This window comes from Sebastes fasciatus, chromosome 12 (genome assembly GCF_043250625.1).
Source record: "Sebastes fasciatus isolate fSebFas1 chromosome 12, fSebFas1.pri, whole genome shotgun sequence".
In the NCBI taxonomy this organism is placed as follows: domain Eukaryota; kingdom Metazoa; phylum Chordata; class Actinopteri; order Perciformes; family Sebastidae; genus Sebastes; species Sebastes fasciatus.
This window is the reverse complement of record NC_133806.1, coordinates 26145771-26206718: the sequence shown is the minus strand read 5'-3', so window position 1 is coordinate 26206718 and position 60948 is coordinate 26145771. Positions and strand designations below refer to the sequence as shown.

General features: G+C 39.3%; 3 protein-coding genes across 4 annotated transcripts; 1 reads left to right on the top strand and 2 right to left on the bottom strand.

Moving 5' to 3' along the window:
* Positions 1–14666: 14666 nt before the first annotated feature.
* Positions 14667–36743, top strand: ndufaf6 (NADH:ubiquinone oxidoreductase complex assembly factor 6). 2 transcript variants are annotated; one of them, XM_074654449.1, is made up of 9 exons: positions 14667–15090; positions 18586–18685; positions 18871–18993; positions 19965–20021; positions 21438–21540; positions 21768–21901; positions 27014–27115; positions 30342–30398; positions 35414–36743. In XM_074654449.1, exons 1-9 carry the CDS (start codon positions 14915–14917, stop codon positions 35540–35542), a joined length of 981 nt encoding a protein of 326 aa, XP_074510550.1. In that variant the 5' UTR covers positions 14667–14914; the 3' UTR covers positions 35543–36743. The 2 variants fall into 2 exon arrangements, with proteins under 2 accessions (XP_074510550.1, XP_074510551.1); XM_074654450.1 differs by having other exon boundaries at positions 18586–18689.
* On the bottom strand, positions 24932–26569 carry LOC141779824 (uncharacterized). The gene is made up of 2 exons (XM_074654859.1): positions 25573–26569; positions 24932–25530 (listed from the first exon to the last, which is right to left on the bottom strand). Exons 1-2 carry the CDS (start codon positions 26567–26569, stop codon positions 24932–24934), a joined length of 1596 nt encoding a protein of 531 aa, XP_074510960.1.
* A 19089-nt stretch (positions 36744–55832) lies between the features above and the next one.
* On the bottom strand, positions 55833–60912 carry LOC141778274 (5-hydroxytryptamine receptor 1B). The gene is made up of 2 exons (XM_074652458.1): positions 60633–60912; positions 55833–57572 (listed from the first exon to the last, which is right to left on the bottom strand). The coding sequence occupies exon 2, from the start codon at positions 57541–57543 to the stop codon at positions 56509–56511; it is 1035 nt and encodes a 344-aa protein (XP_074508559.1). The 5' UTR covers positions 57544–57572; positions 60633–60912; the 3' UTR covers positions 55833–56508.
* Positions 60913–60948: the final 36 nt, after the last annotated feature.

The window sequence follows — 60948 nt, the reverse complement described above, 5'->3', positions numbered from 1 at the left end:
CAAATATCAAGAAGTTACCCACCCAATGTAATATAAGTTAATTTTACCATGTAGAAATTTTCAAAAATGTTTTTATTTTATTTTATCAGTGTCTATTTAATTGTCAGACAATGCACCCTCTTTTTAACCTATAATCAAAATAGACAGATTTGTTATAGTGTGTGATACAACTGTGCAATAGACTAACAACTTATATATTTCTTAGCTTAATAGCTTTGCATTTAGAAAATGTATTGTGCATCAGAGATTTCCTAAAATAGTTCCCGGTAAAATTATGTATACATTATATAGTATCCTGTGTATAATATTGTGAAAAGGAAGAATTGTGAATCAGTGAATTTGTGAATATGAATGAGATGTAAGTTAATGTCCGATTTTGCACTCCAACTAACACTACTGTTTTTATTCTTACTTTTACTAGATCCTTTTGGATGGGCTGCCATGGCCGTGAAAAGGCCAGCCAAGTTGCGCGTTATTCTGAATCCTGATGACACCAGGAAGCTAATTCTGCCTAATGGAATTCCAGAGACGATGGAGCAGCTTATGGATGAAGTCAGGAAAGTGTGTGGGTTAAATGCGAATTTTAGACTGCAGTACCAAGACAGAGACTTTGGAGATGCACTAGTGAACTTGACATCTACTGCGGAACTTGAGGATTTTGCAACTGTCAAGGTCGTCCCCATAACTGATGATTGCAGCCAAGAATTAATTCTCAATGTCTGTGAGGATTTAGTGTCAACTCAATCAGATGACACAGAGCTCCTGTCCACACCCTCCAGCACTGTCTCTACAAGAACTGAGATGTGGCCAAGAGAATTTCCAATACCAACATTCTCCTTTGACACTGAACTGCAGTTAGAAAAGGGAAATGCCGTATATAGGTCAAACAAGACAAGGTTGACACTGAGTTCAAAAATAAAGTCAGATATTCTGGAAAAGGTAGCTGAAGAGATATTCAAGTACAAAGCCTACCCAACAGATTCTGACTTCAGTGACGTTGCCAAAGCACTAATCAAGAAGCATCCATGCCTCTCTGAACCTGGTTCATACAGCGGTTGCTACGGGTGGAAGCAGCGGCTGAAGACAAAAATGGGCAACTACCGAACTCAGCTCAAGGGCATCGGGTGTTCTGAATTACTTGCAAATTCATTGAAGTCCAAAGCTCCAGAGGATGCATTGCCAGCAAAAAAAGTAAAGAGACCTAGGAGAGGAGAGGCCAACCACATACCTGACATTCCAACTGGAGAGACCCCTGAAAAATTAGAAAATGAGAGACTGACACTTTTAAGCGAAGTGAAGAAGCGAAACAACCGTGCAGTGATAAAGGACAAAATGAACAAGACCTTTTCACTGCGAAGACAGGACATTGTGGGAAAAGAATCAGGAGTGGAAGAGTTGAAAGTTAGATGGCCTGCATTGTTCACAATGGATGAGGTAAGTAACTTCAGTGGTGGCCTGTAAAGTAAATGATATTATCCCCTATCATAAGAAACCTACTTGATGTCAAAAATAAGATTTCACACACCACACCGCTGTAATGTAACGTGTAATGTAAGAACATTTGCATGTGCTATTTTGTTTTTTAAAGATTAATGCTGAATTCATGAGGATCACAACTGTTCCACTTCAACCGCGATTCCTGGCGTCCTTGGACAAGCACCACAGCAAGCTGATTGACATCATCAGAAACAAGGGAGGAGTTGTCAGGGAGAAGACCCGGAACATACTGAAAGTTCTTGATCAAGTATGTACTGGTACATACAATACACAAAAATGTGCCTTATATCACATAAATAGTAACATTGTAAATAGAAGCAATAGTGCTCATCTTGTCAACACATTTGATTGTGGAGTTAGATTACACGTTGGAAGATGTACTACGTTTATCTTCTCAGTTTGACGGGCCTTTTAACTGGTTTGCTAAAAGCATTTGTAAATCACAATCGCTGTAACTCCCATATGTGCATTATGTAGTGTTTGAATCTTCAGGTTACACCGATAAGTTGCAAAATTGGACAGCATAGTTTTGCATTATATGTGTGTGTTTGTGCTCTCACCTAAAGCCTCGAGGTGAATCAAAAAAGAGTGTCTGCTGAAGTGCCTTATTCTGTACCTTGGGGAAGACGTGGACAAACTTATCAAGGAGTATCTGGTAAGTAGTTTTGCATGAATCACTTAAGCTTTAGACAAGATAAAACATTGAATATTCAAACTTTAAAGCTCATATACATGGTGTCAGTTCCTATAAAAATAGTCAAGCGTATCATACATTCATGTACCGTACATTTGACTATGCCTATAATTATTGTGGAGTTCTCTGCCCCCCCAGTGTTCATTAATCCTCATGTTTTTTTAGAATTTAATATGTCTAACACAACGACTAAAGTGTATGTGCTAGTTTATATGTAATATTTTGTAAAACGCTATAGTGTGGCTATATTTGGCTGGAACGTATTAAGATATTTTAAGTGCAGTGTGAAATAATTGTCACTTCAGAGCAGCAGCAGTGCAGATGGAGCAGCAAAAGCCTGAACATAAAATCAATATTATATCCAAATATTGGATTGTGGAAAGTGTCAGTCTGTGGCCAGATTGAAATTAATGAAAATATGAAGACACAAGGCAGTTGTATCTTTTAACATTATAGTGAATCTTATAGTAGTATGTATGCTACTGTATTGTAATATTTAAGATGTTATAACTTTTTGGATATAGGTTTTATTAATACGTGTACCAATGCTTTATTTGCGATAAAGTCAAATGTTTGCTATGAGGAAAATATTTGGAGGAGCTGCCATTAATCTGCTGGACTTTGCAAGTCATTAACATTTTCGCATCACTAGAACCCCAATTTAAGTTTTTTATTGAGATTTGATTGAGAGATTTGTTTGTATAGATATTTTCTTGTATTGGTACATCAGTCAGTGGTTTCATCAGAATCGTTTTCTCATAAATGTCTTGTTTTTTATCAGGTTGTGCAGAAGGATGAAGCTGAAACCGAGCTTGAGAGGTGTACAATGGCAGTGTTTGTCATCAGGGAGGAGGAGGATCCTCTCCAGCCACCACATGACATTGGGATTGTTCTTGAAGGTGTGGAAGTCCTTAATGAGTTGCCATCGGTCGCACATGCATGTGCCATGTTATTTGGCTTCATTATGCTCTAAACTTGAGCTATCCAGGTGAGCTCAAATACACTTTTGATGCACTACAGAAAATGTTCATGGAGATAGAGCCAAAGAAAATGACACGCAAAGTGTGCAGTCTGAGTGTCAAGCTCTAAATACTGGATCAATCAAGAAAGACATTTGGATACAGCATGTTTTTTGTTCTGTTTTATAGCTTGTATTCAAATACATTCCAAGATGATGGAAGAGTTTCATTGTTAATTGTAAATAAGAGAGAGAAACAGACTTTAATTCAAAACTGGCTCCAGAGGATGCATTGCCAGCAAAAAAAAAGTGGAAAGGCCAACGACATACCTAACAGAGACTGTCACTTTTAAGTGATGTGAAGAAGCGAAACAACTGTGCAGTGATAAAGGACAAAATGGACAAGACTTTTTCACTGCAAAGACAGGACATTATGGGAAAGGAATCAGGAGTGGAAGAGTTGAAAGATAGATGGCCTTAATTTCAGATTTTCCCTGTTAACAGAATTATTTCTGTGGTATAAATATTGTGGCACTGTTATTAACACTGAAATGTGAATAATACTAAATTCACAATGACCAGCAATTCAGTACTAGTAATGGTAATGTTCTTAAACTGACTTATGCACAAAAGAGCAAGCTTTGTTCATAGATTGCACCCCCAGCAATTGAACTGCACTTTTCCTTGGTTGTTTTTTTGGGTCTCTTGATCTCACATTTGTAATGGTTCAAAATAATGTGACATTCATACATTCTGGTCATTTTATCAAAGGATAGTCACTGTTAGAATCTATTTTTACATTTCTTAATGGCTATTACATTACATATCTCAGGTTCTAAAGGAGAGATGTACAAACCCGTTTCACATGTTAAGATATCTGTGGTTAAGGTTACAGAAAGATTGCATAAGGTTTAAAAAACATTGAAAAGATCATGATTTATTTGATTTTATAGTTACTATGTATTTTTCCTCAAGTGTTGAGTATACTTGCTAGCTTTATTGGCCGCACAATTCATTGTGGGTTTCCTTTTTTTTTTTTTTTTTTTTTCTTTTTTTTAGTACATAACAGAAAAGGTGATGCATATTTTAAAAAGACATCACAATAAACATTTAGGTATTTGAAGAGAATATTCCTGTCTTTATTAATAGTAAACTAAACTAAACATTGTCTGTAACAAAATGTTTTTTTAATTTGATCTTATGTGAAACTTCTACTAGCTTTTGTTTATGTGAAAATGTAAGTTGTAAAAAAACAAAAAATGCTATTGTATTGACACAGATAAAGTATCATTTTGGCTTGCAACTAAAGAAAATATATTGATTGAGGTAAATTAAAATTTTAGTTTGTTTGTACTGAATCAGAAATTTGACTTGAGAAAACTTAATAAAACTAGATGTAACAAATTAACTTGATTTTTTTAAGTTAATCCAAAGTAAAACTCTAAGTTGTAACAAAGTAATAAATTGCATGTAACAAATTAAAGCATTTTAATTAGTTTATTCCAAAGTAAAACTCTACTTGGATGTAATAGTAAATATTAGTTTTTTCCAAAATGAAAAATTAAGTTGTAACAAAGTAAAAAAATAGTTTATGGTCTTCATAATAAATAATCTTTTTACTTTGTGTGAATGTAAGTTTTTGACTTTGGCCAAACAAATATTTTGATTTATATTAAATCATAATTACGGTTTCAACCAAATCATAAATACAATTTGAGAAAAACTAATAAAATTAGATGTAACAAATTAACTTGATTTTTTTAAGTTAATTCAAAGTAACATTTTTTTCAGTGCAGCTGAGAGGTGGTCATCAGTGATAGAGGATCTGTATCTGGATTTGTTGAACTTCATCACTGAGAATGTCTGTTCACATACGTAGGTAGATCCAAAGAGGACTAGAATCTTCTGAGCATGCCTCCTCATATGTGGAAAGTTCTCCTCTTTGAGGGAAGAGTAGAAGTCAAGTAGTGAGCTGCCAGCTCCTCCGTGATTTTAAAGTCCGTAGATATCCCACGTATGAAAATGAGTAGCTGGGCAGTGTCACGTACATCGCAGCTCTCATCCAAAGCCAGGGAAAAATAGTCGAAGCTGACCGCTCTGTTCTTCAGCTGAAGTTCCAGATTCTCCGCGATGTCAACCCTCCTCGTTACAGTCCGTCGCGAGAGGGGCACGTTCTCAAAAGCTCCCTTTTTCTCCGGGCATATTAGGGCAGCAGAGTCCAGCAAACACTCCTTAATAAACTCCCCGTCAGAAAACGGTTTACTTTTTTTAGCGATTTTGTGGGATATGACATAACTTGTCTTGACAGCTGCATCTCTGGATGTGCAACGTTTAGTAAAAAGTCCTTGTTGGTTTTGCAGCTTGGCTAGCAAAGCATCCGACTCCCTTGCGCGCTCTTGTTCAGACAAGTTCTTGTATTTCTCCTCGTGTTTGGTCACGTAGTGGCGATTCAAATTGTAATCCTTGAACACGGCGACCTGTACACTACAAACTAAGCAGTGTGTTTTCCCCCCGTGTGTTGAAGTGAATATGCTGATACAGTTTTTGAAAAATGTTCCTTAAATTAGCCCGGTTGAAGTCCCCCGCAACAATGAGTGCGGTCTTGAGGTGCGCGGTCTCCTGCACGTTAACTGCTCTGTGTAACTCCCGGAGCGCTCTGTCCGTGTCGGCCTGGGGGGGGATATAAACAACGGCGATGATAACCGATGTAAATTCCCTGGGTAGCCAACAAGGCCGACACTGCAGCATGAGGTACTCCAAGTCAGGGGAGCAGAAGGTGCCGATGGTCTCCGTGTGGCAGATAACATTGCAGTTTCTGATGTCCGGCTGGAAACATATCCGCTCCCGCAGCTCGCTCAGCTTGTTGTCGAGAGACTGCACATTAGCCAGTAACATGGTGGGGAGTGGGGGGCGATGAGTGCGCCGTCTCAGCCAAACCAGGACCCCGGCTTGCCGGCCTCTCCTTCTCTGTTGGGACCCGAACTTCGGTCGGACCCCGGCTCGCCTGTCTGTCCTCCTCAGTTCAGGAAAGAGAGTTAAATCCAGAGTGAGGAAGTCCCGGCTGTGGTGAGTGCTCGTCTTTCTGATGTTCAGAAGTCTCTCTCTGTGTCGTATGGTGAGTTTTCAGATTGAACCCAAACGCAGAGTGACTGGCAGGACAGGTAGTTTTGAAAATAAAGCGAGCTTTAATAAAGCTGAACAAATCCAAAACACAAAAGGCAGGGAGGGGAACCAGGTACAAAACAACAAATAGAAACAAATAACAAAAACCAAACAGAGGACCAAAACCAAAAATCACATACCAGGGAAAACACGAGGAACACCAGGATTAGAGTAGGAGGAAACATGGAACACGGAGGACAAGGTAGACGGGGCTGGAGAGACAAGACGAACCGACAAGGACAGAGGGGAACACACAGGCTTAAATACAGGACATGATACACACAGGTGAAACAAATCAGGGCGGGGCAGACAATCAACAAAAGGCGGGAAAACACACAAAGGAGGGAAGTAAAACCAGACAAGACACAGGAGGAGTGAATCACCAAAATGAAACAGGAAACACCGGAATAATATATAAGAAACCAAATCCAAAATCACAACAGTTCATAATAATAAGCTGGCACAGCCAGAACATGACATAGCCTCCCCCTCAAGGGACGGATCCCAGACGTTCCACAAACAGAACCGGGTGGGCGGAGGGGGGTCCGGAGGAGGGACTCCAGGAACCTTGGGCACCGATTATCTCAGGCGGACGGCCCGAGGGCAAAACCGGGACAGAGTCAGGGAACTCGGGCGGACGGCCTGAGGGCAGGGCAGAGACAGAGCCGGGACACTCCGGTGGATGACCCGGGGGCAGAACCGGGACAGAGTCTGGGAACTCGGGCGGACGGCCCGGGGTCAGGGCAGAGTCAGATCCGGGAAACTCAGGCGGACGGCCCGGGGGCATGGCAGAGACAGAGCCGGGAAACTCCGGTGGATGACCCGGGGGCAGAACCGGGACAGAGTCTGGGAACTCAGGCGGACGACCCGGGGACAGAACCGGGACAGAGTCTGGGAACTCGGGTGGACGGCCCGGAGGCAGGGCAGAGTTCGAGCCGAGACACTCCGGCAGATGACCCGGGGGCAAGGCAGAGTCAGAGCCGGGAAACTCGGGCGGACGGCCCGGGGGCAAGGCAGAGTTAGAGCCGGGGAACTCGGGGTCTTGGAACTGTGGCCCAGCAGTCACAGGAACAAGGTTTTTGGGCTGAAACCCAGGCGAAACAGGAGGTGACGGTTGCGACCCAACCGGCGAACCGGACGGAGCAGGAGGTGGCCGTTGCGACCCAACCGGAACAGCAGGTGACGGTTGCGACCCAACCGGAACAGCAGGTGGCGGTTGCGGCCCAACCGGCACAGGAAGTGACGGCTGCGACCCAACCGGAACAGCAGGTGACGGCTGCGGCCCAAACGAAACGAAGGTCGACCAGACCCCCGACAGGAAACGTGGAGTGGAGGTCGACCAGACCCCCGACAGGAGACGTGGAACAGAGGTCGGCCTGACCCCCGACAGGAGACGTGGAACGGAGGTCGCCCAGACCCCCGACAGGAGACGTGGAGCGGAGGTCGACCAGGCCCCCGACAGGAGACGTGGAACGGAGGTCGCCCAGACCCCCGACAGGAGACGTGGAGCGGAGGTCGACCAGACCCCCGACAGGACACTTGGAACAGTAGTCGGCCGGACCACCGACAGGACCCTTGGAACAGGAGTCGCCCGGATCGCCGACAGACGACATGGAGCGGAGGTCGACCGAACCCCCGACAACACACCTGGAACGGGAGTCGGCCGGACCCCCGACAGGACACTTGGAACAGTAGTCGGCCGGACCACCGACAGGACACTTGGAACAGAAGTCGGCCGGACCACCGACAAGATACTTGGAACAGGAGTCAACCGGACCGCCGACAGAACAGGAGTCGGCCGGACCACCGACAAGATACTTGGAACAGGAGTCAACCGGACCGCCGACAGAACAGGAGTCGGCCGGACCCCCGACAGGACACCTGGAACAGGAGTCGACCGGACCGCCGACAGGACACGTGGAACGGAAGTCGACCGGACCGCCGACAGGACACGTGGAACAGGAGTCGGCCGGACCGCCGACAGGACACGTGGAACAGGAGTCGGCCGGCCCGCCGACAGGACACGTGGAACAGGAGTCGGCCGGACCGCCGACAGGACACGTGGAACAGGAGTCGGCCGGACCGCCGACAGGACACGTGGAACAGGAGTCGGCCGGACCGCCGACAGGACACGTGGAACAGGAGTCGGCCGGATCGCCGACAGGACACGTGGAACAGGAGTCGGCCGGCCCGCCGACAGGACACGTGGAACAGGAGTCGGCCGGATCGCCGACAGGACACGTGGAACAGGAGTCGGCCGGCCCGCCGACAGGACACGTGGAACAGGAGTCGGCCGGACCGCCGACAGGACACGTGGAACAGGAGTCGGCCGGATCGCCGACAGGACACGTGGAACAGGAGTCGGCCGGACCGCCGACAGGACACGTGGAACAGGAGTCGGCCGGACCGCCGACAGGACACGTGGAACAGGAGTCGGCCGGACCGCCGGCAGGACACGTGGAGCAGGAGTCGGCCGGACCTCCGACAGGACGCTTGGAGCAGAGGTTGGCCGGACCTCCGACAGGAAGCTTGGAGCAGAGGTCGGCCGGACCTCCGACAGGAAGCTTGGAGCAGAGGTCGGCCGGACCTCTGACAGGACGCTTGGAGCAGAGGTCGGCCGGACCTCCGACAGGACGTTTGGAGCAGAGGTCGACCGAACCTCCGACAGGACGCTTGGAGCAGAGGTCGGCCGGACCTCCGACATGACGCTTGGAGCAGAGGTCTGCCGGACCTCCGACAGGACGCTTGGAGCAGAGGTCTGCCGGACCTCCGACAGGACGCTTGGAGCAGAGGTCGACCTGACCTCCGACAGGAAACTTGGAGCAGAGGTCGGCCGGACCTCCGACAGGACGCGTGGAGCAGAGGTCGACCTGACCTCCGACAGGAAACTTGGAGCAGAGGTCAGCCGGACCTCCGACACAGGAGTAGGCTTGGATTTGGATGGAACACTGAGCAACTTAGGAGAACGCCGCCTCTGAGGCCCACGCTTCCTTCTGTGAGATCCCACCCCTAGCATGACATCTGGCTCGAAGCTAGTGTCCTGGATGCCAGCATGGCGAGGAGCAGACTGGAAACTCAGTGGGCCTCCCAGGGCAAGGCGGGTTCCCAAGAACCGATCCGGGGCTGATGCTAGCCTAGAGCTAGCTGACTGCTGGGGCATGGGCCGGAAGCTCAGGAAGCCAACATTAACAGCCTGGAGTGGAGAATGGTGACTAGTAGGCAGGAAGAGCTGATGGGTGTGCATGAACTGGTTAAGTCTCTTAAGTACAATGTCTAAGTGGGGCACAAAATGGCTCACCCATGGCTTCTCCTTAAAATATTGCCTCTGTACTGCAAGCTGTTCCAAGATGGAACTCCAAGCCTCAGAATCCGCAGAAACGAGTCCTTCCACAGTCCTTTCAAAATCCAAAACTTTTAACGAAAAAATTCGCAGCTCTGCTGGGTCCATTTTAATTGGTCGGTTCGTTCTGTCGTATGGTGAGTTTTCAGATTGAACCCAAACGCAGAGTGACTGGCAGGACAGGTAGTTTTGAAAATAAAGCGAGCTTTAATAAAGCTGAACAAATCCAAAACACAAAAGGCAGGGAGGGGAACCAGGTACAAAACAACAAATAGAAACAAATAACAAAAACCAAACAGAGGACCAAAACCAAAAATCACATACCAGGGAAAACATGAGGAACACCAGGATTAGAGTAGGAGGAAACATGGAACACGGAGGACAAGGTAGACGGGGCTGGAGAGACAAGACGAACCGACAAGGACAGAGGGGAACACACAGGCTTAAATACAGGACATGATACACACAGGTGAAACAAATCAGGGCGGGGCAGACAATCAACAAAAGGCGGGAAAACACACAAAGGAGGGAAGTAAAACCAGACAAGACACAGGAGGAGTGAATCACCAAAATGAAACAGGAAACACCGGAATAATATATAAGAAACCAAATCCAAAATCACAACAGTTCATAATAATAAGCTGGCACAGCCAGAACATGACACTCTGTTGTAACTGATCCTGGGGGCTTTGTTGTTGTTGTTGTTGTTGTTGTTATTGTCGCCGTCGTCCACTCTTAGACGTTGTTTGACTTAACTAGGTGCTATAGAGCCTGAAACTATCAAGAAACCTAAAACTAGCAAACTTAACAAAATAACATAAAACTGGCAGAATACAAACTAACCTTTAAAAAAAACACTAAAATAACCTAAACAGGTACGGAGCTCCTGGCATGTCGCCCTCTCTCTACGGCGCCATGGTAACCAACTCTGAACCAAGATATGGTTCAGAGCTTCGACTCCAGGAACCATCAGGCCCATTAACTGCAGCCTCATCTTCTCATGTGCCATTGAATTAAGTATTTGCCTCCTATATACTTAGTGTAAGTTTAGCCTTACCAGTTTCAGGGCCTGGCCCCTATATCACTTCTATTACCTCTACCAACACCTCAAATTCCTATCCATGTGCCATAACGACCCTCATGAGTTTGTAATGTTGAAGATGACTTTCACTAACATACTACCAGCAGAGGAACCTGAACTATACAAATTCCATTTCCTACTGGATCAACTACGTCTCCCCTCTGCTCGCCATATTGCACTCTCCTATGCCCATGACCCACAACCTTTCACCATGGCACTGGAAGCGCTAGAGCGACAGTATGGCCAACCACATCACCTGGCATTAAAGGAGATACAGACCATATTAAATCTCCCTAAAATGGCTTGTGGAGATGCTGAGGGGTTTCAAAACTTTGCAGTTAGAGTAAGGTCATTAGTGGGCATGTTACAATCACTAAGATCAGGAGAAGATGCAGCTAGCCTGTGCTTTATATGTTCAGCGATTGTTGAGTAAACTCCCTGTAGAACTAGTTTCTAACTTTGCCAGACACGTCCGTTCAGCCTCTCCCAATGCTCACTACAACCTAGTGGACTTTTCTGCATGGCTTGAAGGAGAGGCGGAATGCCAAGCAGTTGTAGCACAAGCCAACAACCTTCAAATCCGTGCCCCCCAAATTCAAAGGAAGGATACAAATCAAGGATTCAAGTTTCCATCAGCTACCATTCTCCACCGGGCAGATCGGAAGCCTTCACATGGACGCACTGCATCAGGACCTCAGCCACAACCCCAAACGAGGTATCCATGTGTATACTGTCAGTCAACCTCCCATTACCTGATAATCTGTGAAAGCTTAAAGGATTTAAGCACAGATAAAGTGGTAAAATGGTTGAAGGAACAAAATAAGACATTTGATAACCCCCTTTCTGATCTACAAGAGTAGACTGTTTTGGTCCCCTAAACATTAAAGTGGGGCGCCGGGTAGAGAAACGATGGGGAATACTGTTCAAGTGTATGACCACCAGATGTTCCCATATAGAACTGTTAAACAGTCTTGATTCTGACAGTTTTCTTATGTCCCTCAGGCGTTTCATTGCACGTAGAGGATGCCCTAATGAGCTCCTTTCTGACTGTGGCACCAACTTCAAAGGAGGAGACAGAGTGCTGAGAGAAGCGTTCGCAGCCATGAATCCACACCTGAGAGAACAGCTAGGTAAATTCAAAATACGGTTCCACTTTAACCCTCCAAATGCCCCTCACTTTGGGGGAATGTGGGAAAGGGAAATCAGATCCATTAAAGCTGCTCTCAGGGTGACAGTGGGAAGTCAAACAGTTTTTGAGGAAGTCCTAAACACAGTCCTAGTGGAGATAGAAGGAATTCTAAATTCCACACCAATCGGATATGCATCCGCTGACATAGCAGACCCTGACCCCATTACCTCAAATCTCCTTCTCATGGGGCGGCGAGATGCTTCTCTTCCACAGGCTGTCTATGCAGAAACCAACTTGCTTGGACGCAGGTGATGGAGGCACAGTCAAATACTAGCTGATCGTCTTTGGTCGTCCTTCATTAGAAACTACCATCCCAACCTGCAGGTATGGACTAATTGGCAAAAGGACACCCAGAATCTCAAGGAAGGAACAGTAGTATTGATAATGGACCCCCAGCTACCTGGAGGATTATGGCCTGTACGGAAAGTGTCACAAATCCTCCCAGGTCACGATGGAAGGACTCGAAAAGTGGAGGTCACATCGAAAGGGAAAAAGATTTATTAGACCAGTGGCCCGACTGGTCATTCTTTCACCAGTTGAATCTGACTCCAGTGAATAATTTGTGATTCGTTTATCAAATTCAAATGTACCATTTGAAGGGGCGGCTGTTAAATTACAAGTCTCGACCCCACCTGCAAGCATGGTATAGAATGCCATAAGAATACAATAAGTTGTTGGAACGGCTCCCTGGATCCTGTGTTTAAATGTGCACCACATCAGATGTTTTATGAACCAATGCCACCACAAGCAGCATAGCTTCTTCAGCAAGATTTCACAGATCGGAGGAAAGCAAGCAATCATTCTCTAAAGCCTGAAAACAGAGCCATGAGGAGTTGCAGAAGTCTAGTTTTCTCTCAGAACACTTGAATTACAATATGCCAAAGGGTAGTATGGAATTTTAGCCCAATGATGCCAACAAATATACTGCCTACTGAAGCTTTAAATAAAACAAGTTATCAGGAACACAAGCAAATGAGTGGGCCACCAACAGAGATGTGATAAGTTAATTAAGTCTGGACACTTTATTTATTTCACTTTCTATTATTTCTTGGCAAAATAAACAAGGTTCATTTAACATTTTACAGCAAAGGGTTGCACAGTAGCCCCTTTAGGCCTACTACACACACATAGAACATGTAGTAGCATATCATAAAATGAAATAAATTAATATACTACTTATATACAAACCCTTACATATATATATATACATAGAGAGGTTTTAGTTTATAGTGGGACTAAGGGTCGTGCAATGATATGATAAACAGAAAACAATAGAAAAGTTACAAAGAGGGGGGATATTTTGGGTTAAATATTTGCCAGCAGATATTTGATACAAAACAAAAATTAAATCCAAAATATTGTACACAAATAGGCCCACTGTCCCATATTAATACATAGCATTAATACACACAAAACATTACTACATATGTACAGCTATATGCCACTTTGCATACATATGTAGAAAATGGAACCTGCCAAAATCAAAAATAAATTGATTACTCGATAAATAAATAATTAAATGATATTTCTGTTTTAAGTTGCTTCTTTAGGGGGCCAGTGGTTAGCACTGGCACCTCACAGCAAGAGAGACGCAGGTTGGAATCCGGCTTTGGGTCCTTCTGTGTGGAGTTTGCATGTTCTCCCAGTGTTAGCGTGGGTTTTCTCCGGGTACTCCGGCTTCCTCCCACAGTCCAAAGACATGCAGGTTAGGTTCATTGTTGACTCTAAATTGCCCGTAGGTGTGAATGTGAGTGTGAATGGTTGTCTGTCTCTATGTGTCAGCCCTGCAATAGGCTGGCGACCTGTCCAGGGTGTACCCCGCCTTCGCCCAATGTCAGCTGAGATCGGCTCCAGCCCCCCCGCGACCCCTAAAGGGATAAGCAGTTGCAGATGATGGATGATGGATGAATTAGCTTCTTTATTTGTCTTTGTATTCATTTCCTTATTCATTTACTCTTCTGTTTAATTTTCCCTTTTATTTATCTATGTATTTATTTATATATAGAATATATATATTATATATATTTTAATTTTTAGTATTTTTTTAAATGTATATATTTATTTTTGGCAGGTTCCATCTACTAACAAAAGCAAAGATTGTTAGGATTTTGCATTATGCTAAACTTCCTCAACTGGCTTTGTGGGCCAATAGTCCTGATGGTGGCGCAACAGCAAACGCCTAAAGTTTAAGACCTTTAAGTTATTAAATGAATATGATATGATGCATATAACACAAACTCTTGCATTATGAAAAGGAAATTTATTTAAATGTTTATTTTATTTGTTTCACACATATAAAAAGACAGTAAAATACAATTCACATGAAAGGAATGTAAAATACTTATGAGGGTGTGATAGAAACCTATCATGTTTTATATAAAAACCACATCCAAAGAACATACAATAGGTAAAAATATTAGCATCACAAAAATCACCAGTACATTTTAGATGGATTAGTGTTCAAAATATTTCACATATAAAAAAGAGTGTAAAGTGTAGAGGTAAAGAAAAAATAAACACCAAGATTATTTTTATTGATTATAATTATTTGCTGTTTTGCCTTCTTTTTCTTAAATTTCTATGTATCTGTTTGTACCTCTGTAAATGAGTATATGTCTGCAATAAAAGAAAGTATAAAAAATGCACCAATTCAGATCCGTGTGAGTTGCCAGTAGATTATTTGCTGCTCTTATTTTGGCGGCAGCGTCCTTCAATTTCCGGTTACGTCACGTCCAACGACCATGTCCCGGAACTGATGTTTTTTGTGCGATTATAACATCATATCTAACAAATATACGGTTGTTGTCATTTTGTATGATAGTTTTCGGGCATATTTATGACAATTGATGATTTAAAATTCATCGGCAGATATTTCAGCAGCTCTTTTAATAATAATAATAATATAAAAAGCAGAATTTAAACCCCGCCGGTGTCGGCTGGCTGGCCGGGGGAATGTTTTAAATGTGACACAAGGTTGAGAGTTGAAGGGGAACATGGCAGCAGGCATCAGTGCTAAACATGCTAAACATGGACTATTAAGCAGTAAAACGTCGCTGTATCACGCTCTTCACAGACAGGTTTCACCCAGCAGTGTTAGTATCCAGAGAGCGGCGACCAGCGCGACAGGAGACTCACAACTCAATGAGAAGTACTGTCTGGATCTGGTCAGGTGGGTCTGACTGCACTCACTGCAACAACACCAGGCAGCTAAATACAAGTTACTCTACATTTACACAGCACATATGGGAGATTAAATCACAAATATGTCCCGTAATTACCTAGTTCAAGGTATAAATGTATACAACACAAAAATTCATGACACTAAAAATATATATTTGAAAACTAAGTATACTATTAAGATATTTTGCCCTCAGTGTTCATTTTGGCACAATCCAGTTAACTAAAAAGCATATATATTTATGTATATATGTGTATATACATGTATGTATGTATATATATGTATACACGTGTGTATATATATATGTGTATATATGTGTATATATGTGTATATATGTGAATATATATATATATATATATATATATATATATATATATATATATATATATATATATAAACTGGAAAAACAAAGTTCGGAATTTGTGTTTGGTCGATTATTTCTCTGTTGTTACAATGCTAATGGTCATTGTATTTTACATCGTTGGAAAGCCTGTTTATTTACCTTCACAATGATGTCCAACTTGTAAGGATCATGCATTTGTGGGATGAGCAGCACAGCTGATTATGTGGGGAGCGCCCAAGAAAAATTTGCCAAAATGCTCCGTCAATAGTAAACAGTGTATTCTCCTGTTGGTATTGACTCTTGTTGTGAGTTGTTTGGTGGATTGGATGATTGATCTCTCTATCAGTAACAAGGAACAAACAAGACATATTGGCTATTTTACACTTTATTCATTTAATACACTGTCAGGAGCCTCAGTAGCGGGTGGAAGATCCATACGCAGCCACAACAGCCTGGCACCTCCTCCTCATGCTGGTCACCAACCTGGTCACACGTTGCTGTGGGATGGCGTTCCATTCCTCAACCAGGATTCACTGCAGGTCAGCCAACGAGGTTGTGTTGGTCACTCTAACACGTACAGCACTCCCAAGCTGATCCCACAAGTGTTGAATTGGGTTGAGGTGTGAACTCTTGGCAGGCCGTTCCATTCTCTCTACTCCCACATTGTGGAGGTAGTCTGTGATAACCCTGGCTCTGTGGGGGCGAGCGTTGTCATCTTGGAGGATGAAGTTAGGTCCCAGATTGTGGAGATATGGGTTCGCCACTGGCTGCAGAATCTCATCCTGATATCTCACTGCATTGAGATGGCCTTCAATGATGACAAGCCTTGTTTTGCCAGTGAGGGAGATGTCGCCCCACACCATGACACTGCCCCCACCAAAAGCTCTTACTCCATCGGTGCAACAATCAGCATAGTGTTCTCCACGTCGTCTCCATACTTTGACCCTGCCATCCAACTTTCACAGACAGAACCTGGTCTCATCACTGAACATGACATTCCCCCACATGTTCAGGTTCCATTGTCTGTGTTGTCGACACCAGCGCAAACGGGCCTGACGGTGAAGGGCATTGCAGGCTTCCTGGTAGCCTTATGAGAATACACTGTTTACCATTGGCAGAGCATTTTGGCAAATTGTTCTTGGGCTCTACCCACATAATCAGCTGTGCTGCTCATCCCACAAATGCATGATCCTTAAAAGTTGGACATCATTGCGAAGGTAAATAAACAGGCTTTCCAACAATGTAAAATACAATGACCATTAGCATTGTAACAACAGAGAAATAATCGACCAAACACAAGTTTCTGAACTTTTTTTTCCCAGTATATATACATATATATATATATATATATATATATATATATACATATATATATATATATATATGTATATATAGCAATTCTTTATTGCAAATATAGTGTGCATACAAACAAAACACATACAACAAATGAGCCATTAATACAGACAAACAATGTCAGAGCCAGGGGGAATATTTTAAATAAAAATATTAAGCAAAGAGTACAAATAAATTGTTTTCACAGCTTTCTTATTTGTTTTAGTTGAAATGATTCTAATGTACTGTTTGGTTTATTTTTAAAATCTTATAAATAACAGTTTAGAGTGGCTTAATTTGGATTAATGAATATACAATTTTGTTAAAATTATCAGATTTATTATATATAATTCTTTACATTAGTTTTTAATCATTATTATTGTAGAAACCAAACAGTACATTATGCCAGTACAACAAAAAATCAGAGTCAATATTAACAGTAGCATAATAAGACACATCTTTCCAAAATTTGTTGGTGTCTGGACGTTTCGAGAGACATTTCACAAAAAGAGCAGTCAACACAAATGTCTTTTTTTAAATTTAAGAAGATAATGACTTGTAAGATAATATCTATGTAACATTTTAAAAGAAACTTCCCTTATTTTATTGGTAAGAAGATATTTGTATGAAAGATTCCAAATATTTCCCCAGTTTAAGTTATCAACAAAATTAGACCAATAGGATACAGCAGAGGGGAACTAGAAATGTATTTGTAGTCTAACGTTACCTCCCACTTTTCAGTCATTATTCAATAGACAAATATATTCACCTCGCTTCGCAAGTTGGTGAATTCTTAAAAATCCATTATGAAATTTGTTTTCCAGCTCTTGAAATATGTTTTAGTTTATTTAGTTTATTAACTTATATGTGTAAAACCTATATATAGGTTTGATTTATGACCGCTGTTCTGCAAAAACTGCTGCAAGTATGGAGGATGGAACCTGCCAAAATAAAAATATAAATAAATAAATAATTAAATGACTCAATAAATAAATGAATATGTCATCAAATAAAGCAAAAATAATATTAAAAATAAATGTAGCCATTAATTAATTGATCAAATATGACATAAATTGATATTTCTGTTTTAATTTGCTTTTTTATTTATTTATCTCTGTCTTATCTCCCTTATTTATTTACTCTTCTATTTAATTTTCCCTTTTATTTCTTTGTGTATTTCTTTTTATTATTTTTTAAATTTATTTATTTGTTTTATTTTACATTTATTTTTAAATGTATGTATTTATTTATTTATGCACAATTTTCCCTTTTCATTTCACCCCTTATTTAATAAATGAATAAATAAAATAATAATACATGTACATAAATATAAATAAATAAATGTAAAAATAAATAAATAAATAGAAAAATTTACAAAATTGAAAATTACACAGAAGAGTAAATAAATAAGGGAATTAATACAAAGATAAATAAATAAAGAACAACTCAAATTAAAACAGAAATATCAATTTATATTTCTTTTTAATATTACTTTTGCTGCAATTAATGACATATATATTTATTTATTGAGTAATTTATTTATTCATTTATTTTTAATTTTGGAAGATTCTGTCCTCCATATGCAAGAATCAAACAAATGTAAATTTGTCTCTACCTTTTTTTTGTTTGAAAAATATTGTACTTGCCCACTAACTTACACTCACTGCCTCTGAAGTAATAGCAAAACTGGCAAAGTAATGACGATGATATGAAGTTATGGAAAAGGCTTTAAAATAAAGAATTAAGTTGAACTTTAGAAGAATGTTATCAACTGCATCTCCTCAGTGTGACCTCCGTGTCCTCTTCCTCAGGTCCAGAGACTATGACGGCTTTGTGTCCTCCCTCCTCCTCCCAGAGGAGGCGCGACGCTCTTCTTTGGCTCTGAGAGCCTTTAATGTGGAGCTGGCACAGGCAGGTAGTCCTACAGCCAGGCTGGATGACGAATGATTACTGATAATACTGCTGTTATTACTGTACTACTACTACTACTGTTACTGCTGCTACTATTACTACGGTTACTGCTATAAGAAAAGTCTGGGATTAAAAACATATAGATATAGTGTTTAATTTCTGTCCTATATTTGTTCCTTCAAAAGGTGAAGGACTCCGTTTCCCAGAAGACCATTGGTTTGATGCGAATGCAGTTCTGGAAGACGGCCATAGAGGAAATCTACAAAGACGACCCGCCTAACCAGCCAATCAGCGCCGAACTGTGGAGGGTAAATATCAAATATCAATATCAGTCATTCTGCAAACAGCAGAACATTCAATCAAATCAAATTTAATTAAATATTTACTTTCAAAGGTAATCTGGCGGAACTGACAAAAACCTACTTATGGAGGACGGAACCTGCCAAAATAAGAAATAAATTAGTAAATAAATAAATGACTCAATGAGTAAAACAATATGCCATTAAATGTAGCAAAAATAAATGTAGCCATTAATTAATTGATAAAATTTGACATAAATTGATATTTCTGTTTTAATTTGCTTCTTTATTTGTCTTTGTATTAATTCCCTTATTTATTTAATCTTGTTTAATCTTCCCTTTTATTTATTTATGTAATTGTTATATATATAATACATATTATATATATTTTTTTTTATAAATTTGTATATGTATTTATTTATTTTTTCATTTATTTATTTAATATTTATTTTTATATGTATTTATTTATGTATTTATGCATTTATTTATTTCTGTATGATTTTCCCTTTTTCATTTCACCTCTTATTTAATGAATAAATACATAAATAAATAACAATCAAAATAATACAAATAAAATAATAATTTAATAACTACAAATAATAAAATAGATAAATACATTTTAAAATAAATATATAAATAAATAAAGGAAAGGGAAAAATAAACAGAAAAGTAAATAAATAAGGAAAATTAATTCAAAGAAATTAATAAAGAAGCAAATTAATACAGAAATATCAATTTATGTCACATTTGATCAATTGATTAATGGCTACATTTATTTTTAATACTATTTTTGCTACATTTAATGACAATTGTATTTATATATTGAGTCATTTATTTATTTATTTATTTATTCATTCATTTTTTGATTAAGGCAGGTTCTATCCTCTATATCTACTAACACAAGCAAAGATTGTTAGGATGTTGTCATTACTGAGTAGTATTTTAAGCAGCTAACTAATAGTGTGGATGATGTTTTTCAGGTGGTGAGGAAACATTACCTGACAAAGAGATGGCTGCTGAGGATCATAACAGAGAGAGTAAGACAGAAATCATCACATTTAGATGATCAGCTTCTTGCTGCTACATTTAGTAATCCTGATAAGAGCTGACACATGTTTGTAAAAATCAGCACCTTTGCTTGCATATATTTTACATTATTTATTTCTTTTCATTGCTGGGTTACTGATGACTGTGCTCCTAAAATATTTTCTCATGAAATACTGGATTGTTTCACTGGACGTCTTCCCCCATTAGTTTATGGAAGACGGAACCTGCCAAAATAAAAAAATAAATGAATAAATAAATAAATTACTCGATAAATAAATGTCAGTAAATGTAGCAAAGATAATATAAAAAATAAATATTGCCATTAATCAATTGATATAATTTGACATAAATTGATGTTAATTTGCTTCTTTATTTATTTATCTTTGTATTAATTCCTTTATTTATTTACTCTTCTGTTTAATTTTCCCTGTTATTTATTTATGTATTCATTTTATTATGTTTTTTGCATTTATTTATTTATTTTATTTGTATTTTTAATTTATTTATTTCTGCATGATTTTCCCTTTGCATTTCACCCCTTATTTGATTAATAAATCAATCAATAAATACATAAAAAATAAATAAATATGTCATTAAATGTAGCAAAAATGATATTACAAATAAAAGTAGCCATTAATTAATTAATAAAATTTGACATAAATTGATATTTCTGTTTAATTAGATTTTTTATTTCTTGGTCTTAGTATTAATTCCCTTGTTTATTTACTATTCTGTTTATTTTTCCCTTTTATTTATTTAGGTATTGATTTTTATTATTGTTTAAATTTATTTATTTATTTTTGCATTTATTTTGTATTTATTCTATATTTATTTTTAAATGTATGTGTATTTATTTATTTATGCAAGATTTTCACTTTGCATTTCACCCCTTATTTATTACATAAATAGATAAATTAAATATATAATTAAAATACAAAACTAAAATAATGATAAATACAGATAAATAAATTCAAAAATAAATAAATACATTTTAAAAATAAATAAATAAAAGGGAAAATTAACCCGATGAGTAAATAAATAAGGGAAATAATACAAAGATAAATAAATAAAGAACAACTCAAATTAAAACAGAAATATCAATTTATGTCGCAATTGATCAATTAATTAATGGCTACATTTATCTTTAATATAATTTTTGCTACATTTAATGACATTTATTTATTTATTGAGTGATTTATTTTTTTTTATTCATTTATTTTTAATTTCGTCTTCCATGTTAGTCGAGCTGTTCACAGTTCATAGACACATGCAACCTGTGGCGATCACAAGTAGGCAGTGTCTCGTTTAAAGTGGACAATGCCTTTCTTTCTATGAAGACTAGCTCTGTAAACTAACAAGTTACCATTTTTTAGCGTAACAATCGTCAAAACTGTGTGTTTCACCAGGAAAAGGATCTGGATGACCGAGCCTATAGAAACCTGCAGGAGCTGGAGAAGTATTCAGAGAACACACAGTCTTCCTTACTGTACCTGCTGCTGGAGTGTTTAGGTAAGGTCAGGTGAGGCTGCTGCTAGCAGGAACCTCTCCGTGGTTAGGTTGGCCATTTACTGCACCCTTAATATTGATAGTTGGTTAGTAGGTTAGGATAAAGTTCAGGGTTTGGTCTTCAGTCTTCAGAGACTTAATGAGAAAGTGTTATTATTTTATAACCAGGTTCCATCAGAATAATTCAGTCAGTTAAAATAAGTCTTTAAAAATGTTTTTTTTGTTTGCAGGGTTGAAAAACGTCCATGCCGACCACGCAGCGAGTCACATCGGTAAAGCTCAGGGAATCGTGACGTGTTTGAGAGCGACTCCTTATCACAGCAGCAGACGGAAAGTCTACCTACCCATGGACATCTGCATGCTGGTGAGTCAACGCTTCATAGTGATGTCAATTATTCTTTGAAACTGTTCAGTATGGAGGATGGAACCTGCCAAAATCAGAGGCAGCGGTACACCAGCAACTCCTGTGTTCTGAGAGTTAAAATTACTGTTTTTGTCAATGGAGTCTGGTGGCTTTGAAGAGAGCATAGATGACAGCTTCAGTTCCCCGTCAGAAAGGGCTGTCTGACAGCGAAGTAAAGCGGTGAAAATATTCTAAATATAGCGTACACTTAAACTGATATAGATATTTTTAGGTGTCTAAACCTGCCAAAAATAAATAAATGACTCGATAAATAAATAAATATCTCATTAAATGTAGCAAAAACAATATTAAGAAATAAATGTAGCCATTAATGAATTTGATAAATAAATAAAATAAAATAGAATTGTTAATTTAGCTTTGTATTAATCCCCTTATTTCTTTAATCTTCTGTTTCAATTTCCCTTTTATTTATTTATTTTGCATTTATTTATTTTATTTACTATTATTATTTTATTAATTAAATAAAGGGTGAAATGCAACGGGTAAATCATGCAAAAATAAATACCTGAATAAATAAATACATTTTAAAAATAAGAAAAATAAATAAAAGGGAAAATTAAACAGAAGCTAATTAAAACAGAAATATCAATTTATGTCACATTTTATCATTTAATTAATGGCTACATTTCATTTTGATATTATTTTAGCTACATTTAATGACAATTATGTATTTAGTCTGTATTTATTCATTAATTTTTTTATTTGGCATGTTCCGTCCTCCACACTACTCCATCTACTGTGGTAATACACTGACTATGGAGAAGTACCTCATACAACCACACTTAAAAACATCTGAACTATTCCTCTGACTCCACTCAGCTGGTTTAAAGCCTGAATTTGGTTCCCAAAGATGCCATAAAGCTTCCCACACACTCATGCCTCCACACGTTGGGCTGACTCATGTTTCGGCTTTGGCATGATGCCCGATGATATTCTTGTCGGAGCGGTAATGAAAACAAACCAAGGGATTGTTACACAACAACCATATGGAGAAACGCAGCGAGCCTCAGATTTAAACCCTCCTGCGTGCAGATGCATACATGATGCAGATAAACAAATAATGCCGCTAACAATTTGCAACCTTTGTGTGGACCATCTGTCCCACATAGAGAACCACAAACTGCTGCTGCTGGAGGACCTGAGGGGTAGGAAGGGTGTGTATTTTGGTTGAAGCACGCAGGTTCTGCCCTTAAAATCTTCAGCCGGAGGATGACGCTTTTGACCCGAGGTCTGCTGAGCACACTCACCTCACATCACCTTCACTCTGCGGCCTGAAGAGGGCGCTGTTGATACACATGAAATACCCTGCTGTCATCCATATGAACCATTTAGCTCAAGTTCTCTAGGCAGGGTGACTTACTCATTGCTGAAGAAGTAAATCAAGATTAAATGTAATGTTTCCTTGATTAACCCTCTGAGACCCACAATATACCCGTTTTTATCTTTTTTAGGGGGGTGCAGGGGGTCTTTAGGGGGAGATAGCAGGTCAACAGTAGATGTCACATAGAAGTGGTGTACATCATCTGAAAGCTGGGAACCTGAACATTAATTTGAGATGCTGCTCAGCACTGTGTGTCAAGTTGTTCTAGTCATAAATCAGAAATAAACATGAATTAATAAATTAATTATTTAAAATAAACAGTGAAAGTGTATAAGGGTTTAGAAAATGATGATAGAAGTATATGATGGTCATCCCCATGCTCTATTATGTCTCATAAGTTGCTGCAGCAATTTTTGGGTTGATACCATTTGTTACACAGATTTGGTGCTAAATTTAAAAAAAATTGATAAAAATGATCAATAATCCCTCTAGAATACCACATTAAGACACCAAGACCTTGAGGAACACCATAGAAAAAGCCATGCTGTGATTTGATATCAAAAACCTTTGACATTTGGAGATTTCTGCAAGACTTGCATTTTTCAGCAATTGGATGGCGTGAAAAAACCCTTATTGTCAATCTAGCTAGGAAAGCCATCCATCCTCTGAATGCTCTGGGTCTCTAGTTTGTGACTGTAAAGTTTCATGAGGCTGTGATTATCCTAGAGGTCACCACAGGTCATTTTATACAGTGAGGAAGTTTCAAAAAATGGTCTCACTACAATGAAATGGCTACTATGGGGACATCATCACACATGAATACAGTTGGGCTCATTGGATCCACAAGAGTCTCAGCTTTACAGTGATACCCAATCTATGTAATTCAAGACTGTTTAAGGACCCCAGCATGCAGAAATATTCGAATACACCATTTTAGAATAGGAAAAAATAACACATTTATTGACTTCACTATGACTTGCCCCAAACTACATGTGATTATCATAAAGTGGGCATGTCTGTAAAGGGGAGACTCGTGGGTACCCATAGAACCCATTTTCATTCATATATCTGGAGGTCAGAGGTCAAGGGACCCCTTTGAAAATGGACATGACAGTTTTTCCTCGCCAAAATTAAATGCAGGTTTGGAGTGTTATTTAACCTCTTAGTAATATTTGTATCTTCATTCTGGCTTTAAAACTGAGCCTACTTCAACTTAAAAATATAAACTTGTGTTAATGTGTAAAAGAAATTAACGAATTTGCACTAACGCGTTAATTATCATGTTAACTTTGTCAACCCTGTTTCATATGTCTTGTGTCAATGTATTTAGGTCCGAGGACTTATTGAACTTCAAATGACGATGATGATTAGTATTTTTTAATTTTTTAATTTAATTAATTAATTAATTAATTATTTGTATATATATATATGCATACTCCACTATATACATATATATATATACACACATTGCACTCCATACCTATATATGCATATTACACTACATACATATATATATGCAGATGAAACCACATTTTGACTAATGCTATATATATATATATTTTAAATATATATAGCATTAGTCAAAATGTGGTTTCATTTAGGGATGGCGTCCTGTTCCCTTCTGCTTTCTTCTCTTATTTGGCCGGTTGCTACTTTTTTTTTTTTCTGAAGGACTTCATCCAAGTTTTCCAATTTGTTCTGGGGAGACTCTGTTGGGTCTTGCTTTTCTGCTGCTCGGCCGTAAGCATCTTCACGTTCACGTCGTGAAACTCGCTGTGGTCCTCCAGTTCAGTTTGGAGGCCCTGATTGACCTCTTCCTCAGCTTGGACCTTTTTTAGGCTGGTTTTGTGAGCCACTTTGAGATCCGTCACTTCATCCTGCAGGGTGCGGTTTTCCTTCTGAAGGATGCGGTTTTCGTCCTGCAGGGTGTTATTTTGCTCCTGAAGCAGCGCAGTTTTCTCCACTTGTTTCTGGAGGGTCCCCGATTGGACGAGCATATCATCCTGCAGGGTGCGGTTTTTCTCCTGCAAGGTGCGGATTGCCTCCTGCAGGGTGCTTTTCATTTCCTCTTGAACAAGTGCAGTTTTCTTCATTTGTTTCTGGATGAACCCCGTTTTAACAAGCACATCATCCTTCAGGGTGCGGTTTTCGTCCTGCAGGGTCTTATTTTCATCCTGAAGCAGCGTAGTTTTCTCCACTTCTTTTTGGAAGGACCCCGTTTGGACGAGCACATCATCCTGCAGGGTGCGGTTTTTCTCCTGCAAGGTGCGGATTGCCTCCTGCAGGGTGCTTTTCATTTCCTCCTGAACAAGTGCAGTTTTCTTCATTTGTTTCTGGATGAACCCCGTTTTAACGAGCACATCATCCTTCAGGGTGCGGTTTTTCTCCTGCAGGGTGCTATTTTCCTCCTGTAGGGTGCAATTTTTCTCCTGCAGGGTGCTATTTTCCTCCTGTAGGGTGCAATTTTTCTCCTGCAGGGTGCTATTTTCCTCCTGTAGGGTGCTATTTTCCTCCTGTAGGGTGCTGTCTTTCTCCTGCAGGGTGCTGTCTTTCTCCTGCAGGGTGCTATTTTCCTCCTGTAGGGTGCTATATTCCTCCTGCAGGGTGCTGTCTTTCTCCTGCAGGAGTTTATTCAAGTTGTCCACTTGTTTCTGGAGCGGCTCGGCTTGGATCTTACTTTCCTCAAGCTCGGTGGTAAGCTTCTTCATCTCCACAGCGTGAAAGTCGCGGCTGACCTCGAGTTCAGTTCGGAGGCCGTGATTGACCGCCTGCTCAGTTTGGAGCTCTTTTAGGCTGTTTTTGTGAGCCACTTTGAGATCCCTCACTTCCTCTTGCAGGTCGCTGTCTTTCTTCTGAAGGATGCGGTATTTGTCCGCAAAGAAGAGGTTTTCCCCCTGCAGGGTGCTATTTTTCTCCTGAAGCAGCGTAGTTTTCTCCACTTGTCTCTGGAGGGACCCCGTTTGGACGAGCAGTTCATCCTGCAGGGTGCGGTTTTTCTCCTTCAGGGTGCTATTTTCCTCTTGCAGGTTGCTGTCTTTCTCCTCCAGGAGCTTATTCAAGTGGTCCACTTGTTTCTGGAGAGACTTGCCTTTCTCCAGCTCGGTGGTAAGCATCTTCAGCTTCACATCCTGAAAGTCGCTGAGGTCCTCGAGGAGGCCCGGATTGACCTCCTGCTCAGCTTGGAGCTTTTCTTGGCTGGTTTTGTGAGCCACTTTGAGAGCCGTCACCTCATCCTGCAGGGCGCGTTTTTTCTCCTGCGGGGTGCTGTATTTTTTTTTAAAATACATAATACAACATCATAAATAAAATCGCATATTACAACATCGTCACATTACAATCAATTTACATATGTCACATGTTACATATGTTATTATAGCCCAAGTGTCTGACAGCATTATGGAAAGGACCCTTCAGAGAAATACAGCGTCTTTCATTACCTTTTGCTTGATCCGATCTGTTTGTTATTGTGTTTGAGTCCTGCTCAAGGAGCTCAAGCCTCGTTGGGAAATCGGAATATCCGTATACTCAAATAAATACGGGCGGCCATCGAATTCAAAGTTAGCTGACAAAGTTGATCCCTGTAGCCCTTTTAGTAACTTTATTTATCCCTTAGAAATAGTATAGTAAAAAGTGTGTAGACACCCTGCAGCACCACGTCACACTTGGGAACACTGCTGCACTGGAGAGATCGGCGTTGTTGTTGAAGTATTTCTGTTTCTGTGTTTCTGCAGCATGGAGCGTCTCAAGAGGACTTCATTCGCGGAAGCCGGGAGCAGAACGTCCGGGATGTCACGTACGACATCGCCAGTCAGGCTCACGTACATCTACAACACGTGCGTACCACACTTGCATGACACGACTAAACACATGAGTGATTGTTGAAGCTCCAGATTTCCATCAGACCAAAACCAACAATGTGTTTCTGACTTCCTGTCTGTGGCTCTCAGCTCCCAGCTCAGTGGTTCCTACTGTAGATATAAAAACAGCTCGCAAAGATATCCTTTCTCTTTTTAAGGCTCAGTAATCTCCTAAAACAGCTGCTCACTGTTGTTTTTATCAAACAAACAGGAGGAATTAGTGACTTTGTTGGGGACTATTTTCAGCGGTGGATTAATCCACTAGTGAGTATTAGTGGCAGCAGGACGGTGTATGTAGAATTGAGTCAACATAAACTGCAGTGTGTATGTGTGTGTTCATGTTGATGATGATGGTGTCACCCAGTGACGCAGTGAGGCTCATTGATGAGTTTTTAATGGAGCACAGAGGAAGAAGAGTTTGAGTTTTTCACAAAAACTGGAAAACCTGGAGTTCTTTAATGCATACCAGTGCAGCGCCCGTTCGATACTGATACCAGTATCGGAAATGCGTCCGATACTGCCCAAAATTCGGGATCTTGATTTGCCGGAAATCAACTCTTCTTCGCCGCTCCAACAGTAGCCTTCATTGTGCTTAATGAACGTGCATCAGACCTACGGGACTGCAGCGCGCTGCACGCTCATATGACATTTCTTCTTCGGTTCTGCTAGCTTCCTGCTAGCTGTATGCGGCTGTAATAATGGATCTATTGGCTGTAAATCATCACTTTTATTATCTTCTAATACACCCATGGGCTGTATGCTGTAAGCCTGTACCGTGGTGGATGTATTAACGTCTCTGTGCCCAAACAACCGTCTATCGGCCAGTAACTAGTAGTGCTAGTAGCATGACATCAACAGAATTTAATGGAGTTGTAGGCTATTTACTAACACGCAGGGCAAAAGCACAGGACACAACCTCTTCTACATCCATGGTCTGTGGTCTATTGGACCCTCTTCTACATCCATGGTCTGTGGTCTATTGGACTCTATTTTGGATCCTTGACATGAAAAAGTTTGAGATTGATCTCAAAATCTGTGAGCTGGATTTTTCTAACTTTCATTTATGTCCATCGCTCACTTTATGTTCCTCTGGGAAGCAAAAAAGTTTAATAAATAAGTAGGTAAATAGTTATAATAGTATGAATATTTATTATATTTTTATTGTTCAACACAGGACGTTTCAGTAGAGACATTAAATATGACAATAGAATAGAAATAATTTAGTTTTACTTTTGTACGGCACTTTGCAGGCGGACGTTTTACTGGCGTCTGGTAGTCGCATTCAGTCCAAAATGGCGGTGGAGTAGCTCTGCTGCTGGGCGCTGATGTTGCAATGGAACGAACAATTGACTTTCACTTTGTATCAATATACGTTCTTTCTCATCATCCTGGAAACATTTTTACTATACAACAGGAAGCTAACACGTATATTTCTGTCTGAATCCTCCGCAGCCGCTACGCTCAGAGACGAGGAAACGTTAAATTCACATCCGCGGTGTTGTAACAACGCTAGCGAGAGTTCAAAGAGTGGGAACAAAACAGCATGCTATCTGTGAAAGTCAGCTTCGGTTGATGCTTTGACATGCAGTGTTTTTCAGCACCTACAGTGTGGTGGGTAATTAAGCGTGTCTTACGTTACTCATGCAGCTCTGATGAGGTTGGAGCTAATTGGTTTGAGATTTATTCGCCTCCACTAATACGCCTCATTGATTCTTGTACTTTCTGAGGCTTTTTTCATTAAGCTGCCTGCTTCCCAAACAATCATCAGCCGTTCTGCTTTATTTGAACCTTGTTTATACCAATTAAGAACGTCCCTCACTGATAAAGCGCATGTGGTCATACTGAGTGAAACCAATAAGAATGGAAATGCTTTTATTGTGGTGACTGTCTTTTATGTCTTCCTCCTGACTGAGTCTATTAGAAAAATGCTAATTAATTTAGAAAGGCTTATTAATACCAGTCATAAGAACATTTAATGGCTTCTGTACATTTAAATCCATAATGATAATAATACATACAGTATAAACAAACACAACTGGAAATAATAATAATAAAAATAATAATAAACTTTATTTATAGAGCACTTTACCGGTGGCCGGTGAGTGTATATATGTATATGGTGTAATATGCATATATATGTATAGAGTGCAATGTGTGTGTATATATATATATATATATATATATATACACACAAAAACATTTTTATTAAATAAATAAATACTGACCATCATCGTCATTTGAAGTTCAATAAATCCTCGGAGCTAAATACATCGACACAAGACGTATGAAATAGGTTTGTCAAAGTTAACATGATAACTAACGCCTTAGCGCAAATTCTTTAATTTCTTTTACGCATTAACGCAAGTTTTGATTTTTAGGTTGAGGCAGCCTCAGTTTTAAAGTTAGAATGAAGATACAAATACTACTAAGAGGTTAAGTAACGCTCCAAACTTGCGCTACATTTTGATGAGAAAAAACTGTCATGGCCATTTTCAAAGGGGTCCCTTGACCTCTGACCTCCAGATATGTGAATGTAAATGGGTTCTATGGGTACCCACGAGTCTCCCCTTTACAGACATGCCCACTTTGCACTTTGCCATGTTATGATTTGAGCATATTGTTTATGCTAAATGCAGTAACTGTGAGGATTTCTGGACAATATCTGTCATTGTTTTGTGTTGTTAATTGATTTCCAATAATAAATATATACATACATTTGCATAAAGCAGCATATTTGTCCACTCTCATGTTGATAAGAGTATTAAATACTTGACAAATCTCCCTTTAAGGTATATTTTGAACTGATAAAAAAATGTGTGATTAATTTGCGATTAATTGCGATTAAATATTTGAATCGATTGACAGCCCTAGATCAGACTTAAAAAAAATGGATCACCAGAATTTTTTTTCTCACTTGCCTCTCAGATCTTCCGTGCATTCATGAGCTGCAATCATATCAAAATGTTTTAGTTGTTCTGTTGTGTGACCAAAAACAAAACAGACAAATATGAAAATTATGTTTCTGAGAGGAGAGGACAGAACAAAGGTTTAACCAGCTGGAAAAAACAGCCTGAAAATGCACCCACGTCGGTCATTTTCACACATAAATGGTGTTATAGAAATTTGCCAGCTCAGTGTGGACGTAGTCAGTCTGTTCCCTGTTTGTTTGATTTGTGTTTGTTCTGCTCTCTTTCTCTTTCAGGCACGATCATTTAGCAGCAACGTCCCAGCGGCCGCCAATCTGGCCTTCCTGCAGACGGTGAGTCTTAAAACATCAAATAAGATAAGTGGTAAGACAAAGTGAGGGACATTTCTCTATGCGGCTTAAATTCGTTTATTAAAATAAAGGTCTTTGTAAGTAGCACACACACATCACAAGTTAAAGTTACTTCGAGGAACTTTTATTTTATGTTGATTTTGGCAGTCCCGCACCAGACTCCCTTTAGAAAACCTCATTTTACTGCAGCAGGGTCCGACAGTCTGCCCTGCTCAGTCCTGGTTCTGGTTCTCCTGTGCCTCCCATCCCTCCAGACTATAGGACTATGTGTGAAAACACATAATGTACCTGGTGTGGACTAGTCATTACTTTTCTCTCTTTAGATGCCAGAATCTGGGTAAGGTCTCATTCAGAGGTTTAAAATGTGTTTGCAGTGTTGCATGTTAACTAAACGTTAATGCACGTCAGGTACGGAGGACGGAACCTGCCAAAATCAAAGAGTAAATAAATAAATAAATGACTCAATAAATAAATATGTCGTTAAATGTAGAAAAAATTATATTAAAAATAAATGTAGCCATTAATTAATTGATAAAATGTGATGTTTTAATTGGCGTTGTTCTTTATTTATCTTTGTATTAATTTCCTTATTTATGTACTCTTCTGTTTAATTTTCCCTTTTATATATATTTATGTATTTATTTTTATTAATTTTTAAATGTATTTATTAATTTGTTGTTCTTTTATCTTTTTATTTATTTTTATTTTTTATTATTTCATTGTTATCTATTTTATTTATTAAATAGGGGGTGAAAGGCAAAGGGAAAACTGTGCAGAAATAAATAAATACATAAATACATACATTTAAAAATAACTATAAAACAAATGCAAAAATAAACAAAAGGGACAAGTAAACAGAGGAGTAAATAAATAAGGGAATTGATACAAAGTTGAATAAATAATAATAATAAATCATTTATTTTTGCACTTATTTTTTATTTTTTCAATATTTATTTTTAAATATATGTATTTCTTTATTTATCTATGAACGATTTTCCCTTTGCATTTCAACCTTTATTTATCTCCCCAAACTTATTTATTTATATCTTCTTTTCTTTATACATTTCTTTTTTCAATTTTCAAAGATGAATAAATAAAGAAGCAAATTAAAACAAATATAAAGTTAAGTCACATTTTATCAATTAATTAATGGCTACATTTATTTTTAATAATATATTTGCTTAATTTAATGACATATTTATATATTTATTGAGTCATACATTTATTATTCATTTATTTTTTATTTTGTCAGTTTCCGTCCTCCATAGTCAGGCTTGTTTTCTAGCAGCAGGAGTTTCGTGCTACTGGGAGAGCTGATTATTCTGTGCAGTGATGATGTAAGTTGAAGGCAATCATTAAAAACAGTGGTGGCAGAAAACCAAATTTAGATTTGGATGTTTGTGTTTACATCTAGTTTCCCCTCCGGGATCAGTTCATCCATCTGTCACATGAAACATCTCAGAAAACACGGCTTTATTTTGGCAGAAAATATAAAACTCACGGAATGATTTTTTACTGTGTTCTGGGATTTTTAGATAAGAAGCACCTCAGGGAACTGGCTTTAGAAAAACCCACACACTCTGCTTGATGTAGACATTTTAATGTGGCCTCCTACAGGCAACAAAATTGTGATTTGATGTGATTTCAATACTGTTTGTCTGTGTAAACATTTAAGTAACACTTACACCAATGAAATTATCATACGAAGCACAAACTGGATGCATCATTCAGATAGAAGCAGTAGCTGAGATGTTCCAAATCAGGGAGCAAATGTAATTAAAGCGCTGTTTTTCTGGAAAGTTGGGAGTTGAGTTGGTGCTGCTACTTAGGAGGACGGAACCTGCCAAAATAAATTAATGAATAAATAAATGACTCAATAAATAAATAAATGAATAAATATGTCATTAAATGAAGCAAAAATAATATTAAAAATAAATGTATCCATTAATTATTTGATAAAATATGACATAACTTAATAAACATAATAAAAGTTTTGGGAGATAAATAAAGGGTGAAATGCAAAGGGAAAATCATAAATAAATAAATAAATACATACATATATTTCAAAATAAATATGAAATAAATAAAAAATAAGTGCAAAAATAAATTATTTATTTATCTTTGTATTAATTCCCTTATTTATTTACTCTACTGTTTAATTTTCCCTTTTATTTATTTATGCATGTATTTATCTTTTATTATTTTAAAACGTATGTATTTATTTTTTGCATTTATTTATTTGTTTTATAATTATTATTAATCGTCTGTATTTATGTATGTATTCATGCATTTATTTATTTATACACAATTTTCCCTTTGCATTTCACCCCCTATTTGATAAATAAATAGATACAAATTAAATGCAAAAGTAAAATCGTACATAAATAAATAATAATAAAAAAATATATATATATACATTTAAAAATAAATGAATAAATAAAAAATTAATGCAAAAAATATTAATGAATTTGGATGGCTATTATAAAGTTGCAACTGATGATTATAATAACTTGTTAAATGGTTAATAAATACTTTGTAAAGTGTTTATAAACATTATTTAGATCGACAGTTAATACTTTGTCAATGGTTAATAATTGGTTTCTGGTCCATCTATCTATGTAATGTTTATAGATGTTTTACAATAAATTTCTTAAAGGTTTACAAATCGTTTGGTAATCATTAACAAATACTTAATATAGTATGAAAAATGTTATATGTGTAACAATAAACTGATAATAAATACTTAAATAACAGATAATAAATACTACTAATGTAATCAGAGTGTAATTGTTATCGTCTCTTATCAGCTATGATACAATATATAATAAACAATTATTTCATATAACTAATAATAGAATAACAGAAATTACAGTATTACTAATAATTACATTATAAGTTATAATTTCATTGTTTAACAGTTATAATTATATATTAATATAATTAAGTGTAATTAACTATCAATTTACCAATTATGCAGTAAATGAGTTTCCTTTCAGTAAATGTTCATAAACGTGATGCTGAGAAACACTATAGGTCTCCTGCAGTCTGCACACAGCAAAAACCAGTCTGCCCTCGTGAATGATTTTCACGCTGCAGTGGACGTTTAGCGCTGCAGCTGTGTGCACATGTGATGCTCTTCCAGCTCAGTGTGCTCCTCCACGTGAAACCGTCGACGCTGCCTCTCGTGCTTTCTCACCGCGCTGAAAATTTAATTCAGATGAATTGCAGGTCGAGTGTCGTGTGAAACAGCAGGAAACGCAGAGCGGAGCTGGTGAAGCCAGAGGGACATTAAACACACCATTGTTAGCTCTCTGACTTTAACACATGGATCTTTATTTAAACCTTACTGAGCCAGTAGAGTAGTGGACAAACATTAAGGGTCACTTCGATGTAATTTAAAAAAAAAAAATACAGTTTTAAGTGGTAACATGCTCAAAGACAAACTGAGGGACGTTTCTTTATAAAACCCCTGATATCTATTTAAGAAAAAAATATCTGAAAGTCATTTTTAAATATTAAAAAAACACAGATGATCTGAAAAATAGTGTCTCATGATGACTGAAAGCGTTCATGAAAAGCTTTACGTAAATGATAAATACATTTATTCAAATAAATGTCTCTTTGTTTGTCAGTAGCACACACACATCATCGATTGATCACTTCTTATCACAAGTTAAAGCTACTATGAGGAATTAAATTTTTTTTGTTGATTTTGGTGGTCGCTGTGGACAAAGGGCGGTTGTGTTTCTGAGCACCAGAGTCCATTTAAGCCCCGTTTCCACCGCAGGAACTTTCCCCCGGAACTAAGAACCTTTTGAGAACCTCATTGCGTTTCCACTGCAGGGACCAGGGTCTAATTTAAGTTTTGGGGAAATTGTGTGGAGCCTTTTCACCCCCCAAAAAGGCCCTGGTAGTGTGGTAGTACCTTCTGAAAGTACAGGAACTTGGGGCGCTGCTGTAGCTTTCCTCGTAAAGCATGCGCCCCATGTACTAAGGCTCAGTCCTTACTGCAGCAGCCCAGGGTTCAAATCCGACCTGTGGCCCTTTGCTGCATGTCATCCCCTCTCTCACCCCCTTTCATAACTTACTCTCTCTCTATCAATAAAGGCATTAAAAAGCCCCAAAAAATTATCTTTTAAAAAAAAAAGCACAGGAACTTTTGGGGTGGAGATCGCAGGGATGACCATCACTGATTGGTCAAACACACACGGCGCTGCTGCTTCAACTCGTGTACTGCTTCATTCATAATCAAGGAAGTACTCTTGTATCTATTTAGGACCATTTTAGGACGAGCGGAGAACATTTCTATTTGTGTGATAACATTGAAAGTAAAGTTAGGCTCTGCTGTCGGCTTCCTGATTAATAAGAAAAAAAAGACAGATAGAAAGAGAGACACATTGCGACAGCGAGCGGTAATGTTAGAAGAGAGAGACGTAGCGCTGTGGTTCTGTGAGTGAGAGAAAGAAAAGTTATTTTCTGATTGTTTCACGGCGGTTACGTTCTAAAACGCCATTAAATAACCACCAAACACTCAACAGATGATTCACTGTGGAGACAGACGCTCTTCGTTTCATTTTCCTAAAGTAAATCGTCGTAAATACGTTTTCTAATGTGTTTTTATAGAGTAAACAGGCGGGCACACTGAACTGCAGGCTGCACTGTTTTCCTAGTTTCATATGATACCAGTATCTTCACTCTAGCTTTAAAACTGAGCCGCTACAACCTAAAAATCACAATTTGCGTTAAAGAAATTAGTGACGTTAAAATTCATTTGCGTAAACGCGTTATTCATTTTATTCAATTTAACATTTTATTCTGCCGACTGGGTCGAGCGGTGTCGCTGTTTGGATCTCTGGGAGGTGAGATCCACAAACACACCAACAAGAAGTTCGCCAACATGAACAAGACGTTCAGTCTGATTATCTGGTTATTCTTAATCGTCTGGGACTTCATCAGAGTTCTTTCACACAACTCTTCTGTGGTGTTGTGTGCTGCAGGTGGTGTTGGAGGACTACCTGCAGCGAGTGAGGAGGGCAAATTTTGATGTTTTCCATCCGAGTCTGAAGAACAGAAACCCCCTCCTCCCCATCCAGCTGTACCTACGCTCCTGGAAGAAGACCTACTGACATCAGTCCTTCATCTCTTCCTCCTCCTCCTCCTGCAGCTGATCTGCCTCCTCTGAAGGCTGCAGGACTGAGACTTCACCTCTCTGGAAGGGGATTCTGCCTTGAAACAGGTCCACAAAGAAATCCAGACTTGTTTTGAACCACACCAGTGAAGTCTGCCTCTGTAATAACAACCACAAACCACAGCAGAGACACCGACCGTCGTTTCTCAACCTCCAGTTCCAAGAGTTCCCTGGAGACGAGTGTTGCCTCAACAATTCAAGTATTGAATTATATTTATATTTCATTCCTGAATGTATGAGTGTAATTTGACCAGAGGCCTGCACTACGAAGCGAGTTCAACATACCCAGGGTATCTTCTCGTTATCTGGCTTAACTAACCCTAACAACCGCGATACTTTCATATCTTATAATCACCCACAGCATACATAAAAGTACCGGTAGCAAAGTAACTCAAGGCCGTTCATACAGTCTGCTGGACTGTAAACGCACCACTCTGATGTATTTCTAATTTATTTTTTATTTGCTCCCCAGTTTCACACCTTCGGGGTTGCAGCTGAAACACTAAAGCTAAAATATTGTCATACACGCTATAAGAACACACCAATGCAGCACATTAATTTAATGGAATACACACATGTAATTCTAGTCAGATCTATCGTGCTCTTAAAATATTTAATCGCAAATAAAAATGCATAATTTCAATGACCAGATACGTTTGAACATCACCACGCCAATTACAACACATCAGAGACAAACATGTTTTGCCACGGTTAGCTAGGTAACGTTCACTTGGATGCAATGACACAAAATGGATCGGATTGGGAAGAAGCCCGCAAAGAGACGAAACTCCGGTGCTTTTTTGACAACAGCCGCTATATGCCGCCATTTTGGACTGAAAACGCCAATGAGTCTGTGGCCGAATCCAGAGTTGTTTTCCTCGTCATAATGAACGTGCATCAGACCTACGGGACTGCACCGCCCTGCACGCTCATATATGATATATCGGGTACTGCCAACTTCCTGCTGGCTGTATGCGGCTGTAATAATGGATCTATTTGCTGTAATTCCTCACTTTTATTTGCACCGATCACACACTGAGACACTGCAATAACCTGAAATGAAACACAGCTATATGTCATGTCTGTTGTTTACAGAAGGATAAAATAATGTCTTTAAATAAAATACGACTTTGTTTGTGCGACGTGTCTGTGATACATCTTCTTTTCATCTGATAAAACCAGTTTTGAGATACTTGTGCTTTAGTATTTCCATTTTCTGCTACTTTATACTTTAATTCCACTACATCTCAGAGGGAAATATTGTGTTTTTTACTACATTTATCTGACTGAGTTCCCTTTCAAATCAAGATTTGACATTAAAAAACATACAAGCTTATAAACTACAAAAAAGCAGCATCTTGTCACAGGTTAAACTTCTCACACAGGGTTCCCACGTGTCCTGGAGAACAGACGTACTGTGCAGTGCATTTTGTTATGTTGCAGCCTTATGCTAAAATGATTTTAATTAATTTCCCCCTTCATCAATCTACAGTCAACACCCCACAATGACCCACCGAGTTTTAGTCATTTATTAAACTAAAATAGGACTTTGACAGAAGTGTTCAGACCCTGCACTATGACACTCCTATTTCTCTTGATCAACATTGAGATGTGTCTACACCTTAATTGGAGTCCACCTGTGGTCACTTTAATTAATTGGACATGATGTTTAAAGGCACACACCTGTATATGGTCTCACAGCTCATGATGCAACCATGATGACCATGAGGCCTCCTTCAAACTACAATATATTATATATCACAATGACAGTCAGGTTTATTGTCAAGTAAATTTTCACATACAAGCATACATCATCATGGTAACTAACAGAAAAGGGGCTATACGTTAGAAAAAATTGCAGCGTAATATTCTCAATGCTCAGTGCAAATTGTTCCTTTTTTAAGGATAGATGGTGTTGATGTTTACGCTCAGCTACATTAGGAGGTTTAATGGTCTCCATGGAGAGAAAACATGTTTGTCGTGGCATTCAGTGGAGATTCTGCTGCTTCGAGGCGTATCGTGTGCATGCTGATGTTGCTGCTTTTGTTGTCATTTGGGCATCCTGCTGTTCTGTTTGTGTTTCTTTATCTGTCACCTCAGTGGGTTTGTGTTGCCAGAGGACTGCAGGTGAAAATAACCAGCTGGATAACCAACACTTGATGGTTTAAATGTTGATTCTTGCCTGTCTTATAAATAAAAAAACATGAAGACAAAGAAATGAGATTGTAGATTAAGCCAGGTTCATGTTTTTGTGTGTCGGGCTGTTTCAGTAAGGAAACCTTTTCTATGGCAGATTTTATCTATAGAGGTGACGGAGACGAAGGACAAAGTTATTTGTTTAAAGTGTAAACTTATTTGAACTTTATGTCTGACAAATGTTTGACCACTGCAACTTTATTTTTGGCGTCTTACAAGTCCATGTTGGCTGTATCCGCATGACCAGCCCGGTCGCACAGCAGTTCGTGAAATAATCATGAAATTTTATGTATTGATTGTTCGTAGTGTTCGTAGACACAAATTTCAAATTGTTTTCATGATGGTCAGCATGAAATCAATTTGTATGTAATCCACATAATTGTGAATCGGGAAGTATAGAGAGCGGCGAACGCGCTCTCTATAGTAGAGGGGGGGTCAGGGAGAACGGGTGGGTAAAATAACACTGGAATTTCACCCAGAAGGGCGCTGTTCATGGTCCGTGTGAAACCAGAAGTCAAAGTTGATTTATTTGTCACAGAACCTCCGTACTTAAGTTACGGCACTTCCGGTGTTATTTTAACCCAAACCACGATCTTTTCCTGAAGCTAACTAAGTCGTTTTGTTTCCTAAACCTAACCAAGTCGATATTTCCTAAACCTATGTAGCTTTCTTTTGAAAAGACTGGAGCAGAAATTGACACATGCGTCACATGTTGCTGGACATTCGTAGGAAAGCGCACCAAAAATACGTTGTTGAAAGTCGTGCTGAGCGTCACAAAAAAAAAGGGAAAGTTGTGTCTATGTACAAGAATCAAATAGATTACATTTCGTGAATATTTCACAAACTGCTGTAAGACTGTGTTTATAAGACACAATAAATGACCTAACATAACATATACACAAACACATACATAACTTTTTGTGACACAATGGATGTATTTTTTGTATTTGTGCACATGCATTGATGTTCCCACTGCCAGGATAGGAACAGAAGTTCTCCCTTTTGTGTTTTGCTAAAGAGCTTCTTCAGACACCAACAAGCCAAAAGTAATAAAGATGATAAACTACAAACACAAGATGGGTAAATGTGCTGATGAGATGAATCCTACATGGGTCATGAATCTAAACGGTCTCATTCAGGCCTACGGGTCTTTCCTCCAGCTGTTTACCGTGACGTGACAGGTGCCTCGTTAGGCTTTAATTAAGCCTTGAGCTGCCACTGTAAGCACAGAGACCTGTAATTACCACCTCCGACACAGAGAGCCTTGCTGTTTACATCAGCAGACACACCAGCTTTAAAATGTGGAGAGAACAGAGAGCATTAATTAGACCATATCTGCCCCGTCAGGAGTAATTACAGCCAGAGTCACTGAGAGTAAGTTTAAAGCTGCATTCTTCAAGTTCTTGGCCACTAAGGGGCAGAAGAAGTCCACAACAAGCTGACTGACACACTGCCCTGACACATACATATATCAATTTACAACTTCCTTTACTATTTGCCTTTAAGCTAATATAAACTAACAGGGAAATATTGTACTTTTTACTCCACTGCAGGACTTTTACTCATAAAACACTAACTAACTAACTAACTAAAAGAATTTCTGTTGTGGGTCTTTTAGACTTTTATAGTTTTATTGGAATGTCTCATATTGTCATAATACAAAGTCACTTCAAAGTTTTTCATCATTCACAGACGTCTGTTTTGTAAAGATTGTGTATGGGACAAAGACTTTTTGGTCCAGTTGGCATCACATGACCTGCAGTTCCGACTGTGGCCAAGTCCCGATACCGATAAAGATACCTGGTCTTTGGGTATCGGCCAATACCGAATACCGATCCGATACCAGTGTTTAATTAATAAGCTGTATGCCTCGCTGTGAGGAAGTCACTGTTCTTTTATGTGTCATGCAACATCAGGCTTGACTTGAACATTGTTTTCTTAACTTTGTAAAACAAAATGTAACAAATAAATACACTTTTTTATTTTATTTATACAAATTGAGTATTTATTTATTATTAAATAATAAATCGTACATCAGCAACATGGTAAAAAATCTTCAACATTAACAGGAATTACAATTCAAGTGTAAACCTTTTTAATGCAGCAACACATTGGTCAAAATGTATGTATAATGTATAAAGTACATAAACATAGAATAGAATTGAATAGATCGGATCCATTTTTACTGATACCCAATCCAGCTATTTAAGTCAGTATCGGCCCGATATCTGATCCGGTATCGGTGCATCCTTAACCAAAATCACTTAAAAGCCCAAACAACAACAAGGGCACTAGCTGTTCCCTGACACTGACCAGATCAATTCTGCTTGTTGGCGACTCAAACATGGCCCGATTGTCACCAATTATGGATGATCGCGTACAGGTGGATTACTATCCAGGCGCTAACATAACGCAGGCTGCCCACCTCTTACGGAACAAGACCCCGACATTTGTGACGTGTTTTCCGTACTTCTGTTACGTTGTTTACGTATGTATTTTACTTAATTTACGTACTTATTTTAAGCCCAACATGATGTTTTTTCTAAACCTAACTAAGTAGTTTTGTTGCCTAAACCTAATTGCGGCCGCTACAGTCGTTTTGTTGCGTGGAGTACAAATGACACAAGGAAAGGCTAAAATGCGTTCTCATGACACGCGGAATGTCCCTAATGTTGTGCTATTTATACGCCTTACTGTGAGATCGGGTTGACGTAACAGACATACTTATTTTAACCCAAACTACAATCTTTTCCTAAACCTAACCAAGTTGTTTCCTGTGAAGACGGAAGATTATTAGGAAAAGATTGCGGTTTGGGTTAAATAACAAGTGCCGTAACCTAAGTACAGAAGTTACATTTTAACCCAAACCACAATCTTTCCCATCCACCCCGACCTCCTCCCTACGCGGTGTTTGCCGCTATTTATACTTCCACAATTACGTGGATTGCATACGAATCGATTTCGTGCTGACCATTACGAAAAAAATATTGAAATTCGTGCCTATGTACACAAATTAATACATTCAATTTTGTGACTATTTTATGAGCTGCTGTGCGACTGGGCTGGAGGATCAGTGCAGCTTAAGTTTAACTCAACCTGTTATATTTGTGTTTGTGGATCTGCAGACACAGGAGGGAAGCTCTTGTTCAAATGTTTCCATGGCAGTGTATATACTGTATGTGTTCTTTGTAATGCAGCTGCAGCATCAAGAAAACCTATTTCTTATATATCCTTTCAGTTCCAGTTGATTCTGGGACGTGCTTAAACAAAAACAGTCCTTAGATGTATTACAGATGACACATCCTTTTAGGAAAGAGCTTGATTCAAATCAAGAACACTTAAGACGACAATGTGGCTTCTGTAATTACGACAGATGTGTTGCAGGTTAAAAACAAAAAGCTGAAATTGCAAAGAACAATTGAAAAATGGAAATTAGGGGATTCATTAATAACTCCGACTGATTGATAAGTTAATTTATGCAATCTTGACACAAGAAAGAGATAAAAGGTTTGTCGCATCAAAAGAAGGAAAAACGTGAACTAGACTCTTTTATCCTGCAACAAATTAGAGTAACAAAACCAAAATGACAAAAAAAAAAAAAAAAAAAAGGTAGAAAGAGCACCTTAAACATTTTAATTTGAACAGAGTAACCTTTGATTTCTGTTTACACTTTCAGACATTTAGCTGAGGCTTTTACTCCGGCTGATGCGGCAGAGAAAGCATCAGCTGCTGCCTTATAAATGATAATATCAGGGGAAATAGAGGAGATGTGATGAAGGTAAAGTGCAGGAAATAAGAGCTGAGGAACCACAATAACAGGATGTTTATTGTAGTTTTCTTGCGTCACACTGCAGCGATCGAGACATAAAATTAGCATTCAAGTCTGTGTTATAAATGTAAACATTGTAAAGGAACCCTGATGCATGGCTTGTAGGAATGTATTGAAATTCAAGACTTCTGCAGTAAAATTCGGACAAATTTGGATAAAACTTTTGGTGTCTCTATCAAGTCAAGCATATTGCAACCTGGTTTCACTGTATAAATTCTGGTTTAACGTCCTGCGTTTGTTGGACCCATCCACCATCAGCAGTCTCTCTCACGTTTTATTCAACACGCTCTCACAGGAAGGCGTATAAATACCACGACATTACACAGACATTCTGCGTGCCATGAGTACGCATTTTAGCCTTTTTACGCGTGTCATTTGTACGCCACGCAAACCTACGCAGTTAGTTTACCACTTAGGGTATAAGGAAAAACGTCATGGTTGGGCTTAAAATAAGTACGTAAACTAAGTAAAACACGTACGGAAACAATGTAAAACAAGTAGAGAAAACACGTGACAAATGTCACTAACATAACTTACAAAACAAAATGCCGGTCTCCTGGTTGAAAGTCCTGTGTTTGTTGGACCCATCCACCTCCCCCGTCATGGAAAAAAAGGTCGTTGACAAACATATTTCGTCATAGTTTTTGCTGACGAAATGAACACTGTCGCCACGTATCCATGTTGTTCTTGTTAACCCTGGTTGAGCCCTCTTTGTGAAAGGGCTAGACCCTATTTGTTTGGAGCATTTGGCAAGACATTACACATTTCACCTTTAAGCTTTCAAAACTAAAAACATTTAATGGTCTCCACGGGGAGAAAACATGTTTGTTGTGGCGTTCAGGGGAGATTCTGTTGCTTTGAGTCGTATCATGTGCATGCTGATGTTGTGCTTTTGTTGTCATTTGGGCATCCTGCTGTTCTGTTTGTATTTCTTTATCTGTCACTCCAGTGGGTTTCTGTTGCCAGAGGACTGCAGGTGAAAATAACCAGCAGGATAACAACACTGCAACATTGGATAAAAAAACATGAAGACAAAGAAATGAGATTGAAGTCTATTTCAAGTTTTTGTGTGCTGTTTCAGGAAGGGAAATTGGCAAAGCCGAAAGTAATAAAGATGATAAACTACAAACCAAAGACGGGTAAATGTGCAGGTGAGATGAATCCTACAGGGGTCCCGAATCTAAACTGTTCTCAGTTTTCAGGTGAGCGCCGGTTGTTCCTCCGGCTGTTTACCGAGACATGACCGGTGCCTCGTTAGGCCTTAATTAAGCCTTGAGCTGCCACTGTCTCACTGTAGTTAAAGCAATGCTCGCAGTTTAACCTCTTAAGCCCTAGGATACTGGAAGGTGTGGTTTGCCTAGACAGACATACCCAAAATAAATCTGTAATAGCTCCACAACTACCAGGTCTATATACATGATCTTGGTCTCTATGGATAAGTAAGATTAAATAGGATAAGTAGATTAGACAGTGGATAACACCATTATAGCAATGATGCCATGCACAGAGATGCGACTGAATTCATTCAGCAGCTCCTTGACTACAAAGTGTGCCAAAAGAGATATAAATAACACAAAGCACATTTATTCTACAAAGGTTTTAGTGAGGATAGGACCAGGCAGACTCTCCATTTGGTCACTTGGATACCCAAAGTGTGCCAAATGGGTTTTCTTCCTCTTGAAAGGGAATCTGGCAATAAAATACTACTGATATCCACTACAGGAGGCTATGTGCACACAAAGGAGCCTTTGGCCATGACATTTACCCTGTGCATCATCACATTCTACCATTGTGCACAGTATGAAATCAATAAAAACAACTAAATTGTATAATTTTGACTCCAAATGGAGTAGTTTTATTATAATAATGAAATATGATCAAGTAAAACTTAGATAATAACAAATAAGATCAATAACAATGTAAATAAGATAACGAAAAAGTCAAGTATGTACATTCAATATAAAAACACTCAAAAATATTATAAAGTAAAAATACAATTTCTCGTGCATTGATTTTGTAACTGAAATATTGAAATCATTGCCAAACAAACATTGTTTGGATAAAATACACTTGGAGTGTTGTTTTTGTAGCGTTAAGGCCTCGTCTTTTAGAAACAATTCAGAAAATAAGACCACCACCGCATTTTATAAAGTTTTTAAAGGCAGAGCTTTAACACACAGCTCAGCCGAACCCGGTACCGGGTCCGTCAGGTAAAAGAGGTTAAAGAGTTTGGAGGGTGGCGTCTTTATCAGTTTAACATGTTTCTTGTTAAAGTTGCAAAATTTACCTGAAACAGCAAAACAAAATCATCTATAATGCTCTCTTCACCTGCTGTCACAGCTGCCAGCTGGACTGAATCCGCTCTGATTCGTTCAGTGTGTTTTCCTGTGGTCAGTAAACAGGTACACAGAATATCTGTGATCGCCTCACGTACAAGGTCGCTCTTTTACCTCCATCCCACTGATGAGTCACCGCCGCCTTCAGCCTCCCGTATCACGTCTCTAGAGACACTCTGATGCTGATGTGGACAATGAGAGTGTGCATTAGTCAACATTAAAGGCACACTGGTCACTAATGTCTGACACTGAAGCCAAGGAGCTGCAGGAGAATGACTATAGCTTTCATGCTTTGTATGTGGGAAGAAGGTTGAGTAGGTTTGTGAAGGATCACTCTTTCTGTACGCTCCATTAGTGACGTTAAGAGTATCATCGTACAGGTGTCCGTGACTGGTGGATATAAAAAGTAGGGGTGAGAATCTTTTGGTAACTTGCGATTCAATTCAAAGTTGATTATTTATGTAGTACATAGAGGTGCTAATTTCAGGATCTCCTCCAGTCTGCTGTGCGCTAATAAAGGCGGCAAATTATGGCATGAAAACAGTAAAGTGTATATAATGTCGGGTAAACACGACACAAGAATCAAACTGATTTTGGGTCTGATTCCTGCTGACGATCGTCAGTAAAGCCCTGATTGTTTGATGGTTCTAAAGATGATCTTTCCAGATATTCCTGTGGTGTGAGGTATGTTAAGAGTGTTTTTTACATCCCCCGATCAACTCTGAAGTCCATCCTGGCCTATATATTTTATAAATATTAAATATTGTGTGTGGGGAACCCCGAGGACAACCGATGACGGAGTCACGTGGGACAGAACGATAGCCAATAGAGAACCAAGCTGAATGAAGAAGGACAACCACCACCATCATGGCGGACGTAACTTTGCATTATATGCTTGTCTGAAGTGTCCTAGTCCTGAAAGTTGGAATTTGTACATTAAAACAAAATCATATTAATATTACTTTCTATATTTAGACTTTATGGACTCTTTCCTCTCTGACCAGAGCTGATGAAGCACAATAAGATCATTATATAACAGTGAGGTTTAAGCTCCTTTAGCTCCTCATCTTCTTATTCTTCTGTCTTAAGACTTCATGACTGTTGACTGCTAACCCTAACCCTAACCCATTAAATCCTCTTTAAGGTTTCATCCTTTAAGGTCTGTCATGTTCTGGACGATAATAAGGAGCTTACATAGGCAGATATTTTAACTGGAGCCTGTGAAACACTCACCTGATGATTTCATGGGTTTAGTCGACACACACGTCAACATAATTGGTTAGATAAGGTGCTGCTTCCTGCAGGCCTTTGATTCCGCAGCTTCTCTGACACTCACAATTATTTTCCGTCTTTGTATTTATCAAAACATTTATACATAATAACTCTCTTACAGCTGTCTTGTGAGTATACATAAAACTGAATGCAGGGTAGATATTCAGACAGAGTGGACTCAATAACACCACAAACAAGCACCTGATACCTGATATTGTGGAATCACTTGTGAATTTACCCGGTAAATGTCTGCAAACTACAAGAAAATGTGGCACAGATGAATTGTATTTCACATGTTGTGTCCGCCTCCAGTAATTACATAATTACAACACGTAACTCTTGTATTTAAGTTACAGCACTTCCGGTGTTATTTTAACCTGAACCGCGATCTTTTCCTAAACCTAACTAAGTAGTTTGTTGCCTAAGACTAACCAAGTCGATCTTTTCCTAACTAAGTAGTTTTATTTTGAAAAGACTGGAGCGGAAATTGACACCCCATTCATAGGAAAAAGCACAAAAAATACGTTGTTGAAAATCACGAAGTCACGAAAAAAAAGGGAAAGTCGTGTCTATGTACACGAATCAAATAGTTTAAATTTCATGACTGTGTTGTCTCATACGATGGTTTATATGATATCTTATGAAAAGTTATTCCTCATTTTTTGTGTGTTTTCCTACGAATGTCCAGTGTCAATTTCCGCAAAATAAACTTCCGTCTTCACAGGAAACAACTTTGTTAGGTTTAGGCAACAAAGCTACATAGTTAAGATTATGAAAAGATCGATTGCGGTTAAGTTTTCTCCAAACCAGAAGTGGTTAACCCGCATTGGAAGTGACATAAATTAGGAATGGAAGTTTCGTGACATATACATCTACTAAATAATCTTTAAAAATAAAAAAAACGTGACCTCCACTTCACTGCTGCCTGTACTCTGTGGATTAGAAAAACAAACCAGAGAACCAGAAGAGGTAGAGCAGCAAAATTACCTGTTTACCAATTACCAATTTTAGTTGTGAATTTATTTTTTTAAATCAGGAGGAAACTGACGGTGATGTTGCTTCAAAAGTACAAATACTGTTGCTATCCTGAATACCCAACATCTGCATGACCCACTTCCACAATTTATGAAGCCATGTGGAAAATATTGGAGAAACAACAACAACTCTCTTGTTATATAACTTTAATTAAAATGATCTCTGTGGCTGATGTGAATGTCGGTCACACAGAGCAGGTTTTTATCTGCGAGTCGACCACCTGAAGGAAAAAGTGGCTCCAGTCTGACTCGACTTGTTTAAACTCCAGATAACAACTAAAATTCAAAGAGCGACCTTCTCTGAAAGTGCACCTGTACCCTTTGGCCTCGAGTCTGTATTCACATATTTACATATTCTCCAGACCGGTAAAGAATAATTAGACTGTGATATGAACAGGTTTAGAAATGAATCAGTGAGGTGCATCAGAGCGGGGCAAAGGAGCCAGAAGATAAATGGTTTGCTGAACGTTATCGAGCAAACGTCTGAGTCTTCAGAGACTCTTTCCTGATAAATGATTGTTCCTCCTTACAGAGTCTCATTCAGAGGCTCACTGATCAATACTGCCTCTCAGATAAAGATCGCTACACTTTGGGAGAAAGATGCAATGATTTCTTGTTCTTTTTTTGTGCTTGTAACTGTACAACTGAAGGACTCTGACAGTTTGTGGAGATCAGATTAACTTTATTCAGAGAAACACAATGAGAAAGTTTACTTAGTGCTGAGTCACCTTCACTTTACTGCACCTGATTTAATTCATTTGAATATATGTAGTCATGCTAACTTGCTAACGGCAGGAAAGTAAATCCATGTGGAGCTTTAGCGTTGATTTTACCTGGTAAACTGAGGAGTAGCAGATGCAACACAGTCTCATGGCAGTTTGTGAAATAGCCACGAATTTTTATCTATTTGAGTCGTGTACATAGACACGAATCTCCCTTTTTTCGTGACGCTCAGCACGACTTTCAACACCATATCTTTTTGTGTTTTCCTACAAATGTCAAGCAAACTGTGAGGCACATGTCAATATCCGCTCCAGTCTTTTAAAAATAAAACTACTTAGTTAGGTTTAGGAATAGATCGACTAAGATCATGGTTTGGGTTAAAATAACACCATCAGTGGCATAACTTAAGTACGGAAGTTACGTGAGGAAAATTACTTAGTAGCTTTAGGACAAGATCGCGGTTTGGGTTAAAATAACATCGGAAGTATCGTAACTTAAGTACGGAAGTTACGTGAAAAAAACAACTACTTACTTCTGTTTAATAAAAGATCGTGGTTTGAGTTAAAATAACATCGGAAGTGCCCCCCCGACCTCCTCCCTACGTGGCGTTCGCCACTCTCTATACTTCCCTGTTCACAATTACGTGGATAACATACTAACTGATTTTGTGCTGACCATCACAAAAAAAAGTGAAATTTGTGTCTATGTACACGAATCAATACATTACATTTTGTGACTTTTTCATGAACTGCTGTGTGACTGGGCTGAACAATGATATCGTATTTATTAATGTAGTAGTCTCGGGTGACATTTTTCTGCAGAACGAATACTTTTACTTTTGATACTTTAGTACTTAAGTTTGTGCAAAATAAAAGACATTTAGAGTAAGAATACAAAGTTATTCTTGCATGAGGCCTAATCTGTGTATTTTAAATGATTTTTCATTATTAGAGCAATTCTATATGCAGAATATATGTCAGATTAAAGTCATTTTTTAGTTAAGCCAGGTTTGTCAGACTGACTGTAATCAGGCTTTTACAAGGAACAGCTTACAGACTTCTCGAGCAAATACCTTCACCAACAGCTTTACCTTTAACACATGACTGACCTAAAAACCAGAGACATTTCTTTGACATTTCCAAAATAAAAGAGAACATTTGGGTGCATGTCCTGCAGCCAGAGAGGAAGAGCTGTTTGCTGAAGCTTGAGAGCAGAAAGTGTGTGTTGAACGCCGCGTTAGATGCGAGAGGCGGCAGTTAAATCTGTTATCTGTGAACGGGCAGCTTCAACGCTGTGACACTGAATCCATATTGACACGAGCGTCTGAAGCTCCTCAACGAAGCTCCTGCTGCACTGGTTACTCTGCTGCACACACATCTGTCAGTTAGAGACAAAATCCTTTTTACCCAACCTCAAACCTGAAGAAGTTCTTTTAGTTGAAACCCTCTGAAGGTAAATAAGTCCTGACTGGTGTTGGTTTCAGAGGCTCGTACGTCTCAATTAGACCGACCGACTGACTGATTGGTTGTCTGATGAGATTATTAAACAGCCTCCAGAGGGTTAAATCCATCCAGAGGCACAGAGCAGAGGGGAATATAGACTGCAGCCCTGTTTATCAGTCAATCTATAGTTCATCTTTAATGCAATCTGCTACAAACTTAACTCACATAAACATCTCACACCACTTTTCAAACTTCTTATCTACTTTTTATGTCATAAATAGTTTTTAATATAAGTCTGTGAAGCTGAACTGCTGATACCCAGACCTTCGCTGTCGAGACACCGTCAGGCCGACATTTTTATCTTCTATTACATTACCAAAATAACATCAGTTTGCATAGAGAAAAAAAGAGTTAAATATAAAAATGTAATAAAAATCTTTGATTTTCAATAAAAGCAAAGCTCCAGACTACTCAAAACCAAGATTAGATATAAGGAAGATATTTAACCACAAGCACATTGATGAAGAAAAGTATCAAATAGAAAAAAATTATAAATATTCAGCAAAATGTTTTTATCACATTTAGGAACAACATACGCCATCAATTGCGTTAATGCGTTAAAGAAATTAGTTACGGTAAAACAAAGTTGCGCTAACGAGTTATTATCGCGTTATCTTCGACAGCCCTAATATATTTTAAGTTTCGCTTTCACTTTTCCAGCGTACACAGCAAAATCGACAGTGTTAATCCAACACTTAAAGAGTCAATTTTAACACTAAGTCAGTGAACATATGGTCCCTATCTACAGAGTGTTAAAATAACACTGGACATAGTGTTGAATTTTCAGAGTCAATTCAACTCTAGAAAGAGTTAATATTTTACACTACACTACACTGAGAAGTGTTACTCAAGTTTTACACTATGACGAAAATAACACTCATAGTGTTATTTATAGTTGACACTGAATTTTTAAGTGTTAATCAGAATTAACTCTTATTAATTTACTCTTCATGAGTGTTAAACCAACTTAACACTAAGTGTTGATTAATAAATTACTCCAAACAGTGTTGATTTTTGAATGACTCCTGCCAGTGTTAAAACATATTTACTCGTGTACTTACTCCCTTTAAGTGTTATTCTTACCCAACACCAAGTATTACTTGTTCTTTCACAATAAGAGTCCTGATTTTACAAAATACTGGCATCTCATCAGCTACCTCAACACATACAATAAGCTCTTTTCTAATAAAATGCATTCTTCAACAGAATTAGTTTTGAGTGTTTTGCATTTTCTACTTTACCATGTCCACCTGATACTTAAAACAGGTAAAACTAAAAATGTTTGCAGGGGGGAAACAATAAACACCATTATATCCATGTCTTAATACAAATTTATTAAAAATAAAGACATTAATCCTCAGGTCAAATGTAGTTTGAGACGTGCTCACACCAACACGAGCTACATAACAATAAAACTTCACTTTCAGTTTAAGAGATGAAAAGAAAAACAGGGTTCTTAGAAGACATGGTATATTTCAAATTGTAAAATCTTAACTATTTTCTCTTAACAATGAAAAATATTGTTTAAAGTGCATTTCAGAGGATACACATAGAGGATAATTCCAGCTATTTTCAACCCAGAACAAACTTCACTATCATCTGGAATCTACCAACCGATTCATACCAAAATATTATCGAATTGGCCACTGAATGAGTTGTGATGTGAGAGTGCACCTGCCTTCATGTGTGTTTGTGTTGATTTTAGTAATTGGCCAAATTCAGAATTTTTTTTTCCAGTGGTGAGACATATTTGGCTTTAGAAGATTTGACTATATGTTCATACATTATACTGCTGCTGCCAACTCAAGTGCCAAAAAATAAATACATTTTTCATTTGAAACACTATTCAAACATGCTAAAATGGCTTTAAAATATTCCATCTATAACACTATGTGGAGTGCAGTTAGATTTACTATTAGACTTTCAACTTCCCAGAAATTAGTGGGTTTTCTATTCCAGCAGGTGTTCAAATTAAATTTTTAAAAGGAGAGATTTGCCGATTTACAACCTTATCTCAATCTATCCGCATATAGTGTGAAAAACGCCAAACGATGTCGCTGTGCCCCAGAGAATGTCTACAACAAATGCGGGCATTTTTCATACTATATGCAGATAGACTGAGATAGGTTAAAAATTAGCAAATCTCTCCTTTAAGAAAAGTGACAGCCCTAATAGCTGAATTATAAAGATCTTGGTTGGAATCTATCAGTATGGTGGCAGTTGTCTGTAGGTTGAATAACAATAACTCCTTTTCAACCATCACTAAAATACAACAAACCACCCTTAGGGAAATACAAATGACGACAGAAAATTCCATTAGGAGATATATATGGAAGCAGGATTACCTCAGCCAGACAACCAACAACTTTTGATCTTGCTAAATGGTAATGATCAATAAATTACTTTACTCTGTTATCAAATATTCAAGTTGGGTTTCATAAATTAAATTTCATACAAACAGCCAAATTCCTTAAGGCCATCGCATCCTGCTACCTAGATCACCCCCTAGAGGATACATTGCAAACATCAACATCTTAAATTTTGCCTAAAACGCCACTTAAATGATCCATAAAGGTCCATATGAAAAATCGTCAACTTTGAATTAACACTAAAAACACTGGTCAAGGCAGCATTAGATGGCAATATGGAACTATGAAAAGGGAGGAATCTATTGTTCCATATGCCATTTGAACATCCACTGGTCTGAAGTAGAGCAACTCTTGAACATCAAACACCTTAAGTGCCTGTAATGGCTTAAACACAATTTTAAATGCATGGTAATGTTCATCAAAACAAATGGTTTCTACACCAGAGCCAGTAAGTATTACTTGTTCATCTTTCACAATAAGAGTCCTGATTTTACAAAATACTGGCATCTCATCAGCTACCTCAACACATACCAGGCTGAAGACATCTGAATTACCCATGAGTTTCAGTCATTTCTGCTGCAAGGATGTTAATCATCTGTCGCCGTGAGGAGTCAGTCAGACCTTTCGTCCGGTTGTATTCCTTGACAATAGAGTCTCCATCAGGTTTCTTGGCCAGCGCAGATTCAACCAACTGTGAAACGACAGAAGACAAGACAATATTCACTAAAAATTAAATAATCTTGGAGAGCTGACAGTAAATACACAGGAAAATAATATCAAAAGTGTGCAATCCTCAAAGGAAGCTATCACAACATACATTTTACACATCAACTTACACGTTTGGCATCTTGATCTTCCTTCTGCCGTTTTCTGGAAGGGCTGTAATCATCATCTAGAATGACTGTATCATCAGAGTCGCAGGATACAAATTTCAGGATGACCGTATCATCAGGGCGGCAGCCTGAAAGATCCAGCACTGAATTGGTTACGACATCAAGCAGTGGACTGGCGGACGAAGTTGTCCCCTCGGAAGAGCCGGACGAACTTGTTCCCTGGGAATCTACGTGTAGTTCAGGAAAGAGAGGGAAGAGAGAAAAATAAACACCTACCATTTGTCAGTTTATCACAACCTTAACGTGTAACTGAGTCTTATTCAATATTCATTGGACTATGCTGAAAGAAATGGGAATTAAGATAGAAGTTTACCGTTGTCAAATGTGATAGTAAATACACCAGCGTTGGGCTGCTGTGCTACTTCTTCAAAGACGTCTGTATCCACCTCAGTTCCCGTCTCATCATATACTCTGATGCCTTTGGTGACGGGTGGGATGGAGAACTTCAGGAAAGCTTAGGGAAAAAACACAAACAGGGAGTCATACCATATGATACCATACCACCAATCTGATCATGCTGTCTGGCAACTTTCATTAATCATCTTAAAAAAAAGTTGTCCCTAGATACCAGTTAGGTGAGAAACAAACTCAACTAAGCCGACCAATACAAGTCAGCCCTTGATTGCTGTGACCTCTGGAAATGCCCAAAAGGTAGCTTGCCAGAAAGTGAGATATGGAAATTATTTTCAACCAACAGAACAATGACGTGCATCATCAAGGGTGTGACTGATGGCTTACCAGCATTCAAGAATTCCTCCAAGCTCGGTTCACTGATCCTGACATATTTCTGTTCGTTATTGATTTTGTTTTTAATCAACATGATGGTATCTGTAAAAGCAAAACTGAATTTGTGTTATGATCTACAACACAAAGTTACTCTGACAGTAGCATCAGCTCCTGTTGGCATAATCGTATTGTTCGATTTGGGCTTTAAAAATCACAATCAGAATTTGTCTAATTTCAAATTCAAAGTAAGTGTCTGGACTGAGTGGAGTCTCTGAGACGTGCAAGCAGAAACCATTTTGACATGTGTGTAAACATAGACTAATGTTAATATTAACTTATCTAAAATGATACTTACCATCACTGGACCACAGCACATAACGGGGATATCTGAAAAAACAAGTAGAACAATTTCATGTAACATTAAAAGGAATACAGGGGAAATAAAGTCAGTTAGCTTATATCAGGGAATTACAGAAGACTTGTTGACAATTAAGAACTAGCACAATGCGTTGCCATCAGCCTCACAGCAATCTGCCATTCTACCTCTTCTACAGTTCTGCTGTGAGACATGATGATATAGCAGGGTTTTACAGCATGGAAGATGTTTTAGTGGTGATCAAAGACAAACCAGGAACACCAAAATGTGTAAAAACAGCCATTTCAATTCTTGATAAACAGTCTCAATTCTGATCACAAAATATTGCATTAATATTAATATCATGCTCCTAAGTAGCAATAAGTAAAGTTATTTTTAAATGACATTCTTTGCTTGTGTTCTCTTATATTATGATGAAATCAATCAGCAATCACAACTTTGTGTTTACCCGCCACGTGTTAGCTGTTAGCCCCGGATAGCTTGTTAGCTAGTTAGCTAGTTCAGCCAACTCCCTACACATGCAGTCTTTGTGTTTTACTGTAATCTATGGACATTAATAAGAACACAACTGTCACTGCTCCACATTGCGACTTGCCGACATTACAAGTATAGTTTGACATTAGCTGGTCAGCGTTAATTGGCTTAATGTTGCTGACACATTTTAGCTAGCCTTCCACATGGTCACGTTAGCTCTGTGTAACTCAGTATTTTAAGACACAAAACCAGCTGGAGTATTGAACAACAATATAAAGTTATCCTTGCTGCTTCTGCTGAAATGCTCAAATTTGGTTTAATAAGTGATGAAGAGAAACTTACCTCAGTCTTTCAAGGAGTGCTAAATGGCGCTGAGAACATCTTGGTCCGTTTTGAAATGAGGAGGAGGAGAGAGGAGGAGCTCTCCAAAGCTCTCCAGAGTACAGAGCGCTCTGTACTCTGGAGAGTACAGAGCGCTCTGTACTCTGGAGAGCTCCTCTCCAGAGTACAGAGCGCTCTGTACTCTGGAGAGGAGCTCTCCAGAGTACAGAGCGCTCTGTACTCTGGAGAGCTCCTCTCCAGAATACACCAGTCTTGTAACTCTGAACACTTTCACTAACACTGGGGTGTATCTTACTCTAGCTGTTGTTGTAATAACTCTGAAAGAGTCCATGGACTTTGACAATGTATATTTTACACCGAACATTTTTAACTCTGAATATTTTCACCTACACTGGAGGGTATGTTACTCCGGCTGTTGTTGTAATGACTCTGAAGGAGTTAATATACTTTGACAAGGCATATTTAACTCTGGAGAATTTGCAGTGTAGTAGGCCCCTACTGGGGTCTGCACGGTGGTGCAGTGGTTAGCACTGGCGCCTCACAGCTAGAGGGTTGCAGGTTCGAATCCGGCTTGGGACCCTTCTGTGTGGAGTTTGCATGTTCTCCCCGTGTTAGCGGGTTTTCTCCGGGTACTCCGGTTTCCTCCCACAGTTCAAAGACATGCAGGTTAGGTTAATTGTGGACTCTAAATTGCCCGTAGGTGTGAATGTGAGCGTGAATGGTTGTCTGTCTCTATGTGTCAGCCCTGCGATGGACTGGCGACATGTCCAGGGTGTACCCTGCCTTCGCCCGATGGATGGATGGATGGATGGAGAAGAGCTATGTTGGACTGGTGTCAGGAGGGAGCCGGGGGAGAGTCGAGACTCTGTGAGCTTTGGTTTTTACAGAGTAAACTTCAGGAGGAAAGGTGTGTGTGTTGGCGTTTCTGATGTCATTCAGATGAAACAGAAGACAAGCAGCCGAGAACGTTAATGATGTGCTAAGGGATTCCCGCCTTGAAATACTCGGGAGGAAGTAAAATAGGATTCAGTGCATCGCCTCTTTGGCTTTGCTTTATTTATATTGAAACAGGACACACCATTTAGTCTACAAGCCTTTCTAGTGGTCTGTTGAGGCCGTAGTGTTCATTAATCACCAGAAAATAAAAGCATCTCTCGCCCTCCGGTCTTAAAATCAGTTGAGATTCAGTCAATGAGCTTCATTGATAGTAAAGCCGAGGACAGTGACTCCAACATCTTTCCTTCTCGTCTCGCTCTCATCGATTCAGTCCCTTTCATCCCTCCACTCTGTGACTCACCGGCGTCGAGGTTCACGGCAGAAAGTGATGTCGCCCACAGCGATTGTGATTGCGGTTCTCTTTCTGCAGCAGCTTCTGTGTGATGAAGGCAGTTCAGGGACGGCAGCTTCAATACTCGTCAGAGATACGGAGGATATATTTTCAGGCTCGTCGGACTTTTCTTTGCTTATTGAGTGAGAGTATTGAGTATTCAGATAAAGAGCATGCGGTTATGTGGAGCGAGAGGAAGCCTTCTGTGATTGTTGGCCAGTTAGTTTTTAAAAATACAGCTGTGTTTAAATATGCATCAACCTTTTTATAATTTTTCATTCCTCTCATGCGTGTTAATCATTTTAGGAACAGAGCAGCTTGAACAAGACATCAGAAACACACAAATATTATATGTAAGTGGTTTATTTTTATGTTGTTTTGCTCTGCTTCGGATACTGATATCAGCCTGTCCAACATCTTTACATATCGTGTCCAGTACCCAGATTTTGTTCACCCCTTAAGGTTGGCCCACGCTGCAAGATGTTTCAAATCATACCAGATGTGTAAAATGGGAGAGAGTCCACACACAACCACATGTTGTGTTAAATTTAACAGTTTTGTTCCTATAGTGTGCGGAGAGAATCAATTTTGCCAAAACAGCACACCACACACTAACAGATTCATTCATCAACAACAAGAGTCCCGAATAAAAGAAACGGAAATCTCATAAAATCTCTGGCGATCAAACGTGACTTTAGTGTTAACAGACATGGCGGACGACGGGCAGGAAGAATTATTGATGTTAGTTTTTACTTTGTACTGAAAATTGAGGAAGGATGGATGGATGAAGTCGGGAGACACGTTGAATAAACACTAATCAATAAGTTGGTCCTCCATTTCTGAGCTCTATCTTACTACTACTTTATGCTTCACGTTTAGCATTAGCTCGTGCGTTAGCCGCGGCCGCCATTAGGCCAGTGGTTGTCCGTCCTTCTTCATTCAGCTTGGTTCTCAATAGTCTATCGTTCTTTCCCACGTGACGCCGTCATCGTCTGTCCTCGGGGTTCCTCACACACAACAGGATATCCCTTCAGAAATATTGAACATGTTTAATATTTACCTTTTGAAATCGGTGCGGCCAGGATGGACTTCAGATCCGATCGGGGGATGTAAAAACACTCATGTTGACTCATGGCCTATAGAAATCGCTAAAGTATATTTTTGGTGCCTGAAGCAAACATTTTAACATATCCAAATACATCTTTACCCAATGTGCAATCACAAATCAGATTTTGTTTGTATCATGTTTTAATTGATCACTCCACAGACTGAAACAGGCTTCTGTTACACAGAACGAGACAAACGCCCACAAAGAGGGACGTTTAATATCCAACAATAGTGATTTGAAAACTTTCCATGCTTTTCAATGATGTAAGAAAACCCTGTAATTTCACAACAGCAATCCACAGAACATGCAGACTCTCCTCTCAACGAGACGAGAGGAGAGTTTGTGTGACAAACAAACATCTAAATGATGCAACTCAAGTCTTTGGTCCCTGAACGTTTCAGCCCTTGGTTGTGTCTTTTCTCCGGAAAGGCATGAGGAGCTTATGTGCACAAAGTCTGAACTTCTGATCCTGCACACTGTAAATGATAACATTGCAGCAACTGTTGGTGGCCAAAATCCAGAAGGCAAAAAAGGAAAAATTGCACCATTTATTCCCCAAAACGTTCCCGACCACGAAGACGGCGATGGGGGTGAAGGAGGCGGTAAACGCTACAGTCAGCGTCCCTATTGTTCTGGCTGCTTTAATGTCAGAGAAAGTGGGCTTGCTTTTGCTTTGGCACTCGCTCTCAGCCAGGTGTTTCCTGCGCCGCGAGTGCTGCCTGATGCTGGACAGAGAGATGATGTTAATGACCACCGTTCCACCGAGGAGGGTGAAGTCAAACGCCGGGAAGAGGAGGAGGATGTTCCAGGCCTGGCTGGGGAACTCGCCGATGGTCCCCAGCGCGTAATTACACATCCGGCTGCAGGAGTTGTACTCCAGAGCGATCTCGCTGCTGAAAACCATCGGCGACACCGCCAAGCAGAAGCTCCCCACCCAGGAGAGGACGATGAGGATCGTGGTCCTTTTACGTGTAATCACAGAGTCCTTGTGCAGCGGACGCAACACAGCGATGCTCCGCTCAATCGTCAGCAGGAAGATGGTCGTGATGGAGACCAAGGTGCACCCGGCGAAGATGGGGCCAATGAAGTTGCACGGGTGGAAACTGACCAACTGAGAGTTGTACGAAGTCCACTCCGGTGCCGAGTCCGTGACCATGAGGTAGACCTCGGCGTAAACGGAGAGCGGCACCACGAATATCCCCACCGCCAGATCAGCCACGGCGAGGGACGCCTTTAGGTATCCCTGCGGCGTGTGGAAGTGTTTAGTCCCGTAAATCACAGCCAGAGTCACCAAGTTCCCGAACAAGATGGCGAAGATCAGCAGCACCATGAAGAGCACCATGAGGATTTTGTTGGCCAGCGTACAGCAGCACACGGTGCAGTGTGCCGGTTCGGTTCGGTCCAGCATGGTCAGAGTGCTGGCCGCAATCATTGGATAAACTGCAACATTCACTTCATAGCCTGAAATTAAAAGAGAGGAAGATGTCAGTCGATGCACATATCAAAACAACTCTAGTAGCAAAGTGAGAGGAGTTATTTATGTGTCCTTGGGCCTGCAAGTAAATATCATTTTTTGCATAAATACTGTTCGAGTCTCTGATGGACATGAAACTCTTTGGTTGAATCTCAGCCCGTTCACACAAAATGGCATATAAATGCCACAATAATGAGCATTTATAATTAGCGTGAAATCAGTACGCCTTTCTTGATTTCCATGTAAACGCAATCCGCATATAAATACTACAACAAAACACTGGGCTTTAAACCAGGAGACCTGTGTTCAAGACCATTGTTGACCAGTGTTTTTTTTTTTTAAAGTTACGTAGTGACGATGTCACGTTTTTTGTTGATGTTTGTGATATGTTTTCTGTAGTTGTTTCCTTAAGTATTTTACTTAGTTTCCGTACTTATTTTAGCCCAACCATGATGTTTTCCCTAACCCTAACTAAGTGGATTTCTTGCCTGAACCTAACTGCGGACACGCGAAAAACGCAAAAATTCGTATTCATGACACACTGAATGTCCGTGTAATGTCGTGGTATTTATACATCTTCCCGTGAGACCTGGTTGTGAATCATCAGTACAAAAGATGGACAAATATGTTAGAAAATAAAAATAAAACAATGAGAGGAGTCAACTACATCTCCCAACTTCCAATTGCAGAGCTTTAAATTTGATTGCATGAACCACTTAGGGCAAGTTGAAGTTTAAGATTATACATGGATGGATGGATGGATGGATGGATGGATGGATGGATGGATGGATGGACGGATTGATAGATGATGATGGATGGATGGATGGATGGATGGATGGATGGATGGATGGATGGATGGATGGTTAGATGGATGATGGATGGATGGATAGATGGATGGATAGATATATGGATGGATGGATGGATGGATGGATGGATGGATGGATGGATGGATGGATGGATGGTTAGATGGATGATGGATGGATGGATAGATGGATAGATGGATAGATGGATAGATGGATAGATGGATGATGGATGGATGGATGGATGACGGATGGATGGATGGAGAGATGGAGGGATGGATGATGGATGGATGGATGGCTGATGGATGGATGGATGGATGGATGGATGGATGGATGGATGGATGGATGGATGGATGGATGGATGGATGGATGGATGGATGGATATATGGATGGATGGATGGACGGATGGATAGATGGATGGATGGATTGATAGATGATGATGGATGGACTGATGGATGATGGATGGATGGATGGATGGATGGATGGATGGAGGGATGGATGATGGATGGATGGATGGATGGATGGATAGATATATGGATGATGGATGATGGAAGGATGGATGGAGGGATAGATGGATGGATGGATGATGGATGGATGATGGATGGATGGATGGATAGATATATGGATGATGGATGATGGAAGGATGGATGGAGGGATAGATGGATGATGGATGGATGGATGGATGGATGGAGGGATAGATGGATGGATGGATGGATGGATGGATGATGGATGGATGGATGGATGATGGACGATGGACACTACTTACTCCAGCTAGATGAGAGGTGACTGACAACAACAGCTGTAGTAGTAAAAAAAAAACAGCTGGGCTCGTGGCGCCTTTAATCCGCCACAAATCTGCATGCGCTGCAAAGTCAGGTTCCTGGACATCCTCCATCAGTTACACTTAAAGTCTAATTTAACAAATAGCTAACTGTCAGGAGGCTTATTTGGGGTTAATGATGAGCCTCCAGCGCGCCATTTGATTTAAAATGTTCCTTATTACTACTGTTCCTTCCGTGAAAATCATCAAACAGATTATTCAGTTTTGAGGAGCTCCACGTTTCAGCAGCTCTCCTGTCATCACTTGTTTTGCTTTTCACTTTCTGATGTGGTATCCTCGAGCTTTTGTTTTCACTGTACATCCATCTGCAGCAATCAGTCATGCAGAAACATCCTGCACATGCAGCCAATAATCCCCGGGATGCATAGAGAGAGAAACATCACTTGATCCACTCTGTCCAGCAGTCTGTGCGTCTCACAGGACGCACACTTTAAACATGTATTAGGATACTTGCGCTTCTGTCCGGCTCCCTTGTAGGTCTGACCAGGTACCACCCCCACACACACATTTCTGCCCAACCACACACACATACACAGTTATAATTATATACGACCTTAGAATTAACTTTAAAAAAAAAAATTCTTTGTTATTGTTATTATTTACTTATTTATTTATTTATCTCACTTATTATTGTAAGTGTTGGTATTATCATTGTTATTGACATTATTATCATGACCATCATCATCATCATCATCATCTTTATTATTATTCATATTATTAATATATATGTGTATGTGTATATACTGTATTATATATATATTTTACTCATTTATTTTCTTTTTGTTTTGTTTTTGTTCCCCCTATGCTCTACACATAAAAGGAAGGATGTCTGTATGTGTTTAAGAGTAGATATATGTCATATACGACCATCTAGCCTCATTCAATGCAAAACACACACCCATTATCTACATCACACACGCACGCACACACACACACACACACACACACACACACACACACACACACACACACATACACACACACACTCATTCTTCAACCTGCTTTCATCCCCTTGTGTTGTTTTAGTTTTGTTTTGTTTTTGTACTTTGTTATTTGTCTTTCTCTGTATAATATATTTTGGTCTTTTTTATATATGTCCCTGCACATGTCTTCACTTGTTTTGTAATCACTTTATAACACAATACAATTTAAAAAAAAAAGATGTATTATTAACCAGCAGATTCACTCACTCACTCTGTTCTACAGATCTTAAAGGAAAGCATCATCATTTGAGGAAAACGCACAGATCTTTTGTTTTTTAGCGCACCTCCAGGATAAGCAACTCTTTTTAAAACCAGTTTCCTGGTATCATCATAAGGTTTAATTCATCCTCTGACTCAAACATTCATGCTCACATAATATAAAATATTAAATTATATAAATAATATTAAATATTACAGGCTCACTTTCAGCTTCAAATCCCCCTCAAGACGCAGAATCCAGCCGTCCGTGAAGCCGCATTCCTCTGCTGGATATCCACAAACATCCACTAACATCCACTAGTCCTCAAGGTAGAAATAGAGAGTCCATCATCAGAAACCAGAAAGAGAACTCTCTCTCCGGTGTGCCAGATGTTGAGCGCGAGGATGGATCCGCTGCGCTCTGCTCAGCTCCGCTCCGCTCCGAGAGAGAGAGAGACTGGTAAAGTGTTTCCTCCGCTGGTTCCTCTATTGGCTGGCTGATGATGCTGATGACAGAGGATACCCCCCCCTATAGTATGAA

Coding starts and splice junctions, on each gene's coding strand:
- ndufaf6 (XM_074654449.1), top strand. CDS start 14,915: ATGGCAGCAGGCATCAGTGCTAAACATGCTAAACATGGACTATTAAGC. Junction 18,994..19,964: donor TCAGCGCCGAACTGTGGAGG/GTAAATATCAAA, acceptor GATGTTTTTCAG/GTGGTGAGGAAACATTACCT. Junction 30,399..35,413: donor ATCTGGCCTTCCTGCAGACG/GTGAGTCTTAAA, acceptor TGTGTGCTGCAG/GTGGTGTTGGAGGACTACCT.
- LOC141779824 (XM_074654859.1), bottom strand. CDS start 26,569: ATGTATTTTAAAAAAAAATACAGCACCCCGCAGGAGAAAAAACGCGCC. Junction 25,531..25,572: donor TGTTCAGGAGGAAATGAAAA/GCACCCTGCAGG, acceptor AGGAGAAAAACC/GCACCCTGCAGGATGATGTG.
- LOC141778274 (XM_074652458.1), bottom strand. CDS start 57,543: ATGATTGCGGCCAGCACTCTGACCATGCTGGACCGAACCGAACCGGCA.